Genomic DNA, 72089 nt, shown 5'->3' with positions numbered 1-72089 from the left:
CCGTGTAACTACAAAGCCAGGAAGGGACTGGGAATTCCAAGTTTGGAATTCTCCACCTGGAGGTGTTGGCTGAAGCTCCAGGAAATCGAGAGGAGGAAAGCTTGGGGAATTCTCCCATTGAAGGGCAGGGTCAGGACAGGCAGTAAAAGCATATAATTCAGAGCACAATGATTGATGAGCAATGTCCAGTCTCTCCTGTTACCCTTCACTCCCTGACACTCATGTGTTTTCCATAATTGATTTTTGCCGAAATATATATAGACATATATGCTCACGCTAATACAGCCCTCACCAGTAGATCTACATAATACGCTTCAAATTTCAAAGCTGGATTTTTTTCAGCTCCTTTTTGAAAAATATAAAGAGACTGGACCAGAACAATGTGGATTCTTAGGACTGTAAAACTGATCATTGAAAATCTCTGGTTCTGAGATAATAAAACTGAAACCCAGAAGGCTAAATCTCTTGTATACGTTTATGAAGCTGGTCAGTTACAATGGATACTAAAACCAAAGTCCAACCCTCAGTCCTGACACTTTTTCTCTGCCCTAAACATTGCTTTCACATACACCACAAATTGCCAATTGTAGACACAGCCAAAAACCTCCAGCACAGTGTATTATCATTCAGAAAATTAGATGCTAATGCTCTCAAGAATCTCATTCAACAGGCGATACTTTTATTTATTTATTTTTTTAAGTAACAGTCTATGTGAGTATTATAATTAGCTAATGAGTCTGAGCCTGTAATTCCCCTGTCAGGCCTTCAGGCTGAACTGTTTTGTGTTTTCAAGTCTTATCACACAGACTTGTTCTGCAGGAATTCTATGTTTAATGAAGTAATGAGTTTTCACTTTTATGTAAGGAAAGCAGATTGATTTCCACCTCTCTCAGCAACCCAGAAATAGATGCATACTGCCAGGTGGGGCAGAGACTGTGCATAGGATGGAGACCTCTAAGGCACCTCCATCAATGTCCACATCCCCCTGGTCTATTGCCTGATATTCTTCAGTTCCATTCCATCCACTTTTCTCGTTGTCATGGCTTTATCCTTCCTATAGGCCAAGATAATCTCTCCTCATGTTGCAAAATGACCATGGCCAATGTGACCGCCTTTTCACCTTCACTGTAACCACGGTAGCCACAGTGTTAAATGTTACTTGAGTCCTATGCTCCCAGAGAACAGACATAATTAAGAAATCCCCTCAGCTTTTCATTTCCCAAAATCCACCCACTGTCTTGTGTTCTAGGAAATCTTGAAGGACCACTTTAGCCAGCATATTTCAAAGTAAGCCTGGTCTTCATCCTCCTTCAAGGCTCCCAAAGTGGATGACTCCCTGTATCCTTGCCTCTATAAAATCCCAGGCCTTCTTCCTTTTTTTGAGAAGTCCTTCCTTAGTGAACATTCTCTATATTGCAATAGCCCAAATAAAATAATCTCCCTAATTGTCCAGTGCATTTTTTCTTTCACAGTGGCTACAGGTAAGGAAAAGCATAATGTCACACAAAGATACGTAACTGTGAAAGTGAGTCTCCTCCTGAATGCTGCCTTACACGTGAACATGTATTAGCAATCAGGAACAGCCAGTCCACCTGCCTGTGGGGTTGGTGGAGCCACAGGTCTCTGTCCCCAGGGTCACCTAAATTTGCCCTGATGAAAGGGTTTCCAGGAGAAAATCTGACAGAATTCTAGTGGCAGGACCTTGACCTATCAGATGAGAGAGAATCCTTAAGGAATGACAAGAACAGGGGTTCACATCAGACAGGCCCTTCGCTCAAGAGTTACAAGGCTGATATTGCTGAGGCTTACACCTCTCAAGAAAGCAGACATTTCTAACCAGCCCATCTATTTGGAAAGCAACTCAATTCAAGAATGAAAATTTATGTCCAACATTCCCCTATGCAAATTACGAACTCCTCCAAGGCAGATCAAATAGTCATAGTGGAAGAGTTTGCAGGAGCTGGTTAGTGTCTCTCAAATGTTAACTAATTGCCTCACCCTGCCTCCATGAGTGTGAGTGTGCATTCCTGGGTAGGGTATTCCAACCATCAGGCTAACCACACTAATAGATTAACAGACACGTATAGCTCATGCAAAAGGTCAGAACTTAAGTATTTTCAAGTAATTCCAGACAGCATAACAACCTACGGAAACGTTCTGAGACCTTACTTCCAGGATTGTACAGCTTGAAGTCATTCTCCACACTGTAGCCAGTTATTTTTCTTTTTTCCTTTTTATTAATTGACAAATAAAAATTGTATATATTTGTAGTGTACATGATGTTTTGATACATATTGACATTGGAATGCTATAATAAATCTAGCTAATGAGCTTTACCTCACATACTTATGACTTTTTGTTGATGAGAACACTTAAAATCTGCTTTCTTAGCAATTTTCAAATGTACAATATATTGTTTATTAACCCTTGTCACCATGATGTTCCATGGGTGATCTCCTGAGCTTATTCCTCCTGTCTAACTGAAATTTTTGTAATTTTTCTAAATCATACACCTAATCAGTCATTCACTCGGAATCTTTCAGGGATTCTTAATTAATCTGATGCTATATTCCAGACTGCATAAATGCCCCTAAGGTCCTACATTGGTAGTCTCTATTTATCTTTCCAAGCTAATCTCTGACCACCTCCCATTTCTGGGTCTCTCTCTACATTGTCATAACTCCCCAGTCCTCCAAACTCCACCAGTCCCCCGTCCACCCACCCTTGCTCTGCAGGCATGTTGCTGCTTGCCTTCAGATCCTCCTGCTGAGCTCCATAACGCAACAGGTTTCTGGCCCCATGTCCCCCAACAACTGCGGTTTCCTGGAGAGCTTCCCACTGGATTTGGCCAGGGAGGATTTGCTGGGAGTTGAGAGACAACGAGGCAGGGAGAAGCTGAGGGCTGTCTCCTTCTGTTCCTGCTTTGGAAGCCAGGTCTGGCAGAAGATGCCTCTTCTTTAGCTCCTACAGGACAGGCCCATGTAGGCTCCAGGCTCCTTCCAAGGACTCTGGCCTTGACCTCTAGTCACTCTGCTTTTTCCCTTTTAGGTGGCTTCCTGCTGCTACTGGCTTCTCATCTTCTCCCACCTCCTAGGAAACTAATTCTCCACATTAAATTTCCTCTTCTAATACACACAAATGAACAAATATTTTCCGTGTGCCTTATTGGCTTTGAGCAAGTGCCTGATGATATGATTTGGTTCTTTGAACAGCATAGCAAAATGTCTGCCATGCAAGACTTGGGTGTAAATAAGACATAGCTCATGGGTCTCCAACAATGTGGTTATTCCCATCTATAGGTTACCTCTTTGCTATGATCTGAGCATTTGTGTCCCTCCAAATTCATATGTTGATACCTAATCCCTATTGTGAGGGTATTTAGATAAGGGGAGTTTGGGGGTTGATTAAGTCATGAGGGAGGAACTCTCATGAATGGGTTTAGTGCTGTATAAAAGAGTCCCAGCAAGATCTTTCAATCGTTCTACTATGTGAGGACACAGAGAAGTTGCTCTATGAACCAGGAAGGGAGACCTCACTGGGTACTGAATCTGCTTGTGTCTTGACCTTGGACTTTCCAGCCTTCAGAACCATGAAAAATGAACTTCTGTTATTTACAAGCTATTTAGTTTATGGGATTTTGTTATAACAGCCCCAACAGACCGAGACATCCTTCCATGGGCCCAACCATGCTGAACATCCTTTAGTTACTCAAACATACACTGGTTTCTATTGCCATCTGCTTCTTTCCATCTCCAATGCTACCGCCCTGGTCCAAGTCACCATCATTTCTCTTTGTATTTACCTTACTAGTCTCCTTAATGACCTCCCTCCCTGTGCCTTCCCTGCTCCCCACACATCATTCAAAATGGTAAAATCACTGTCCTGCTGAAATCCCTTTGATAAATTCACTCTGAACTCAGAACAAAATCTCAACCGCATAACCTGGTCTAGTGCTTGGGCTCTGCTCAGACTCTGACCTCACTTTCTATTGTGATCCTTAGGGCTCCGTGGGTCCTGCGGCTGCCTGTAAAGCCCCTCTCCCCGCAAGTGTTGATGAATGGCTCCTTCACGCAACTGAAGTCTCAGCTCAATGTCACCTCCTCTAAGCATTCTTCTCTGATCCCCTAATGAGAGCAGCTTCCCTCCAGGTACCTGGAACTGCTCCTTGTTGTTTTCACAGCACTTATCATCATCAGGCAAAAGGATTTTTGTAAACACTAAAATGTGGGCTTCAAACATATCTCAGCTACCTAATCCATCTCTGTATCTCTAGCTGGCAGACCCATCCCTGGCTCACAGTTGGGACTCCACAGATACATGTTGAACACATGAGTGAAGGGAGTGCCAGGCAATGTAAACAAAGCTTTACAGAGATGAGCTCATCATCATCTTTACAGTAACCCAGTGAAGTAGGTGTCTCCTCTGCTCATTTTCAAGAGAGTAAATAGATGGTCCCTGCCATGGGCCTAGTGAGGGGTGAACCCAAGCAGTCTAGTCACAGAGTCAGTGTATGACCTGAAGGTACATCGCCTTGCTTTTCATCACAATACAGAGTCTTGGGCAATATTTCAAATGATGATGAGTAATAAAAGTACGTATTAGAAGTTAACATATTCTACTAGCACAACTAACTCAACCAAGATTACAACCAGGTGATGAGAACATGTGTCTACCCAGACAATTTTGAACATGACCTCGCAGTGCTACTGTGTTCCAACCCTCTCCTTCTTCTGGGGGCTAGGAAGTTTCTTTCTACAGTCTTTGCAAGGGATACTCCAATTTTAGAGAAGTAAAAAATGTGAAGAAAAAACATTTTAGGGGTAAGGAAATATAGAAATTGAAAAAAATACTTGGTAAAATATAAAGTTCAATAAAAGATAAAGAATCCAAAACATTACTCAAAATAACAATTCAAGGCTGCACATGGTGGCTCACGCCTGTAATCTCAGCACTTTGGGAGGCCAGGGTGGGCAGATCACCTGAGGTCGGGAGTTCGAGACTAGCCTGGCCGACATGGCAAAACCCCGTCTCTACTGAAAACACAAAAATTAGCTGGGTGTGGTAGCAGGCATCTGTAACCCCAGCTACTCAGGAGACTGAGGCAAGAGAATCGCTCAATTCCAAGGGAATAGGTTGCAGTGAGCTGAGATTGTGCCACTGCACTCCAGCCTGGGTGACAGAGTGAGATTCCGTCTCAAACAAACAAATAAATAAATAAATAAAATAAAAAATAAAAACAACAATTCTGGTAAGATAATACATTTCAATTATTATTATATGATACCACATTATTGTCAGCCTATGTATTCTGACTTTATTGAAAGGGTAAGATATGAGGCAGTAATATCTGAAATAAAACACTTACTGTCTTAGCCCTTGACCATCTTATGGCAATTCACAGAGTCATACATTTTCTATAAAATCACAACTCTTCAGTCACATTCCTAAAAAAAAATTAACTAATCCTCATTTTCCTAATTCCCCTCTACTTGATCTCCACCACTACCTAATTGTAATACCTGTCTCCTTTCCTCAAACTTGCTTTGAATTAGATACATTGCCAATCATCCATAAATGACAAGAAGAGTTCAAGAATTGAAGTAAAGCTATATTGGGAAGAAAATAATATCTTCTCCTTTAAAAGCATCATATAGGTTTTTGGAAATGGCCCTAAAGATATTTCATAACATAGATTACTGTCAACAATCACCACAGAAAGAATCTTAATTTTCTTCATCTTTAATCTTTTTTTTTCTTTTCTTTTCTTTTTCTTTTTTTTTTTTTTTTTTTTGAGATGTAATCTCACTCGTCACTCAGGCTAGAGTACAGTGGCAGATCTCAAGTCACTGCAACCTCTGCCTCCCAGGTTCAAGCGATTCTCCTGCCTCAGCCTCCCAAGTAGCTGAGATTACAGGTGTGTGCCACCAGGCCCAGCCAATTTATGTATTTTTAGTAGAGATGGGGTTTTGCCGTGTTAGCCAGACTGGTCTTGAACTCCTGACCTCAGGTGATCCACCCTCCTCAGCCTCCCAAAGTGTTGGGATTACAGGCATGAGCCACCATGCCCGGCTCCATCTTTAATCTTTATGGAAATACTTTTTCTCACTATTTCTCCACACACACCTATTGCCCAGTGAAAATGGCTCACAATGAGCTATCAGAAGACACAAGAATCTAGAAATACAGTCCCTGCCAAATAATTACCCCTCACCCAGACAATGATAAAAATTACCATTGAAATACTTAATTCACATAAGAATCATCATAGTGGAAAATAGGTAGGTTTCTCTGTCACTGCTTTTCTCTGTTGAAAACATTGTACATTAATGTTTCTGTCGGCATGTGCCTTAATATTTAAAACTCTTAACACAAATGGCAAGCAGAGAAACTAAGTAGTTTATGTGCTCAGACCACTGTGATGCTCCAAGATGGGTGGTTTAGGTCAATTTTCTGGGCTGTATAATGGAAAATATCACAAGCTTCAGTGAATTTGTCCACTGGTCACAGTTAAATAGATGACATTGACCTTACTCCCTTGGGCATGCTCCTCCCCAGGATACCTGTCTTACTTTCTCACATGGCTATTGTCTTTCCACTGCCACCGACTTTTCTAGAAAGCAAGTTGCCAACTTATTTCATTAGGATATAATTTTTTTAAATTTAATTTTAATATTTCCTATAAGACAGATTCACTAATAATCCCCCCCATAATTACCTGTGACCTCAAAAGCTCCCCTAGATATGGGATGTCACCATTAGGCTCTTCTTTTGCTAGCAGGGATAGAAATGGAGGTGAAAAGTGCAGCAGGAAGACATTCAGGAAGCTTCTAGGCTCCACTCTATGCAAATTTGAAAGCAAAAAGTTTAACAGTCAGTTTCTTGAGCAAACAATTAATTTATCTTCCCTTCATCATTCTTAGATTGTCAGGATTTACCTGATTTAAACTTATCTTCTCTGCTTCAGCAAGCCAGTGAGTCGTATTTATAAGGATAAAGTTACAGAGATGCATAGATACTAGTTGTGTGTATGTGCGTGTGTGCGTGGTGAGGCATATACAAGGGCTTCATTGTCTAAAAGTATGTTTTAGAAAAACACACGATAAAACAGTGTCCTGTGTCTAGAATGAGTAATTCACATCCTTAAACAAAACAAAACATACACATTTGTCAACACCACCGAGTGGGAGACACTGAAGTGAACACAAAACAAATCAGTTTCTGTGAAGAACACAGGTTAATGTCTGTAAAGACCAAGTGATTGATTTAGGAGGGAGAAACGGTAGTTAATTTTTATTACACTTCTGGTAAAATAAAAAACCCAAAGCTAACAAAAGAGAGTCACAATCCTATGATAATTAGTGCATCCGAGAGATGATGTCAAAGGGTTTGCTGATACTGAGTAAAACCCATCTCTCAAGAACAACGCCACTGGGTCTATTCTCTAGTGAGAGAGGTTGGAGGTCAACTTCAGGTATTTCAAGAAAAAACGTGTCATTTCATCATTAAAGTCTCTGTCTTCAAATGGCTTTTATACTCTCAAAACCATTTAAAATGTAAAATTCGTAAACAATTTTCTCCAAAATTATGGGTCAATTTAAAAAAAAATTTTTTTAAGTACAGTTTGCATGTCAATAGTTACATATAAATGAAAGAGAACAATGAACCGATGCAATTTTGCTAAATTTAACTTACGCTTTTTAAAGCTATAAGCACCACTTGTAGAGAAGAGAATGACATCCCCTATGATTGAACCACTCAAGTAAAATATGAGGGGTGGAGACAAAGTTCCCTTGGGACTACATTTTCCAAATTTTATTTGATCTTCTCTAAACAACAACAATAGCAACAACAAAATGGTACTTTTTACAACCATTTTCTCATTTAATTCTTGCCTACCCCTTCAGGCAGTTATTTGTTATTCTTACTTTATAGATGGGGAAACTGATCATTAAACAACTTCTGCATTTTCCCAAATCACATTGCTAATAAAATCCTTGTGGTTTTGCAGTTACATCACCTGTATATTCACTTATATTGTGCCAAAATGACCTGCTGACATTCCTTGCCATATGCTTATATATTTTTGTACCCTACTTTATTCCACAAAGTTGAGGAAGATAATTGAAAATCTTGCAGGAAAGAAATTCCTATAACATTCCATTTTTCCTCTCTTCGGTGCTTTCTGGAAACATCTATTCAACAGAGTGGGGGATTGTTGTAGAAATATGGAGTTCACGGTGACTCAATTTGTTCTCTTCTTTTGCTACTCCCAAATAGAATTTCAGATATAGGGCAACTATTCAAGGCTAACAAAAGGGCAGAGTTGGCCAAGCTGATTTCTTAATTCTACTTAATGACAAAGCAGTGGTAGAACGTGTTAATTAAGTCAAAAGTATTAATAAAATCTGTCTTCCATGGACTTTTCTCAAAGAATGCATCTACCCTTGAGCCACCCACTGTCCTGAGCAGCCTTTTTCATCTACTCTGTGGACTTTGCTTCAAGAAATACAGTCTGCCTAGAGATTCTGAAGTTGTTTTTGTATCTACAGAATGCTCAGCATCACTTAAGACCAGGAGAACGACTTGAACTCCAACTACTAGACTGCTGAAGTTACTCCATACTGACCTGGCAAAAATAAGGTAAAAGGCAGAGCCCTTGCAGCCTAGTTGAACAATTTCTGTACAAGTGACAGGTGAGTGTATGTGTGTGTCTGTGTGTGTGTGTGCTATTCTAGGACCCATTTGTTCTATCACTCTGCTCCTATTGTAGTTACTTATTTATTTTTAATTTATCTATTGAATTTTAAAATCAGTCATCCACTGAGTTATTAACATCAGAAGGTAGAAATTATTTCATGTTTATCTCTGCATCTTCAGGCTTAATATGAGACCAGCGTTCAATAAACGTTTGTTGGAAGGAAAAAGAGAACTAGAAAGAAGGTAAAGAAAAGAAATTGTTAGGAAATACATATTAATGACAGAAGATGACAAAGTCTGTGATAAAGAACTGTTTGAAAATTACAATATAGAAATTTCTAAAGTTATTTTTTGATGCGTGGTATAAATATTGCATCACTTCATGCTTCAATAGTATTGGGTATGAGATAGAGTTTATTGATTTATTTATTCCAGATAGAAAGGTCCACACTGTCCCAGGCACCATTGCAAGCACTGGGGACAGAATGAGGGAGCAAAACAGCTAGGTCCCTGCTATGACTGGAACTTAGAATTTACTGAAAGGACATAATCAATAAGGAAACATACCAATAGACAATGGTGATGAGTGTGCCAAGGAGAATGCAAAGGCAATGATATAAAGGGCAGCTGTAGTTAATGGTGGATGTGGGGAGGTGAAGAGGTGGGGGCTACTGTAGATCGGGTCACCAGGAAGGTCTGGGGGGTTAGTGTCTTTGGAACAGAATGATAAGCAGAGAACATGCAATCCCAGAGCTATTTGGGAGAGGAGATTTATAGGAAAAAAAGAAAGGCTCTGAGGTGTAGAGTTGAGGGCACCAGAGTAGGGCAAGAGTGCCTGGGGCAATGTGGGTGAAAGAGAAGATTAATTAGAGATAGGGTCAGGTCATAAGGGTCATGGAGGCTGTGGTAAAACATTTGGAGGTTCATATTCACCTTAATATTCTTTCTCATATAATTATTATTTCTCTGATCTTATGAGAAATTTTCCTTTCACATTCACAACATTCATTTCCATGTTTCTCTTACTCTAACTCTTGGAGATATTTCTGGAACCACCCTTTTGTTGAGATTCTTGATGGACACACCAAATACTTCAGTAGGTGTTATCCTGCCCCAACAATTGGAGTATTCCATCTTTGAGTGTCACCCAGTAACTCTAGGCATCTTGACATGTCTACAGCTATGCACACATGAAACTGCTGCTCCTAAAGGATAAATTACTATGCAGTCACACACTTCTCTAGATAGTATTTAATGGAAATTGTTGTTGAAATAAACACATACTAAATGCATAAAAGACTGATGGAAATTACTGTAAAGCAAGTACCTAGCTCCCCTAGTAGCAACAGGAAAACGTTATGCATGGAAGTTGAGACTTCTCAATTTATTTGGAAAATGATTTTCTATGGGATGTTGAAATAGCAACAGAACCACTTGGAGAAACTGTAAAGAGATTGACATATTATAAGAATAAAGCCTATTTGATTAAAAAAAATTTAAATGCCCATTTCAAGTATCTGGCTGAAAAACTCTTGAGACGGCGAATTATGCAGGAATGCTTTTAGCTACTGTCCGTTCAGCCAGACTCCTCTGAGCTGCTTTCTCCAGGAGAGCTTCTTTGTTGGCTGCTGTGACCTGCTCATTACATGGACTCTATTTGGAAGCTTGGCTGGGGTAGTCATCACGAATAATAATGACAAGGAGCACAATGACCAGTTGGAAGAGTCAGGAAGGAGATGGAAATGGAAAATGGGAAGGTACAAATAGTCAGGTTTCTTCCACCACTGGACCCCAGTAGGTAGCGTGGCAGATGTGTGAAGGCCACATTCAAAAACTAGAGAGTGGATGAGGCTTTCATGAGAGCTGTGTTGTTTTATTTAAAAATATCTTGAGTTCTATTTCTTATTATATAGTTAATAGACATGCATGCATTATGGAACATAGGTGTTTTGTTTGGTTTTGTTTTGTTTTGTTTTGCCATTGCTGTTTTACAGAATTAGGATCACACTGCATACGGAGCTCTACTTTATCACCTAATAATTTAATATAATAATTTACTCTATGTAATTAAATATTGACCTATATTGTCTTAGTGATTTTATGGAATTGTAGACATTTATTTATCCAATTGGTTTTTGCTAAATAATTAGATTTCTTTTCAAATTTTACTATTATGCATTATGCTAAGTTAAGAATCTTTGCAAACATGTCAGATCATTCCACTAAAACCAACTTTCCAGGTGTTAAATTTCTTGTGAGGGTACAGTATTGGCCCATTTTGAGAATTGTATTTCTAGATACATACATAAATAATATGTAAATATATTCTAAATACATAAAAATACACAAATTATAAATACATAAATCTAAACATATATATTCTCAATACCTAATTCTAAATAGACACATAAAATTTAAATATCTAAATTCTAAATGCATAAATCAAGTAAACCTTGATTGTTTATACAAACAATATTTTAGGCTGAAGAATAGGCAAATAAACCCCAAAAGTACATAGAAGGAACAGGGGCACAAGACAGCCTGGGCCCCGCTCTGGTGGGGCTGACTCATCAATCAAATGATGGCCATTATCAGCAAGGAAACACACCAACAAAAATGACATCAGGTGGTTCTAGGTGTCCTGAAGGCAATAAAAATGAGAATATTGTCAAATAAATCTCTAGATTGGATATACCAACAAACATTTATACTAGGTGCAGACAAAGGTGCCTATTTCCTCACACCTTTGCCCAAACTTTAGATGATCGCATTTAAAATATTCACTTATTATTTTAACTTACATTTCTTTGATCATTAATGAGGTCACTTAAATATATATATAACTGCTTGTGTTTCTTTTATTGTCAATTACCTGGTTATATCCTTGAATAGTTTTCTATTGTGCTGATCGCCTTTTCATGTTGATTAAAAGCTTGTTATTATGCTGCAAATATATTAATGATTGTCTTTTGGATTTTGATGGTGCTATTTGGTATGCAAAAATTATATTTAGGAGGTCAGGCGGTGGCTCATGCCTGTAATCCCAGCACTTTGGAAGGCTGAGGCAGGTGGATCACTTGAGGTCAGGAGTAGGAGGCCAGTCTGGCCAACATGGCAAAACCCCAGTCTCTACTAAAAATACAAAAATTAGTCAGGCATGGTGGCACACACCTGTAATCCCAGCTACTCAGGAGGCTGAGGCATGAGAATTGCTTGAACCCAGGAGACGTAGGTCACGGTGAGCTGAGATCGTGTCACTGCACTCTAGCCTGGGCAACAGAATGAAACTCTGTCTCAAAAAAAAAAAAAAAAAAAAAAAATCATATTTAGGTAACTAAATCCATCAATTGTTTTTCTTTTAAAGAAGTTTTCTAATTTTATTTTTTTCTAAAACAAGTCCTAGTTGCATCCAAGATAACATATGTAGGTTTCTAAGTCATCTCTCAGTTATCTTACAGTTCTATGTCCTGTATTTAACTCTTTCATTCAGTTTTATCGTAATGCTCTTATTTTACTATTTCCCAAACAGATAGCGCCATTGACTTTGAATATTTTCCCGCTGCTTTGAAGCACCTTCATCCTATTTTACGTCTGTATATGTGTTCATCCCAGGATGTTCCATGTCGCTTTACTGACTTGTCTTTCCATCCTTCAGGCAGAACCATGCCTTAGTCCAGTCTTGGTTTAGTCTAGTAGTATCTGTTTGAGTAAATACAGATACAATAGTATCTGTTTGAGTAAAAAGACCCATTTGCTAGAAATGGGTCTTTTAAACTGACCCCCTTATCTCCTATCTTTCTCTGCCTTCTAATCTGATGAATGAATTGTGAAATGCTCATTGACTTGTTTAGAGAGGGAGAGATGGAGAGACTGTGAGAAGAAAAGCAAATGAACTTTTTTTTTTAATACTTTCTTGCATCATGCTGCGTACAGTAAATGTCTTTAATCTTGACAACAACAAAGATAAATATTAGCATCACTATTTCGTAGATAAAGAAATTGTCTCTCAGAGAGGTGATTAAATTGTCCAAGATCACGCAGGAATGAAAGGAGGAATTAAGATTCAAACTCAAATCTATCTGACTTCGACTTACAACACAGGGAACCCATGTTCTTGGGTGCTGGTCCACGAAGGACTGTGGAGACAGAGGCTTTACCAGCGCTAGTGCCACTGTGAGGGAGAGAGCACTGAGCCAGGCAGTGCCTCTGGCTGCTGCTTACCCTTGCTATGCTAGTACCTTGCCACTGTTTGTACAAAGACAGGATGTGCACCCACATGGTAAAATTAGAGGTCATTTTCAGCAGCGCCCACTGCCCTGTCCTCTTCCCAACTACATATTTTCCTCGTAAGTCAGCCATAGTCTTAGAAACTTCCTACAATGCTTCCCAGAACTTCCTTCATATTTAGGTTCTGTCTCTGGAAATACCCTGGTTTAGCTGGCGAGGAGGTAGGGCCGCAGGAAAAATGTAGCCCTTGCTATATGGCCTTGGGTAGTCTATTTTGTATCCCTAAGCTTCTATTCTTTTCACTAATAAATTAAGGGTAAAATTGCACTTATCGGCTGGGTGCAGTGGCTCACGCCTGTAATCCCAACATTTGGGAAGCTGAGACGGGAGGATCACCTGAGGTCAGGAGTTTGAGACCGGCCTGGTCAACATGGTTGAGGCAGGTGGATCACTTGAGGTCAGGAGTAGGACCAGTCTGGCCAACATGGTAAAACCCTGTCTCTACTAAAAATACAAAACTTAGCCAGGTGTGGTGGCACACGCCTGTAATCCCAATTATTGTGGAGGCTGAGACAGGAGAATCGCTTGAACCTGGGAGGCAGAGGTTGCAGTGAGCTGAGATGTTGCCATTGCACTCCAGCCTGGGCAACAAGAGCAAAACTCTGTCTCAAAAAAAATTAATAATAATAATAATGATCGTACTTATCTTGTGATAATAAAATAAATTCTAAAATAAAGTGCTTGGAACATGCCTAACCTAAAGGTTATAATGTGTGTGAATGATTGTTACCATCATTATTCTTTTTCATTGTTATGATGAAAACTGAGAGCAAGTCTATGAAGAAATGGAGATAATGTTAGTTAGAGGAATGGATTAGTTCACGGAAGCGTAAAAATAAAATGCAGTTAGTAAAGCTTTAAAGAACAGATCTAAATTATGTGTTGAGGGCCCAAGATGACAGACTAGGAGAGAAAGTGGGAGAAACTGGACACCTGAAGCTAGGTAAAGTCTTCTCTCTCCAATTTCCCCAGGCCTGGTATCTGTCAAAAGGAGGAAAGGTTTTCATCACCTTCAAAGAGACCTAGCATCTTCCCTTCCAGGATTTGGTCTCATTACTGTCTGTCCTTAGGAAGGCAGATACAGGAAGCCAGTAAACAGCTGATGGGGGATCTGGGAAGCAGTCAGAAAAGGGCTTGGTGTGTAGAAGGCACGAGAGACATTCTTTACACAATCATCTATGCCTCGTGCTTTTATTCAGTGAGCATTCATTAGAGACTGGGTGAAAGCTAGGGATACGCTGATGAAAAAGTTACAGAAGACCCTGTCTGTAGGAAACTTAGTAGGAAAGACTGACAAAATAGACAGGCAATTATATCCAGTGCAACAAGTACTATGTCATGGTCAGGATAGTAGAGGACTCATGCAAGGAGCACTCCCCTACATTGAAGGCCAGAGAAGGCATCAGATTCTGCGTCTGCAGGAAACCAAGATTGAGAGCCCAGGTGGGGCGCTCCATGCAGTGGATCAATCATGGGCAAAGGCTTGGGCATGGAAGTGAACAAGGCCACTGAGGGAACTGTAAATGAGCTGCAAGTCATTTATTGTGGCTGGAAACCAGCACAGGAAGAGAAAGAGTGGTAGAAGATGAGACTGAGCAAGTGAACTGGGAGCAGATGATGAAGGCTCCCATGGACCAGGCCGAAGGCTGTGGCCTGGGCACAGTGACCATCTGTACTTACTCCTTGCAAACATCCCCTGTCCTGCTGAGCGTGGATAGTAGCAGCAGGTTTGGTGCATCATTGTAGAGCTCAAGTTTTTAGACCAGTATAATAGTTTAATTTTTGCTACCACATAAGTCATGTTGAAGTTCTAACATAACCTCTTGACATGTCCTAAGGAATAAGCCAGAAAGATTGAACTACAGCTAGGCTCAAAGGTAAACTTGAAGCTGGACCTAGGTGCCATCAAAAAAAGTTCTCACTGGTGTCTTGAGGTTCTATATGAGAACTGGCCAGACTTACCTTCTGATATTGCTTCAGTAAAGAACCTCAAAACCTTTTTCCTGAAATGAGGAAATGTCAGAGATAAAAGCCAGCTCAAATTTGGCCAAGCAACACATATTACTTCCATGGCTTGTGAACATTGATCTCACTACAAAATATAATCATAATTCACCTGGGGGAATTATCGTTCAGCAGGAAGTTAAAACTGCACACGTTTTATACGCACTTTTTGAAGGAGGGATGGTGAGGAGAAGAAAAGAAACAAAATAAAGGGAAAGAAAGGGAAGGAGAAAGGGAGGGAAGGAAGAACGAAAAAGTGGAAAAAGAGAATGTCTGTATGTGTTTGTATTAAATGATGGCTAGGTTGGAATAGCACAAGCATAACATTTGGATATTTTCTACAATCCTCAAAGAACAGAGAACACAACAGGGCATCCCTTCCCACACCCCGGGGCTTACGTGAAACTCACAAATGTCATAAGTAATCAAAGGGTCCCATTCCAAAAGACTTAAGGTGTTTTACCTACTGAAGATGAACTTGGAATATTCAGATGGATTCCTCTGTTAAATCAGTGGGGAGGATTTATTGTAGTTATTGAGGTGTCAGCTTATTTTGGAACTCACTATCCTCCACCAAATTCCTTTGAGTCAAAGGGAAGTGACACATTAACGAGAAGATGTCCTCTTGTAAATCTCTTTAAGCACAAACATGCTTTTCAAAAGGCTCATCACTCATGAACCTCTTGCCATGTGGGTCAGTTAACTATTTCAAAATAAATCTAATCAAAAATGCTTATCACCCTAAAATCATCTTCTATGAGAGATGGTCACAGAAATGACTCATGTTGGACTTCTTTGATTGCAAAAAAAAAAAAAGAGAGAGAGAGAGACAGACTCACTAAAATTGCCTCAGAAACAAGGTGTTTCTCATGTGGCTGTGCAGGGAAACAGGATATCAGGAAACTCACCCATGTGGAACCCAGACTTGGGAAAGCCAAGCATCTAGATTTACGGGGAAAAGGTGATTACAGGGAACTGGGACCAGATGATTCAAAGACCAGGTTAGCTCCTTCTGTCTTCTGTGGCAGGAATTTGGCGATAATTTTTCTAGAACTCTGCTGTTAGGATTCCCCTCCAAGTCCTCTCTGTATTTCCTTACTCTTGTTTCTCTGTTTCTTCTCTGGCTACCAGTATACCTCATAATTTCTTAAAAGAAAATCTGATTTGCTACTTCTATTACACAAGAATAATATTTTTAAAGCCTCTGCCTAGAAGAAAATTATATACCTAAACACACACATATCAATTAATGAAATATCCATTGCAAGTAATAATCACAGCTAAGACTTCACATGTGTAGCTTTTTTGCAAAAAATGTCATGTAGCTTCCCCCATAAAATTTTGTAGAGAATAAACAATTGAGTGAATACCTTTGGAATCTTAGTGATTCTATAAATATGAAATTAAAGCTATTAACAATATTTTTCAAAAAAGAGCAAAAAGAGTGTAGACCCTATCTTCGAAGTCACTGTATGAGCCATGACAGAGGTTGGCCAAGCAGGAGCGGAGGTTGCCCTGTCCTGTTCTGCCCACTCACTAGATTGGAGAAAGCCTCACCCCTCAGCTCCCTGGGCACAGGCCACCTCAGTCCCAGCCTTAGCAATGCATAAATCCTTGCAGGATGATGAGGGCTTGACAGCCACTCCTGATACCATAAACTTTAAAATGCTGAACCTTTGAATCCCAAGGGTGTGTTATATTCCCAATAAAATCAGCACTATGCTTTAGAGGTTGTTAAATAACTGTCGCAAATGCAATTGCATTTAGGCCTAAATTGTGCTGAATAGGTTACATCCAGCATTGGAGGCGGGCTGGTTTATAGTCTTTGGGAAGCATCCCTGGAGGATGCACTAATACAGCCTTACAAGTGATAGTAAGATTTGAACTGGCCAGGAGGGAAAGGGACAGCATCCTAGGAAAAGGTATGGAAGAGGAAATAGGTCCTATGAGAAGGTTGAGTGGATGGAGACCATTCAATACGGTGAGGTTTGAATTAAAAGTGCTTTATGCAATCACATTGGAATCTGGCAGAGTCCAAATGGTAAAGGCCATTGAAAGTCAAATGAACGAATTTAGTCTTACTATGGTAAGCAACAGAGGGCCATTCTAGATGTCAGGACAAAATATCACACCTGTGTGAAGAAATTGTTAAGTGATCTCATAGCTCTATAATAAGTGATCTCATAGCTCTATAATTTCTTGGGTAAACATCTAGAACTGGCTGAAGCCTAATGTTACTCTGACTCTCCTAAATGCAGAATCTTTTACCTGCAATCTAGGGGGACATTTATATCATTTACTGGGAAGCTCGAAACTATGAAAAAGAATCAACTCACCTAAGAACAGTTTAACTACATTTACAGTATATTGGACCATGCCTAGCACAGAGTCTTAAGCAGAGAATTCCCTTAATGTATTTCTTTTCTTGTTCTGATAGAGTATTTAGAATGCAGGGATACTTATAATCGTGTCATTTGTTTGGTGTTACTAAGAAAATTTTTGCAGTGTTATATTTTTGATCATATGATAATATATATATATGTAGTAAGCTATGTTAATAGGTTGGATTTTCTTTTAATATGAAAAATTTACATTGCTATGAAGAATTTAAAGGCTGCTGAGAATGAGGAATCAGAGAAGGCCCTGGATTTTCTAGTTAGGGAAAGAATAAGATTCTTAATCTCTGCCTTTCTGATTCTAAGTCATTAGAAATTGTCAGAAAGAAAAATAAAGATTCTGAAATAAAATCACGAAAGGTATAGAGGCCTAAACAAATCTGGCCTCTGCCTGAGTCTTGTGACCTTGAGGCAGGGTAACTTCACGTTTTGAGAGTGGATTCTGAAACTGAACATGACCTGGGGACTCCTGGGGGCTGGTTTGTCCCTGAGGAAGAGGCCGTGGGAGAGAGCCTAAAGAGCTGTCATGAGGGGCCCAGGCTAGTTCGCTGTGGAGCACACTGAGCTGAGCAGAGCTCCTGGGAGAAAGGCTCCCTGATGGCCCTCACACCTGCAAGACCACTGTGTCCTCAAGAGGGGACAACTCTGCGACTGTGGCAGCAACAGGCACCAGGAGCTCAGCCCAAACCCTTGAACTCAGAAATGTCCATCGTCAATGGCTATAACTAATAGTGGTTGAAGAATGTTGCTTCAAGTGGGAGAAAGCGTGAACGACTTCCAGATTCACCTGAGTGGCAAGAAACAACAGGGCTAGTCCCCTTGGATGTTCTTAAACACTAAGGGCATGATTACTACATACTTTGGGTGTACAGGGAAGAAGATGAGAGAATGAGAACAAATGATCTTGAATCGTTGCCAATCTGGTCAATGGGAATCCTGGTGTTTCCTCTAGTCACTATGGGAGGCCATATTTTGAACCCCATTTCATAATGTGAGGCAATCCATATGTGAGGCAGCAAATAAACATTAATGATGTGCACTAGAGCCCATTTCATTGTGTCTCAGGAGTCCTGGGAACCTAGGAAGATAAACTCACTGGAAGAATAAATAAACAAAGATTGTGATAATGTCAATAGAGTTAATTGAATAGACTATGTGATGGGAAAATAAAGTACCAACCAAGATTTGCTGAAGGTATTTCAAAGTTCACTGCATTATTAGGACATTGAGAGTATTTACCCAACAGCCCTAATTATTACGAATCTGTTTCTATGCATACTTGCATATAATGCTAGAATTTTCCCAGGAGTCATATCCTTTGATTTTTTACTAATTTATAATGAATTTGAACCATTAAAATCATTACAAATTCTTTGATTTTTACTGATGTGTAATGGGCTTGAATTATTTAAGAGACTGCTCAGAAAAATGTATATAGATAATTATAAATTATCTAAGGGCTAATTATGCCTTTTGTGGATAGCTGCTTTCTTCTTTCCCTTCTTACATTCTTGTTGTTTACGAACTGATGCAAAGGTGAGCAATAAAATGTAGAGACCACAAAACATTAGTGCTTGAACTACAGTTTTCTAAAGATGTTGTTAATAAATCAGATTTATACCCATGCCCCACCCCTACCCCCACCCCCACTACCTGCAGAGATTAGATATTGCGACCTAGAAAACAGGGTCAGGATTCTGTGCTTTAAATACACACCCCAGGTAGATTCTGACGCAGGTGCTCCCAAGGCTGCACTTGGGAAAACACAGCAAGATTTTTGATTAAATAGCCTTAACAGCGATGCTATAAAGTACAGTGAGAAGACAAAGTAAGGGGTTACTTATCCTTATTTTTTCATAAGCATATGCTTATCTTTATTATCTCCAAAAACCAGGTAGGAAAAACTGATGCATGAAAAATGCAGGAGCCACTGAAATGACAAAGAGATGTAGGCTGAAGACTGAAACTTGAGCCTGCTCTTTCTGGGGCTTGTAACCTTACACAGTGTAAGCTTTGCACACAATAGAATGGCAAACAAGCATAGATCATCTCATTTGGTTGGATCCAATGAAGTACTTCCAATTCTGCTCCAATGGCATGTGGTAATATATTCTCAATAAAAATAACAGCCACGTATGTACTCTCTTGATGTCTATAAACCCATGTTGCAGAGCATTATAACATGAGACTTTCTCTTTTAGATTTCTGGAGTACAAACAAACAGATTTGCTTAAGATTGAATGAAAAGCTGTTTAATCAGACTCCCATTCTACTCTCTACCTGGTGAGTTAGATGTCATTGTTTCCAATATGTTGGTCTAAAGTTTTTATCTTTACTTAGTGATAAATGGTTATTAGAAAGATAATAGAAACTGAGTCTTAGCATTTCTGCTTATGAATCCAGAACCTCAGTACCTTAGTGATGTCCAATACTAACTGCACTCACTTACACTCTCCTTAGTTATTTAAACACTTTCTTTGCCCACACTGCCTGAACAACATGGACATGTCATGACAATAACTGAATCTACTGAGGGCATATAATGAGCATCTAATTCTTTAGGCAGGGCCTTTTGTATTTAGGCCAGTATTACACTGGGAAATTTTCTATCACTTTTTAGTGTTATTACTTTGGGGGAAACATGGGCTGTGTCATGAGGAGTGGGCTTCCTCTCTAATAATAAATAAATAACAAATTTTATCTATGTTTATTAATTCACAAAACTGGAAGTACAATTTTTTTTTAACTAGCTCAAACTTCTGGACCTTTCTCCCAATTTTCACTCATCCAATAACCTGGAAGAATTCCAATTCTGCAAATCAAGTTACACCATCTCTTCAAGTTAAATTTAGAGAATGGATATGAGAACATTTGTATCAGTTGCCTAATTTAAAGATGTTATAACGTTTTATTTTGTTTCATTATGAAGATTTTAGTTGGATGCCTTAAAATTAGTGAAGTTAACATAGCTTGAAGTCAAGTAATATTTTACAGTGTTCATTACTTAAGTTCAATAATGTTTGGTTAGTGAACAAAAGAACTGTTAGCATGAACTAAATTTGTAATGTTAAAGTAATTGGTGTAAGGTGTACTGCTTCTTTGGAAATAATGTCATTCTCCAGGTCATACAATAGAGTTTTTTTTCTGGAGTCCTCTGTGTAAAAGAAAAATATGTTAGAGGGCAGAAACAACAAACTTGCATGCATATTCTTTTTTTTTTTTTTTTTTTTTTGACGGAGTCTCTGCAGTGGCATGATCTCAGCTCACTGCAGCCTCTGCCTTCCGGGTTCAAGTAATTCTCCTGTCTCAGCCTCCTGAATAGCTGGGACTACAGGTGTGTGCCACCACACTCAGTTAATTTTGTATTTTTAGTAGAGATGGGGTTTCATCATACTGGCCATCTAAAGCTACTGAAATACAAATAAATAAATAAATAATTTCAAAAAATGTTTAAATAAAAAATAACAATAAACTCTGACATTTTAGATGATTAGGAGCTCCACTAAACTGACCGGCAACCACAGGTGAAGCCTAAGTGTAGTTTTACCGAGGTCATACACACATACTTGTAGCATGTCCAGATTAAAATACAATAACAAAATTAAATAAATAAAAATAAAAAGTAAAGAATCCTCCCCTGTCCTGACTCTTCACCCCTCCATACAAATGACTAAATGTTGACCATATTTTTAAATTATGTGTAAGGGAAAATGTCAGTGACAGTGAAGGCTCTTGAAGCTAATAGCGTTTAAGGATCTCTCTCATTTTCTACTTTTTCATTTTTTTACCCAGCATATTTCAAAGATAGGCTATAATACAGATTAGTGGGCATTATAGTCCTTGAGAGAATGATTCTCAGAGGCATGAGAATTGAGAACAGCTTCCATAGGTGACACACACCCAGGAAATTTTGATATACCTCCTCTCCAAATTGTTCTGTATAAATTACTGCATATATAATTCAAAATGTATTTCTGGTTTCACTAGGAAATAGAGTAAACCTCCTATAGACAAAAACACAAACAAAAAAGAACAAATGGCTGAAACCAGAGCAGATAGCTGAGAGCAGTGAGCAACAAGGAAGGGGAGGATTGTGCTGAAGGTGCTTCTCTTCATCAGACATGTGATTTCAAGACTAAGCCTTCAGCTGACCTCAAGGTAGAAAAGCTAAATCTGAATATTTCCTTCTAATAGAGACCATCTAAGGGAGCTTACAACTTAGCTTTGCCTGCCTCCTGGCAGAAGCAAACACAAATCATGTCTGGAGGAAAGTATCCACAATTTAGGCCTCAAGATTCCCACAGATTCAATTCTATTTAACGCACACAATGAAACAAGACACTGTGATGGAGGTCAGCAGAAGCCACAAACAATTGCTCAAAGTCTCCAAAACTCTTCTGAATTATCAGATGCAAAATACGAAATTATGACACGTCATACTAAAATTATGAAGTCTTTTTTTTTCTTTGGGCCCAAGGTCTTGTCTTTTCTTTTTTCTTTAATTATACTTTAAGTTCTAGGGTACATGTGCACAACGTACTGGTTTGTTACATATGTATACATGTGCCATGTTGGTGTGCCGCACCCATTAACTTGTCATTTACATTAGGAATATATCCTAATGCTATCCCTCCCCTCTCCCCTACCCCACGACAGGCCCCGGTGTGTGATGTTCCCCTTCCTATGTCCAAGTGTTCTCATTGTTCAATTCCCACCGATGAGTGAGAACACGTGGTGTTTGGTTTTTTATCCTTGTGATAGTTTGCTGAGAATGATTTCCAGCTTCATTCATGTCCCTACAAAGGACATGAACTCATCCTTTTTTATGGCTGCATAGTATTCCATGGTATATATGTGCCACATTTTCTTAATCCAGTCTATCATTGATGGACATTTGGGTTGGTTCCAAGTCTTTGCTATTGTGAATAGTGCTGCAATAAACACATGTGTGCATGTGTCTTTATAGCAGTATGATTTATAATACTTTGGGGATATACCCAGTAATGGGATGGCTGGGTCAAATGGTATTTCTAGTTCTAGATTGTCTTCCACAATGGTTGAACTAGTTTACAATCCCACAGTGTAAAAGTGTTCCTATTTCTCCACATCCTCTCCAGCACCTGTTGTTTCCTGATTTTTTAATGATTGCCATCCTAACTGGTATGAGATGGTATCTCATTATAATTTTGATGTGCATTTCTCTAATGGCCAGTGATGATGAGCATTTTTTCATGTGTCTCTTTGCTACATAAATGTCTTCTTTTGAGAAGTGTCTGTTCATATCCTTCACGCACTTTTTGATGGGGTTGTTTGTTTGTTTCTTGTAAGTTTGTCTGAGTTCTTTGTAGATTCTGGATATTAGCCCTTTGTCAGATAAGTAGATTGCAAAACTTTTTTCCCATTCTGTAGGTTGCCTGTTCACTCTGATGGTAGTTTCTTTTGCTGTGCAGAAGCTCTTTAGTTTAATTAGATCCCATTTCTCAATTTTGACTTTTGTTGCCATTTCTTTTGGTGTTTTAGACATGAAGTCCTTGCCCATACCTATGTCCTAAATGGTATTTCCTAGATTTTCTTCTAGGGTTGCGTGTCCGGGTGCTTGGTGCCAGAAGCTAGAGCCCCTCAGGGTTTACCCCTACCCCACCTCACCTCACTGGGTCAGTGAAAAAACAATCACATTAGTGGTATTTCACCAGCAACCCACAAGGCCAGCAGACCCTGCCCCGCCCCACCCTGCCCCCTCCATTCTCAATGAATTTAACAAATGAGCATGGAGGATGATATTATAAAAACATGTCCTTACAGATTTGGAAAAAAGAACCATAAAGAAATTTTAAAACTAAACATAATTTGAAGTCAAATGCACAACTAGTGAGTTTAAAAGATTACACAAAGCTGAAGAGTGAATTAGAGAATGGTCAAATACATTTTAAAAGATTATCCAGAATGCAGCAAAGAGAGGTAAGGAGATGAACTCCAGGAAAGATATTAACAGGCATTAATGTAATCACAGGATGGGTACTCCCTGCCTGCTGCACAGACAAAACCAATTCACTGGAACTGTGGGATTGAAGTAAAGAAAGAGTTTAATTGACATGTGGCTGGCCACATGGGAGAACTAGAGTTATCACTCAAATCGGTCTCCCCACAGGATTAGAAGTTATGGGTTTTTAAAGTTAGTTTGGAGGGCAGGAAACCAGGGAATGGGTACCATTGATTGGTTGGGGAATGCGATCACAGAGGTGTGAAAAATGATCCTCATGCACTGAGTCTGCCTCTGTGTGGGGACCACAGGATCAGTTGAGTCATGAGTCATGAGTCTTGGTAGAGTCAGTCTGAACAACATCTTAAAAGACCAATCTTGAAAAATTTTGGATTAAGATGGCAAATAGGCAGCAGGACTAACTTGGAGCTCCCGCTCTGGCAGAGCAGCATGTGGAGAATTACATAGTAAACTTCTGCTCCAAGAACTATTGCAGGAACATATCAGGAAAGCTGGATCACTGCTGCAGACTCCTGAGATGCCAAAAAATTGTGAGTCTGCTTGCCTTCTCAATGGGGAGTCTCGTGGTCTGGGGCAAGTTCTCAGCCCTAGTTACTGGCTGCTAGGAAATAGAGTCAGTGCTGCTGTGGGGGCACAGTGGGAGTGAGACTGGCCTTTAGGACTGTTGGCTCTGTGGGAGCAGAGTGAGACTGGTGACTGCTGGCTTTCCCTCACTTCCGTGGCAACGTGTATGACTCAGCGGAGGTAGCCATAATCCCCCTGGGAATATAACTCCATTGGACTGGGAACCACACCCCCAAGCTCCACAGCAGCCACAGCAAGCCCTGCCTAAGAAGAGGCTGAGCTAGACATGCCAATCCCTGCCCCAAACTGGTGGTCTTTCTCTACTTGCCCTAGTAGCTGAAGACAAAGGTCATAATCTCTTGGAAGCTCTACAGCCCTGCGCACTGCCTGATAAACCTGAATACGTAACCAGGTATCTCTAGGGAAAGTTTACATCTTCCCTATAAGACCGCTGCTGATGTGCTCTTGAAAGTGTCATTGGCTGGGTGCGGTGGCTCACACCTATAATCCCAGCACTTTGGGAGGCTGAAGCAGGCCGATCATGAGGTCAGGAGATCAAGACCATCCTGGCCAACATGGTGAAACCCCATCTCTACCAAAAATACAAAAATTAGCTGGATGTGGTTGTGCGTCCCTGTAACCCCAGCTACCCAGGAGGCTTAGGCAGGAGAATCACTTGAGCCAGGGAGTCGGAGATTGCAGTGAACCATGAGTCAAGATTGCACCACTGCACTCCAGCCTGGTGACAGAGCAAGACTCCATTAAAAAAAAAAAAAAAAAGAAAGAAAGAAAAGGAAAGTGCCATTCCCGGCTGGAGGCCAACCAACGCAAAACCAGTGCACTAAACAAAAATATAACCAAGGATCCTCACAGAGTCCACTTTACTCCCCTGCTACCTCCACTGCAGCAAGTGCTGGTATCAATGGCTGCAAGACCTGAAGACAGATCACATCACAGGACTCTTTGCAGACACTTCCCAGTACCAGCCTGAAGCCTGGAAGCACCGCAGGGTGGCTAGATCCAGAAGAGCAAACACAATTACTACAGTTTGGCTCTTGGGAAGCTCCATTCCTAGGGGAAAGGAGAGAACACCACACCAAGGGAGCACCCGAGGAAGAAACAAAAGAATCTGAACTGCTTGAATCCCAGATCTTCCCTCTGACATAGTCTATGCAAATGAGAAGGAACCAGAAAAACAATTCTAGTAATATGATAAAACAAGGTTCTTTAACACCCACAAAAGATCATACCAGCTCACCAGCAATGGATCCAAACCAAGATGAAATTTCTGAATTGTGAGAAAAAGAATTCAGAAGGTCGATTATTAAGCTAATCAAGGAGGCACCAGAGAAAGGTGAAGTCCAACTTAAAGAAATCGAAAACATGATACAGGATATGAAAGGAAAATTCTTCAGTGAAATAGACAGCATAAATTTTAAAAAATTGCAACTTCTGGAAATCAAAGACAATGAAAATGCAGAATGCCCAGGAAAGTCTCAGCAACAGAATCAAATAAGCAGAAGAAAGAACTTCAGAGCTTGAAGACAAGGCTTTAGAATTAACCCAATCCATCAAAGACAAAGAAAAAAAGAATTCAGAAAAAATGAACAAAGCCTCCAAGAAGTTAGGGACTGTATTAAACATTCAAACCTAAGACTGATCGGTATTCTGAGGTAGAAGATAAATCCAAAAGTTTGGAAAGCACATTTGAGGGAATAATTGAGGAAAACTTCCCTGGTCATACTAGAGATCTAGACATGCAAATACAAGAAGCTCAAAGAACACCTGGGAAATTCATCACAAAAAGGTCATGGCCTAGGCACATACTCATCAGAACATCTAAAGTCAAGATGAAGGAAACAATCTTAAGAGCTACAAGGCAAAAGCCCCAGGTAACCTATAAATGAAAATTTATCAGATTATTAACAGATTTCTCTGTAGAAACCCTACAAACTGGAAGAGATTGGGGTCCTATATTTACCCCCTTAAACAAAACAATTATCAGCCAAGAATTTTTTATCCAGCAAAACTAAGCTTCACAAATGAAGGAACAATATAGTCTTTTTTAGACAAACAAATATTGAGAGAATTTGCTACTACAAAGCCAGCACTACAAGAACTGCTACAAGGAGCTCTAAATCTTGAAATAAATCCCCAAAATACACCAAAATAAAATCTCCTTAAAGCATAAATCTCATAGGACCTGTGTAACAATAACACAATGAAAAAAAGAAAAAAAAAGGTATTCAGGCAACAAATACCATGATAAATAGAATAGTGCTTCATGTATCAATAGTAACATTGAATGTAAGTGGCCTAAATGCACCACTTAAAAGATACAGAATGGTAGAATTAATAAAAATTAACCAACCAGGTTTCTGCTGTCTTTAAGAGACTCACCTAACACATAAGGACTGACACACACTTAAAGGTAAAGGAGTGGAAAAAGATATTCCATGTAAATGGACACCAAAAGTGAGCAGAAGCAGCTATTCTTACATCAGACAAAACAAACTTTAAGCAACAGCAGGTAAAAAAAACAAAGGGGACCATTATATAAGGATACAAGAACCAGTCCACCAGGAAAATACCACAATTCTAAATATGTATGCACCTAACATTGGACCTCTCAAATTGATAAAACAATTACTACTAGACCCAAAAAATGAGATAGATGGCAACACGATAATAGTGGGGGGCTTTAATACTCCACTGACAGCACTAGACAGATCATCAAGCCAGAAAGTCAACAAAGAAACAATGGACTTAAACTATACTCTACAACAAATGGACTTAACAGATATTTACAGAACATTCTACAGCAGAATGTTGCATATTCTACAACAACAGCAGAATGCACATTCTATTCATCAGCACACAGAACATTCTCCAAGATAGACCATATGATAGGCCACAAAGCAAGTCTCAGTAAATTTAAGAAAATTGAAATTGTAGCAAGTACTCTGTCAGACCACAGTGGAATAAAATTGGAAATCAGTTCCAAAAGGAACCCTCAAAACCATGGAAGTCCATGGAAATTAAATAACCTGCTCCTGAATGGTCGTTGGCTCAACAATGAAATCAAGATGGAAATTAAAAAATTATTTGAACTGAACGATAATGGTGACACAACCTATCAAAACCTTTGGGATACAGCAAAAGCAGTGCTAAGAGGAAAGTTGATAGCATTAGATACCTACATCAAAAAGTCTGAAAGAGCACAAATAGACAATCTAAGGTCATACCTCACAGAACTGGAAAACAAGGATAATCCAAACACAAGCCCAGCAGAAGAAAATAAATCATGAAGATCAGAGCAGAAATAAATGAAGTTGAAACAAAACAAAAAAATACAAAAGAAAAATGAAACAAACAGCTGGTTCTTTGAAAAGATAAACAAAACTGATGGACCATTAGTGAGATTAACCAAGAAAAGAAGAGAGAAGATCCAAAAAAGCTCAATTAGAAAAGAAATAGGAAATATTACAACTGATATCACAGAAATACAAAACATTATTCAAGGCTAACTATAACACCTTTACATGAATAAACTAGAAAACCTAGAGGAGATGGGCAAATTCCTGGAAATATACAATCCTCCTAGATTAAACCAGGAAGATACAGAATCTCTGAACAGACTAGAAACAAGCAGTGAGATTGAAATGGTAATAAAATGATTGCCAACAAAAGAAAGTCCAGGATCAGATGGATGCACAGCTGAATTCTATCAGACATTGAAAGAACAATTGGTACTGATTCCAAAAGATTGAGAAAGAGGGAATCCTCCCTAAATCATTATATGAGGGCAGTATCATCCTACTACCAAAACCAGGGAAGGATGTAACAAAAAAAAAAAAAAAGAAAACTACAGACCAATTTTCCTGATGAACATAGATGCAAAAATCCCCAACAAAATATTAGCAAAATGAGTCCAACAGCATATCAAACAGATAATCCACCATGATTAAGTGAGTTCCATACCAGGGATGCAGGGATGGTTTAACATACTTAGGTCAATAAATGTGATATACCATATAAACAGAATTAAAAACAAAAATTACACAATCATCTCAATAGATGCAGAAAAATCATTTAACAAAATCCAGCATCGCTTTATGATTAAAAGCCTCAGCAAAATCGGCATAGAAGGGACACACTTTAAGGTAATAAAGGCCATCTATGACAAACCCACAGCCAGCATTATACTGAATGGGGAAAAGTCGAAAGCATTCCCCTGAGAACTGAAACAAGACAAGGATGCCCACTTTCACCACTTCTATTTAGTGTAGTACAGGAAGTCCTAGCCAGAGCAGTCAGACAAGTGAAAGAAATAAAGGGCATCCACATCAATAAAGAGGAAGTCAAACTGTCACTGTTTGCTGATGATAAGATTGTATACCCAGAAAACCTTAAAGACTCCTCCAAAAAGGTCCTAGAACTACTAAATGAATTCAGCAAAGTTTCAGGATACAAAATTCATGTACACAAACCAATAGTTCTGCTATACACCAACAATGATGAAGCTGAGAATCAAATCAAGAACTCAATCCCTTTCACAATAGCTGCAAAAAATAAAATAAAATACTTAGGAATATACCTAATCAAGGACGGGAAAGACCACTACAGGGAAAACTACCAAACACTGTTGAAAGAAATCATAGATGACACAAGCAAATGGAAACACATCCGATGCTCATGAATAGGTAGAAACAATATTGTTAAACTGACCATACTGCCAAAAGCAATCTACAAATTCAATGCAATTTCCAGCAAAATACCACCATCATTCTTCACAGAACTTGAAAAAACAATCCTAAAATTCATATAGAACCAAAAAAGAGCCCACATAGCCAAAGCAAGATGAAGTAAAAAGAGCAAATCTAGAGGCATCACATTACCCAACTTCAAACTATACTGTAAGGCCACAGTCACCAAAACAATATGGTACTGGTATGAAAATAAGCCCATAGACCAATAGAACAGAATAGAGAGCCCAGAAGTAAAGCCAAATACTTACAGGCAACTGATGTTCGACAAAGCAAACAAAAACATAAAGTGGGGAAAGGACAACAAATGGTGCTGGAATAATTGGATAGCCACATGTAGGAGAATGAAACTAGATCCTCATCTCTCATCTTATACAAAAATCAACTCAAGATGAATCAAAGACCTAAATCTAAGACCTCAAACCATAAAGATTCTAGAAGATAACTTGGGAAAAACCCTCTAGATGTTGGCTTAGGCAAAGAATTTATGACCAAGAATCCAAAAGCAAATGCAATAAAAACAAAGATAAACAGATGGGACTCAATTAAACTAAAAAATTTAGGTACAGCAAAAGAAATAACCAGCAGAGTTAACAGACAACCCCCAGAATGGGAGAGAAAATGTTCACAATCTATATATCTGGCAAAGGACTAATATCCAGAGTCTACAAAGAACTCAAACGAATTAACAACAACAACAACAACAAAATCCCAAACAATCCCATCAAAAAGTGGGCTAAGGACATGAATAGACAATTCTCAAAAAAAAAAAAAATATATATATATATATATACACACACACACAAATGGCTGACAAGCATATGGAAAAATGCTCAACATCACTAATTATCAGGGAAATACAAATCAAAACCACAATCCAATACTACCTCCCTCCTACAAGAATGGCCATAATAAAAAAATAATAGATGTTGCCATAAATGCGGTGAAAAGGAACACTTTTACACTGTTGGTGGGGATGTAAACTAGTGCAACCACTATGGAAAACAGTGTGGAGATTCCTTAAAGAACTAAAGGTAGATCTACTGTTTGATCCAGCAATCCCACTACAAGGTATCTATCCAGAGGAAAAGAAATCATTATATGAAAAAGATACTTGCACAAGCATGTTTATAGCACACAATTTGCAGTTGTAAAAATATGGAACCAGCCCAAATGGCCATCATATATATATACACACATACACACACACACACACACACACACACACCATGGAATACTACTCAGCCACAAAAAGGAATGAAATAATGGTATTCACAGCAACTTGGGTGGAATTGAAGACTATTTTTCTAAATTAAGTAACCCAGGAACAGAAAACAAAACATCATATGTTCTCACTCACATGTGGGAGCTAAGCTATGAAGATGCAAAGATGTAAGAATGATACATTGGACTTTGGGGACTCAAGGGGAAGGGTAGGGGGTGCTGAGAGATAAAAGACAACACGTTGGGTACAGGGTACACTACTTGGGTGATGAGTGCACCAAAATCTCAGAAATCACCACTAAAGAACTTACTCAAGTAACCAAACACTACCTCCCTAAAAGCCTATTGAAATAAAAAAATTAAAAAAAAATTTTAAGACCAATCTTAGCTTCTATACTAGTGGTGTTATCTATAGAAGCAACTGGGGAAGTCACAGTTAGGTGATCTCTGGCCACATGACTCCTGAGGGATAAAGGATTATAGAAACTACACTCATTTTGCCGGGCATGATGGCTCATGCCTGTAATCCCAGCACTTTGGGAGGCCGAGGAGGGCGGATCATGAGTTCAAGAGTTGAAGACCACCTTGGCCAACATGGTGAAACCCTGTCTCTAATAAAAATACAAAAATTAGCTGGGCATGGTGGCACGTGCCTGTAATCCCAGCTACTCGGGAGGCTAAGGCAGGAGAATTGCTTGAACCAGGACCTGGGAAGCGGAGATTGCAGTGAGCCGAGATCATGCTAATGCACTCCAGCCTGGGCTACAGAGCTAGACTCCATCTCAAAGGAAAAAAAAAAAAAAAAAAGGAAGCTACATTAATTTAAGCAGAATTCAGGCCCTCCCACAATCCTAACCTTGAGGCCTTTCATTAGTTTTACAAAGGCAGTTTCCTCTTGGGAAGGGCTATTATCATTCTTGTTTTTAAAGTTAAACGATAAACTAAATTTCTCCCAAAGATAGCTTGACCTGCACCCAGGAATAACCAAGGACATCTTAGAAGTTAGAAGCAAGATGGAGTCAACTGTGTCAGAATTCTCTTACTTTTATAACTTTGCAAAGGTGGCTTCATTAAAGACAGAATAAGGTTTTAGTACATTTTTGATTGGTGTTCCAAAAGGAGTAAATGAAGGGGTATCAATATTTAAGGTTATTTTACCAAAAGTTGATGAAAGATAAATTCATATCTACAGAAATTGATGTCCCAAGGCAAAAAAAAAAAAGGAATCCATTTATTAATACACACATTTTTGTAAAATTAAAGTACAACAATACAAAGAGAATACATTTAAAGCAGCCTGTGAGGGAAAACAAAAATAAAAAAAGATCATCAGTGTGAAATGACATTTAGATTGACAAATTTAGACAGTTCCCAAATTATGGTGACTTGACTTACAATTGTTCTGCTTTATAATGGTGACATACCAATGTGCATTCAGTATGTTCCTTGACTTATGATGAGATTATGTCTGCACAAACCATCATAAGTTGAAAATATCCTAAGTCAAAACTGTGCTTTCAACTAGGATATTTTCCGTTTATCTTACCCCCATTATGATGTAACCCTATCAAAAATCGAGGAGTATCTTCCACTGTTCAATGTATTGAGGGAAAACACTTGTCAGACTAGAATCAGGTATTCAGAAAAAGTGAATTTTTAAGTATGACTGAAATAAAGACATTTTCAGATAAGGGTCTTGTCATGAACCCTCTCCCATCATCTCATCTGTTTTGCTTTGCCCTGCGTCTTCCCTAATCCATCCATCTTTTCACTCCCTTTGGAACCTCAGGGCACAGTTCTCCTTCACGTGGTAACCTCTGTGCTGCACATCCCATCTAATCCTTTACTGTCTAAAGACAAAATTTCAACAATTTAGTTTAAAGATCTGAATTGACCTTATTTGAAAGTCCAGAATCAGGCAACACTTTGTTCCATAATAAATGTTCCAATGAGCGTAGCAGAGGAGATTAGTTTTATATTCGGAGAGAGGCTGAAGAAAGCAGAATACGGAAGCAAAATGTGAATTGGTCATTTCAAAGTTACTTTCCTTTAATGTGGGAACAGTAAAACAGAACAATAGAGAAACAACTGATTTGTTAACATTAGGTTACTCTTTTTTCATAAAGACTAAAGGCAATGGGAAACTTCATTAGCATGCCATTGAAATGCTGAAATATGAACTCGGAGCAATAAACTCCAAATTGGGAAATTTGAATTTGATCTCTGTCTCCTGATTTCTCGGAAGACCAGATAACTCAGTTTTGGTTTGGTGACGAGTAACCTCAGAATTAATGGCTCCATTTTGGTTTTTAGTCTGGTCTGTTGGGGGCTAGTGCAGGAGCTTAGCCCACAAGAATGGCCTCCTTTAATTTTTATTTCATGTTTATTTGAGTTGACTCTCCTTTGGGGACACCACATCACTCAAAGGAGCTCAATTCCCAAAAACCATGTGTCTCTCGGTTAGGAGAAGCACTGGCCAGCTCCCCAGAGCTCCCGAGAACTTCCTCTCCACTGCTGCACCCACCTCTCCCCCATCATGCTCAGTCTCTGGTCACTTGAGATCAGGTTGTCCAGTAGAAGCCTCCACCTTTCCCTGGACAGACTTCCTAGAGCCTGTCCTCATTCACTGAGGATGTCAGGACCAAGCTCACAGTTTTCCTTTTCCTAGTTCCTGCCATCAACTCAAATGACTTTAGGATCTGCCAGGGCAACAGACTCAGTCTCTTCACCTCAAACATTTTCACCTTTAATGCACATCGACCTCCTTAGGCAGGTTAGACTCCAGGTCATTGCCTTACACCGCTTTCCTTTTGGTCATTTGTCTTTCCCTCTGTCTTCCCCCTTCATCTTCACGACATTTATCTGAGTCACTTGCATCACCTGAAGGTGAGGACCTCCTTATATTTTGCACCCACAGGCTTTCTACCTGCCTCACTGCGTCCTGGCCACCATCCTGTTTCAGCTGCATTGTCAGTCTCATACAAAATCAAGCCAACTGTGCATGAGCTCTGCTCCTCTGTCTCCTGCTGGAGATAGATCAGATATTACAAGTGCATGTACTGGATTCACTGAAAGTTAAAGATTTCCACCCAGAAGTGAGTGTCCCGCTTCTGGGTGCAGTGGTGAACTCATGCTGCCACTCCTGACTGTGGCTGTGTCCATCTTCTCACTCCATGTGTGGGGCTTCATGTCCCGCAGAAGGCTGTACCCCTGCTTTGCTGAAAAGTAGACACTTTCTGCCAGGAAGTTCATTAGCTTCCTTCTCTTTATGCCTGCACACTCTCCTGTGGAGGGATGTCCATCCTTCTCGCTATCAGCATGGTCTGCATCTACAGCCCTGGACAGTAATGATCCCTTCCTTTAGAGTGTCCTCCCGGTGGGTGTTCTGCCTGCCACTCCTGCCCCTCCCTGCCCTCCCCACCGGCTAACTGTGTTCTCTCAGCTCCTCCAGGGATGGTGATTTCCAGGTTCTGTGGCTGAACAGTTTCTCTCCCCACTGTAGGTGGGCTCAACACACTTTGGCTGGGTAATTTAATCTCTCCATAATTCCAATTACCATTCTTATGCTGATTGCTCCAAGTTAATATTTCAGGCCTAAATCTGTCCATCTCAGTTTCCCTGTGCCACTGTTTGCTCCAAGGATACTCATCTTCTGGCCCACACAGCTCAAGTCCACACTTGCTACTGCTTCCGCTGGGAACCTCTTCTTCCTCATTCCCCTCCCTTCACCTACACAACTGGAACTCCCAGTTCTGAGAAACTTTATTCAATCCCTCAGTCGTACACCTGTGAGTCACATGCCTCTTCTGTTAGCACTTCCTATGCTTAGGAAATTGCATCCCTCTGTGAAGTACTCACTCATCACTGTGTGACCTGTACTATTTCCTCACCAGGGCCTAAGTTCTGTGGGGAAAGGTAAATGTTCTGTACCTACAACGATGCTGTCTTCATAGTAAGCATCCCACAGACATTTTGAAGGCAATGGATAAACAAGTGAACAAATGAACTTACTAGCTGTGTGGCTTTCACACCAGCCAGGAAAATACTCCTTTCTGATAAGTAAAAGGACCTTGTGATCGTTAAATGAGTTAAAACATTTTGAAAGTGTTTTGTGAGTAACACAATTGCTTTATACACATGAGGTGAAATATGACATTGCTATGTTTGCCTTTGAAGGAGATGAGATTTTTTTCATAATATCATGATTTGTGATGACACCATCATTTTTAAAGTTTTTCATTTTGAGCCCATGTAGCCAGGTAGTTGCAAAATTGAACCACAGAATGATTCAATAATGAATTATCCAATTCTTTTTTCTAGAATGTTTAATAATAATCTGGAAAGCTGTGCTCTACAAATCATAGTAGAAACAGCTCCATGTGTGAATCATTAATGGTTATTTTTCTTTAATAAATGATTGTAAAAAAGATTTTATGTTTTATAAGACAGAACTCAGTTTTCTGCAATTTTAAGAAAATAAAACTTAAGTTGATTAAAATTGAAACTGGAAGAGAGAAATGTTATGTTTACCAATGCAAATCTATTTTATGATGTGGTTATCTTGAGAGTCATTAAAACATTGTTTTAGTTCTTTGCAGTTTAGATTTAATGGGCCGTGAATCTTAGTTCAGAAATTTTATAACTGATTCTATTTGACTTTTTTATGAGTCAGTTGCTTGTACATATTGTTAACAATCTTTTTCATATGATGTTTTTCATTTCTTTCCATTAAAATATTCTATGAAAAAAACTTTTAAATCTAGAATTTTATATAAAAGGGATTGGATTAGGAAATGCCCTTTTATTTTTTAAAAGAATAACGATGTATTTTTTTTTTCCTGAGATGGAGTTTCATTCTTATTGCCCAGGTTAGAGTGCAATGGTGCAATCTCGTCTCACTGCAACCTCTGCCTCCCAGGTTCAAGTGATTCTCCTGCCTCAGCCTCCCGAGTAGCTGGGATTACAGGCGCGTGCCACCACACCTGGCTAATTTTTGTATTTTTAGTAGAGACGAGGTTTTGTCATGTTGGCCTGGCTGGTCTCGAACTCCTGACCTCAGGTGATCCAACCTCCTCAGCCTCCCTAAGTGCTGGGAGTACAGGCGTGAGCCACCACACCTGGCCTGAGTTCTTTTTTATTGAGTACTTATTATTTCTGAGGAAGGTACAGCTCCTTCTCTGCTAGCATTTACTAAGGAAAATCAATTTGGAGTTCTCAAGAGAAACACATCATTTTTAACTAACTATAAGTCAGATGATAGTACAGAAAGGAATAAATAAATGAAGTACTTTGGAAGGAAGAAAACATAGCTGTTAATCCTGCCTGGGGATATTGGAGAAGCCTTAAGAAGTGGCTACTTTTAAAAAGATTCCTAAATGAAGGAAAGACATTTAAAAAATGATTAAGAGGAAGGGCATTCCAGATATAGGAAATTTCTAGAATTAAGGCATGACATAAAAGGATGTGATACATTTGTAAGAAAATAAATAAAGCGTTATGCCTAGAGCAGTAGTTCTAGAACGTCAGTGTGCTGGAGTATCACAGGGCAGGCTTATGAATCACAGAGCTGGCTAAGTTGGTGTAGGGTGGGGCCTGAGAATGCGCATTTCTAACAAGCTCTCAGGTGCAATTATGGTTGTTCTGGGTGGACTGCCACTGGACTAGAAAAAAGTTGATATTGTCTAAAGAGTTTTGGAAGACCAGGTAAGAAAAAATGTTGTAGTCAATTATAAAGATACTGAACATCTGTGCTCAGAGATTTTTGGTTTGTTTTAGTTCATGGGGAAAAGCTGGGTTGAATCAATTTTATAACAGGTTGGAGTTGGAAGAAGCTGGAAGTCATTGAAACGAAGTTTCCCTAGTAATAAAAAGATGATGAGACAGCCATAAAGGACACACCATTGACAGGGACCTGTGATCTTTTGACTTTTGAAAATGGAAGAAAGAAAGTAGTTTTTGTGCTTTAGCATTGGTGGCTTGTGTGGTGGTGTGGCCATTCACTGAGTTAGCAACCCCAGGAGTTGCACCGCTGGACTAGGGTGGGTTCATGGCAAGGGGGAGAGACTGCGAATGCCTTAGGATTGGCTTTAATGTGCTGCAGCCACCCCAAGGACAGGGGCCAAGGAGTTACTTGGACATTTGTATTTAGATTTCAGAAAAGTTGGAAGGAGAGGTTTAAGGAATATGCATGTCAGAAAGAAGAGAAGTCAAGAGACGGTGAGAATTTCCAGGGAAATATTGGTATCAAGCAGAGAAAACAACTAAGAAGGAAAGCTGAGAACTACCTGAAATTTACAAGGAAGAATCCAACGACGGTTGCAGAGCCTGGAACTTTCCAAATGTTGATAAAATGTATTGGCACTTAGTATTTTGAGACAGAACAAATTTTTCTGTGCTTGCTATCCATAAAACTTAGGGAATTTTCCTAAAATCTGGCATCAATGTACTTCTTGCCCCTTATTCTGTTGAATACTAACATGTTATTCTGTTTATGGACTTGCTATAATACATTCCATTTAAGAATCCATGCAAATTCAAGTACGGACTTATTGTGTATTTTGACTTCCATCTATTTCAATGGAAAGTGAAACTTAAAAAAATTACCTGGCCTCTTTTACCTACTTTGCTTTTAGAGACTTGTGGGAAGATGTGGGTTATGATTAATTTGAAAGTTTTAGATATGGTCTACGCATGTATAGTACAAGAAACTTAATCAAATGCTAAGACTAAGGCTAAAATCAAACTCTGGGATTTGTTAAGTTTGTCTTGATGATTTGAAAATGTCCAAATGAATGAGCATCTGATCCCTTCAGGAAGCCTGGTGATACAAGGGAGAATTATTCACTCAGAACGAAAGCTCCAGAATGTGTTTGGAGCAGTTGGAAGCAGATACAATTACATCAGGTGAAGTTCTTTTATGACTGCTGGAGTTGCTCCGAGGTGAAAGAGAAAATGCAGAAACTTGGGGCTCCAGATGGCAGGAGATCTATTTTTAGGCCAATAGAAACTTATATTTGGTTGGGTCACTTAATACAATGAGTAGCAGAAGTGTGTTGAAAAAGTAATTTATACCTGCATTTGAAAGAGTTTAGCACAGAGCAGATGGGAGCAGGTGCCATGGGAACAGCCTAGGTCAGCCAGCAAGTAGGAAAAAAAAGGAGAAGAGCAAATATTTCAGTGACAAGTTACTCAGAAAGTTTGGTTTTCCCTAATCCTTCCTGAGATATTTATAAGTAAAAAGTGGAAGTAACCAATATACAAAAAGCTTCATCCTGTCCTGAAAAAATTCCTTGCAACTATTATATATCAATAAAAGAAAACATGAAAAAATTCTTATGTAAGTCAATTATTTAGATTTTAAGACTCATCTTCCAAGGGAATTTTTTTACATAGTAATGGTGTTAGGTTTCCAGGCTAGTTAGCAAAGAGCTCCTTTAACAGCAACTAATCTATTTGACTATGAAACTGAAGTCGAGTTTATGGAATAAGAGAAACAAGAAAATAAAATGAGCAAATTACCTTTTGTTTTCCAGATGCAATTCTCTTGAAATATAAAAAAACTTGAAGTCATCTCAGCTTCCAGCGGCACTCTCCATAGTCCATAGAAATAGCCCCAAACAGTTCCACCCAAGTCTGCCCTTCTCCCCTATTACAGCAGAGTTAGGTAGCACCTCTCTCTACTCCTGTGTAAAACCCCTTTCTTCCCAACAAGAAACAGAGGTGACAGTCCATGAGAACATTGAACTAGAGCTGAAAGCATATGGGATTTAAAATCAGGAGATTCAGGTTCAAGTATTAAATGTATCTTCACCCTCGATTTAGAATTTCCATGCTATGATTCTGTTTATACACAGAAAACAGTATTGTGAACAATTTCAACATCACAGGATTAGGGTGAAAATGGAAAAATTTGATGTAAAAGTGAATTGCAGGCTGGAAATGGCTATAACGCAATATTTAATGTTGTTAGTGTCATTATCTAATTTTGTATTGAGAAAAAAGGAGTTGCTTGAACCAAATTATCTAAGTGTGTAAATTTCTAAAGCGCCTCCTCTATAGCTATAAAATATGGATGTGTTTGATTTAAAAGGTTTGTTTTTAACCAGAATAAATATCTAATTAATAGAATTTCAGGAATAAAATTAAGTGAGGTGAAAAAAGAAGTTAGGGGAGAAGGTATTTTTAGTCATTGGGACCCTGCCAGGAAGTATCACTGGCATCATGAAATTTCTCCCTGCATAAAATTGGATCAATTGTACTTGCCCCCTGCTTACTTGTCAAACATTATGAGGAAGTTTGTTGATGTATATGAAAATATTTGGTACCCTTGAGAGTAACTGTGCTGGGCTATTTTTATATTCAAGTTCATTTGACTACAAATTCAAAATCAGATGTCTGAAAAGTCAAATTAAATATAAAATATTTTTTCACCTCTAATATCAGCATATTAATATTTATATTTTCAATTTGATAGTAAACATTATTTCAAAATGTTTCTGATGGTTTGATGCTTATTTGTATGATTTACTACTTAAACTGGGGATAAGGCTGTCCTCGACCTCACTAAGTACAAATTATGCTTCTGCTTGGTAGAGCTTTTAAATTCCTGTCCCATGAAACCATGGACACTTTATTTCCATTCTTCCTGTACTCCTTTTATCATCTTAAGAAAGGAAGAAATAGAAAAATAATGGTGTACTTTAGGAATATCTGGTCTCTTGTGGGAAAAGAGAAAATTCAAACTGGCTTGTAGGGTAATAGAACCACAAACTAAAGGGAAAAGAGTGTTTTGCCAAGATCACTAGGAGTCTGTTTTAAAGCTAAGTTGCAACAGGAAGGAAGCTGTGATTTCAAATAGGGCTTTAAAGTTAAGGACCCAATCCAAACTCTATTACGGAGCAGATCCTATTGTGATGGTAATGACATGTTGCCTGGGAAGTCGTGGTTTTACTTGGAATGGAGAAAGAAAGAAATTTGCCATGATTGATGTACCATATGAGGGTCAAACCACAAAATCACTAACTTGCTGACTGTCCAACTCAGTGAAATTGGGTTGCTTATTTTCTTAAGAATCCCAAGTTTTGTATATGTGCATGTGTTTATGGAACTTTTCATAAATTGATCGCATTTTCTTTGGGGGAGGAGTGCAATTGTTAACATTAGAGTCACTTTCTTTGGGTTTATGATAGGGCACTAATCCGAATTAGAGCTGTCCACCTCACCAGGCCAATGTTAGACCACCCAAGGGGTCTTTCATGGTTTGCACCAAGTTGTCTATATTTTAGCAACAGGCTGGTGAATGTAGCAAATGGGAGATTCTAGTCACCAATCCAAGCATGTCGCAATTTGGCTTGAGATTCAAAAGAAGTAAATTTGAGGCCACATTATTTTCAGACTTACAGGACATTACTAGAACCATCAAGAGGATTAAATATCTTTTTAATATTTCATATTCATTTTAACTTCTCCAAGCAAATTAAGATGTGTGAACGCATTTGAGGGTGAGTCATGACAGTAGCCTGCACTTCTCAAGGTTGCTTCCGGACTTCCTGTCTGAGTGAAACAGTGGAGGGGGAGAACTGGTGATTTAATAAAGACACCACCAACATTTGCCCACCAGGCCTGTTGCTCTCTAGGGATTAGGAGAGAAATGTAAACTTAGGTTTCTCCATCCAAGGGAGGTGGATTTTTACCAGGTATTCTAACATTCTGGTAAAATGAAAGAAATTTTGAAGAAAAAAAACTAAGATTATTTCATTTACTTCATTTTAATGGAAATCACGGCTATGGTTTTCAATAGAAAAAGAACAATTACTGAATATAAGTATCTTGTCTTTCCCGAAGAGGGACTTAAAATCAGATCTGAGACTCTTTCAACTTTTTTCAAAATTCTCAGGAATCTACTCTTCCTTCTTTAGCTCCAAAAGAGCAATCCTTTCAGAGTACACTGGTCTGGAGTTTTATGAAACACCACAGCAATTTCTTTCAAAATAATTTAAAACAGTGAGGCACTAATGTAATGAAATGCCATAAAATAAAAAAGGAAAAAGTCTGAAAATCTAATATGTCTTTGATTTTAACTTTCTAAAGACGTGAAAAAACAGTTAATAGAGAGCTTGTCATTTAGCATTAAATCTTGAACTTTTCATTTTCCAAGATTTTCAAATACATTTGAATTTGAAAAGTTTGATAAATGGGTAATAGCTTAGACCATCTTTCTCAAACAGAATTCCTCATCTGAAAGACAGAATACAGAAAATGAGTTGAATGACAGATTTCTCAGATTCTACCAAAGATGGCATACACCAGTACATTTCCATCACAGGGGAGAAGCTAATTCATTGCATACAATGCATGACTTCTGGACTCAATGCATACTTTTCTCTTGTAGTTAGACTTTAACTGGCTTTCTTATTTGCTTCCTCATGGTGTTATTTTAAATGCAATATGTCATCATCACACATTGATGGCCCATTATTGTTTGACATGTACCCCTCTCTTCCTTTTTGTAGTAAGATACTCAAACTTCACATCTAAAATCAATGTCACAACAAAGAAGTGACCTGTTAGGAGGGCTTTAGCCAATGAGCTTTCCCACCTTTCCCACATCCCAGTAACTTCTATTAGCCCTCTTCCTGCCTCTCTGAACAATTTTAAAATACAAAGACTTTTTTCATATAAAGTTTTTTTTTTTTTTTTTTTTTTGGTCAATCTCATGTACAGTTCCAGTGGTGCCTAAGTCAATCCAGTGGCCAGATAAGTCAAACTCAAGCAATAGTTTGTTTTGCCAAGTTGCAAGATACTGAGGTGCTGTCTCTTTCCTGTAATTAGCAAATTGTGAGAATGAATGGTTCATTGGTTACAGGTTTCCTGACACGGTGGAATTAAGCCAACCTGGGCACAAATAATTCATTGGTGCCCACGCTTCTGAAACATAAATAGTGAGGTAACCACAAGAGAAAACTTCGACAGTACTGACAGATTGTGTTCCTATAAAATCTGGCTTAGTTGGTGATTGTTAGCCTTGGGCAATGGAATTCCTTTTGGGAAAAAAGGTAAGGAAACTGTAACTTGCAATGTGTATAATAAAAATGTTATTGACCCTTGAACTATGGATTGAATAAAACATACATACTCAAGAACAAAATGTGAAGAGGGAAAATTTGAAGACAGAGAAATGAAGGATGAAGGCAATGCTGTTCAAATTACAGGGGTATTTTTATGTGAGGTTCTGTTGTGAATAGGTTTGCCAATAGATGAACAAAAACATTTCTATGTAGTTGATTTGTGGATATACATCACAAAAGAAAGTATTTTAAGGAAACGTCTAACTTGACATCAATTCCTTAGAACCCTGGGTTGTAGACAAGATGGACAAAGCTATACAGAGATGTAAACAATTCTCTATGTTAAATCTAAAATCAGAAAAAGGCTAAGAATCAAACTTTTAAAACATCTGGGAAATTAGTTCAAGAAAGTGTGGGGTCCTCTTTTGAAAATTAACCTCTAGAGTCAATTTAAAATCACCCGGCCAGGAAATCCAGGGGTCATGCTAAAATTCCATCCCCACTCCCATGCTGACTGTATTGGAAAAGCCTTATGGATTTTTCAGGATGACAGATTTCACACCCTTCTTTGTCGTCACAAAAGAAGAAATCTCAAAAAACTTGGAAGGATGATTCAGCTGAGTTTACTGAAAGATAAGATCCTTCACCAAATTGCCAAACCTTCTCTTTCCATTAGATAAAATAATGGGTCAAGAAGTGAATAATAGGCATCTTTTCAAATAAAATTATCTATTCATGAAGGCAGAAATTATACTGTATCTTGAAAAGAGTTAGCTAAGGGAAAGTCTTTAGCTCCACATGACCTCCAAATATCTGTGTACCAGGACCTTATTGTAGAAAGATCTGTTGCTGCCCTTCAAAGGTAGTTCTATACTCTATCCTGTGAAGGAATGAAATGTCTGATCAACTCCACTCAGAGATCCAAGACATTTTTGTATAGCTATGCTTTCCACTTTAGCCAAAATTGCAGAAGCATGAAGGCATAACTGAGGGGGCCTCTAGACAAACAACTTGACTGTCTAAGAGTCAACGGCAGGAATTATCTCTTTCTATTAGGACACCAGCCAGGTTGAGAAAAAGCTGTGGATGGGTTCATGTCATGGGGAGGTCAAAAGAGAAAAAAGTGTGAAGAAGGCAGTGAAAGAAAAGAGATTATTCAAGGAGCAGACAAATAACAGGATAATCATGATATGAAGACTACATCAATTGCACTTTCATTTTATATAGAAATGCATGTTTGAAAATTTAAATGGATATGAATTCCAAAATTAGACTCATAGCTTGTTTTATATCTAATTTTCATTTAAAAGACTTTGGTGGAGAGGTGGAAACACATCTAATTGGATAAGAATGCTGTATCTAATGTTACCCTAGGGTCATTGTTATCTGTAGTTCACAGGCATTTGGCAATGCATTTATAATTTCAGAAAACATAGAATAAATAATTTGAATTAATAATTGGCGCTATGAGAAACGGATGGCATGGTACCACCTAAAGAGTGTAACTCTTTGTTTCTGTAGTTCATCATATAGATTCATATTTAACCTTTAAGGAAAATGGACTTACATCACAAACAGAGTTTTAGAGTCAGAATCATAAAGCTGAAAGGGATTTTGAGGATGATAAAATAATAACTATAACCTCAGAGAGAACACCAGTTGATTTTCTCAGATTTATTTTCTCTGGTAAGTCCACTTTGAAAGGATTAATAGTTTAAGAAGCACAGGTGCTCAGTTTATGGAAATAATTTATGCTAAGTGTTCATTTGCAGATTTCCTTATGCATCACCACAAAACACAAAAGTTTCTCAAGAGTGGATGAATAGAGCATGACAGAAGACATACACATTTATTATTTGGCTTCCAATTTACTAGAATCATCAAGTTGATGATACAGGGTCAACCAAGAACTGCTGGCTTTGATTTCCTCTGCTTTGGGAGGACCTGGAATAATGGTCCTCCCAAAATGTAACAAATGTAACAAAAACAATGGATAATATTTCGAAAAAAGTTTTTCTCAAACTTAATTGTCAATTTTGACAATACAATCCAGATCGTGATTATATTATTGAAGAAAATGTATATATGTAATAACAATTAGTCATTTATTTTACATATTATTATACTCCATGCAGATAATCATTAACAATTTCCTATTTGTTAAGGAAAAAAATTAATGAAACAAAATATAATTATTTGTTATGTAATACTAGTCTTCAGTACCCTTTAAGAATTCACTTAAAATGATGGAATATTTTATTATGAGTTACAAACAATAGCCCTTAAAATGTCAATGAATAAATAATAAGCAAAATGAATTCTTGCCTAACTTTATGCAAAAGTTTAAAACTGAAAACTGAAGTATTTGGACTCTAATATTTTTGGCTTTTTAAAACCCAGAGTTCAGAATTCCACTCCTGGCTATGAAAGACATAGCCTGACACTCCTGATTTGGATCAGACACCAACCTTCTTCTGAAAAGAGCTAGAAAGGCTGGATAGAATATTTAAATACATGCCTTTGAAGCATTCTAGGGCTCCCAAGGCAAGAAGACTTGAAGGAGCAAGACTCTAGAGAGAACGGAAACACAGGGAAGTAAGCCCAGTAGTAAGGGTGACTTTCCCACATGGGGCATTTGCTGATTCTCAAATGACAGGCTAAGAGGTAGAGATGTACAATGACAGCTTTCAGGAGGCTCAGCAGAATGGAAAGTTAAAATCAGAGCTCTTTCCCAGGTTTTCATTTTGGACATCTTAGTACTAAGGAATAACTTTTAAAAAAGTGCATGTGATACATTCACTAGGCTTGACCACGTGCTTGGCAAGCCTCAGTGGGTTTGAAAGAATCAATATCATACAGAGTGTATTCTTTGTCCACAATTAGAAATTTATAGCTATAAAATGTCTAAGAAAGTTTCAGTAATTGAAAAAATAAACAACACAGTTTAAAATAATCCATGGAAAAATTAATAATTAATTAACTAATTCTAATAGGGTAAATTAGAAAATATTCTAACCTGAATGACAAAGAAAATACAGAATACCCAGATCTATGGGATACAAATTAAGCATTGCTAAGAGGGAGATTTTTTTCATATTTATTTATTTATTTATTTTGAGACAGAGTCTCTCAGTGGTGTGATCTTGGCTCACTGCAGCCTCCGCTTTGCAGGTTCATGCAATTCTCCTGACTCAGTCTCCTGAGTAGCTGGGACTACAGGAGCCCACCACCATGCCTGTTTTTTGCATTTTTAGTAGAGACAGCGTTTCGCCATGTTGGCCAGGATGGTCTGAATCTCCTGAACTCATGATCCGCCTGCCTTGGCCTCCCAGAATGCTGGGATTACAGGTGTAAGCCACCACACCCAGCCCCTCTTTTTTATTGTTTTTGAATATTTATCTTAGAAAAAAGGAAAAGTCTAAAATCAATGACTTAAGGTTGCACTTTAAGAATTTAGAAAAAGAAGAGCAAAATAAAGCCAAAGAAAGTAGAAGAAAGAAGAATAATAAAGATAAGAAACAGAGAAAAGGACCAAGGATAGTCAAAGACATCTTGAAAAGATGAACAAAGGTGGAGGATTGATAGTACATAATTTCAACTTGTATTATAAAGCTACAGTAATAGAGACTGAGTGGCACTGACATATGATTGACAAATTCATTAACAGAACAGAATCAAGAGCCCAGAAATATAGCCACACTTAAATGGTCACTTAATTTTTGATAATGGCACCAAAACAATTCAATGAGGAAAGGAATGCCTTTTCAACAAATGGTGTGAGAGTAAATAGATATTCATATGGAAAAATTGAACCCCAATCTCTACCTCACACCAGACACAAAAATAATTTAAGATGGATCCAAAACCTACACACAAAAGCTAAAATCATATGTCTTTAAAGGAAAACAAGAAAATATGTTGCTCCCTTACATGAAGGCAAACATTTCTTAAGTAGATCACAGAAAACAATATCTGCAAAAAAGGGATAAATTAGCCTTCATCAAAATTAAAATGTTCTGCCTATCAAAAGATACCCCTGAAAAAATGAATATGCAAGCCACATACTGGAAAGAATATTTTCAATATGTATAGCAGACAGAAGACAGGTATCCAGAATATGTAAAGAATTCTGGTAATCAATAATAAATGGGCCAATTATTTAAATATCTATTTAACAAAGAAGAATATCAATGTCCAATAAAGAAAAAAAATACTAAATATCACTGATCATCAGGGAAAAGCAAATTAAAACCACAAGATACTATAACATATCCACCAGAATGATGAAAAGTAAAAGGATGACAACACCAACTGTTGGTGGTTGTACAGTGACTGAACACTTAAATATTGTTGGTAGGGATATAAAATGATACAACAACTTTGAAAATATTCTGGCAGATTTGTATAAAAGTAAACATTTGCAGTTCTACACCTAGGTATTTTGCCCAAGAAAAATGAAAATCTGATTATAAAAAACACTTATACAAGAATGTTCATCGCAGCTATATTTATAGTAACCAAAAACTAGAAACTCAGGTTTCCATCAATGAGGGAAGAATAAAAGACAGCCTGTGGTATTTTCACACAATGGAATATTACTGAACAATAAAAAGGTAAGAAGTACTGACACACACACAAACATGGACATGTCCCCAAAACATTATACTGATTTAAAGAAGCCTTACACAAGAGGGTATACAATTCTAGAACAGACAAAACTTATGCATAATGGAAAAAGCAGAACAGTCGTTGACTCTGGGTGGGAAGGGAAAGGAATTGACTGGGAAGGGGCGTGAGGGAACTTTCTTTGTATTACACAGGAATAAGGATTAGTCAAAACTCAGTAACTTTAGACATAGTATTTGTGCATTTCACTATATATATGTGTGTGTGTATATATATATAGTCAAAAGAAAAGATAATTAATTGCAAACATCTATTTAGTGATATACATGCTGAAGCATTTAGGAGAAAGTGTATGGATGTGTGCAATTTACTTTAACATGAATCAAAGGAATCAAAATATAGTGCTAGCTAGAGGGATGAGTAGATGAAGAGATAGGTGATATTAATCAAGGAAGTGCAGTAAAATACAAATCTATGTGGTATAGGTTTGCGCCATAAAATGCTTTCAACTTTGCTGGATGTTTGAAAAATGTAATAATAAAATGTTGAAACATGAAAGTGGAATGAGATTATTTTCAGACATGCATACACAAAAAAAGTATGACCAATAGATTTCATTAAATGAATTAGTAAAGGAAATTGACAGAAGTAAAATGATCCAAGTTGGAAGCATGGGAAAATCAGGAAGGAAAGAGGCATAATAAAAAAGACCAATATTTGCATAAGTCTAAATTATTATTGACTGTGAAAACAATATATACGGAATTAAAATGCATGAAACAATGGTATAAAAAGCAAAATTGGGGTGAGTGGAATTAAAATGTCCTAAGGTCCTTGCATATACTTGGTAGCAACACCAATTTATATTGAACTAAGTCAAAGTTGTATTTCATAAAATCCAAGGTAAATATTACTAATTTCCTAGGGCTGCCATAACAAATTACCACAAGCTGGGGGTCTTAAAACAGCAGAAATTTTTTCCATCACAGTTGGAGAAATTACAAAACTAAAATCAAGGTGCTGGAAAGGGCATGCTCCCTTTGAAGGCTCTAGGGAAGAGTACTTCCTTGCCTCCTTCATCTTCTGGTGGTTCTGGCAATCCTTAATGATCGTTTGCTGGTGGCTTCATCTCTCCAATTTCTGCCTCCATCACCACAGGCTTCCTTCCCTTGTGTCTCTCAGGGTGTCTTTTCTTCTTCTTATAAGGACACCAGTCATTGGATTTAGGGTCCTCCCAGACTGAGTATGACTTTACCTTAACTAATTACAACTACAAAGACTTTGTTTCCAAATAAAGTCACATTGTGAGGTACTGAATTAATACAAATTTTGGGGGAACACTATTCAACCCACTTCAAGCACCAAAAGAAAAGAAAAAGAATACTTAACAAATAAGTAAATAAAGAGGAAAAAGTAAACTGTAAAATACTTAACCCAAAATAAGTAAAGAGGAGAGATTAAAAGACAAGTGGACAAATAGAAAGGAAATAATAAGAGAGGAGCTTGAAACATAAATATATCCGTCATTACATTAAATGGAAATTGACTAAAACATATAAAATAAAATATGAAGATTTTCAGACTGGAGAAAGAACTCAATGATATGTCACTTTGAAAAGACACACATAAAGGAATATGGAACATTTGAAGGTAAAGGTATACATAAAATCATGTAAACAGTCACCAGAAGGCTGACACTACTGTATTTCTGTAAAAGAAAGTAGCATTTCAGACAAGAAGAGTTACTAGAGACAAAGAGATACACTTCATCAGGATGAAAGGATCGAGTCACCAGGAAGAATCACTCTAAATTTATAGGTGTATTATCACATAACTTTCCTATTATATAAAGTAAAATTTGAAAAACTATATTGACAGACAAATTCACAATGTATATGTCTCAGTAACTGACAGAAAATACAGACTTTTAATAGAAAATTTGTAGAACACAATGAGCAAACTTGAATCAAATTGCCATTTACAGTTTAATCCAATCAACGCTTGCACTAAAACTATTTATTTCATGTTCACTTGAAACACTCACCAAAATTGATCAGTTGCATGGCTATAGCAGCGGTCAAAAACTTTCAAAGTATTGAACTCATCTATAAAAGGGTCACTGAGTAAGTGGAATTAAACAAGATGTCAATAACAAAAGAGAACTAGAAAATTCCCAAATGTTTGGAAATTAAACAAGAATATTATAAGTAATCTATGATTCAACAAAGAAATCCAAGTGGATGTTAAGTAATATTTTAAAATGGATGATAATGCAAACCTGGCCTTCAACTTGTAGTTGAAGTTGTGCTTAAAGGAAAATGCATGTCTCTACTTACTGGCATATGCTAGTGAATAAAACAACTGAAGTCAATAAACAAGAAAGGCAAAAGAGAAGAAGGAAAAAATAGAAGGGAGAAAGAAGTAAAACTTAATAAACTAAACAAGAAACATTCAATACAGAGGAGTACCAACAAACTAGTGAATTAATAATATTTGTAAAACTTTGTCAAGATTGATAAAGAAAAAAACACATATTACCAGTTTCAGAGATAGAAGAGGACATTTCTAGATCCTACAAACATTGCGGAAATAAAGAGATTATTACTTTTTTGCCAATAAATTAGAAAAGTTAAAAAATAGTCAAATTCCTAGAAAAATAGAACTTTGTGAAATTGTCACAGAAAAGAAATAGAAAACCTGTGTAGATCTGTATCTATTAAATAAATTGAATCTGTAGTTTAAAACCTCCCTACAAAGAAAATTTAAGGCCTAGATGGCATCACCAGTGAATTTATCCAAATTTTACCAAAAAAAAAAAGCAGAAAATAAAAAAAAGAACATTTTTCAATCAATTTTATAAGGCCAACATAACCTTGATACAAAACCTGAAATGACATTTACAAGAGAGGAAAATGCAGGCCGATGTCTCTCATGAATAAAATCCTACTGGAAGTATTAGCAAAGTGCACCTTGCTATATAAAAAGGGAAATACACCATGACTCAGAAATTTTATTCCAGCAATACGAGTTTCATTTAACATACAAAAAATCAATTGATGAACTTATCACATTCGGAATGTAAAGAAGAAAAAATCATTTAATCATCTTCATAAGTGGATCAAATTTAATATGTATTCATAATTTAGGCAAAAAATAGCAAACTAAAAACAGAAGGAAATTTCTATAATTGATTTTTTAAACTCTACAAAATCCTACAGCAAATATTAAATTTAATACTCAAATATTCAGTTTTTCCCCCTGGAATCAAGAATAGAAAAGAAAATACTCCTATCACCTATTCAACACATTTTCTAATATCCTATTAGTGTAAGAAGGTAAAAATAAGAAGTGAAAGGTATAAGAATTAGAAAAAAGAGGTAAGACTATTATTTGTAGATAACTTGATGTGAATATAGAAAATCTATGAATTATTGTATTTAGCAAGTGAATACTGCAAGCTTGCTAGATACAATATACAAAAATAAATAGTTTTAATAAACCAATTCTAAACAAACAATTTGAAAATGTAATTCAAAGACACAGCTAACATTTACATGACATCACCACACATCAAATTCTAGGAATACATTTAACCTTCTGTGAAAAACCTTTATATAGCAAATCATGAAACATTATCGAGAGACAGAAAAGAAAAATACTTAAATACACAGAATAAATGCATTCTTTATAAATTAGAAACACTATTATTTTAAAGATGCCAACTGTCCCCAAATTGATCTATGGATTCAATGCAATCGCAACAAAAACCTCAGCAGCCTTTTTATTTCAATGAAAATTGACAATGTAATTCTAACATTTATATGGAAATGCAGTATAGCAGCAACTAGTAGACTGAGATTAGCCCAGTTATTCTTGAAGAAGGATAAAGGTAAAGGGCTCACACTAACACATATGAAAAATGAATTTAAAATAACAAGAATTAAGAAAATATGGTACTAGTACAAGGCAAATAGACTAATGGAACAGAATGACAAATCCTGAAAATCTACCCATATACGGACACCAGATTTACAACACTTCAGAATGAAAGAACAGTCATTTAAATAAGTGGTATTTGGTCAGTTGAATTTCTAAATGGAAAAAATGATTATTGACCCCTACTTCATACCATAAAGAAAAAAAAATTCCAAATATACTGTTTAATGTAAAAGGTAAAACAATCCAACTTCTAAAAAACAACATAGGAGATTTATTTTATAATTTCAGGAAAGCAAAGATTTCTTAAATAGAACATAGAAAGTAGTAACATAAAGGAAAAGATTGAGAAGTTGGACTGTATAAAAAAAGAACTTCTGTTTATCAAAAGATACACTTAAGAGAATGAAAAGGCAAGCTACAGATGGGTAGAACATATCTGCAATATGTATTTCCAATAAAAGACTCGTATCTTATATGAAGAACTATAAATCAATAAGAAAAACACAATTCAATTTTAAAAATACACTAAGGAATGAATAGCACAAATTTTTAAAATAGCACTAAGGAGGAACAGGAATATCCTCTTCGCAAAACAAGATGTCTAATTTGCCAATGAATATCTGAAAAAACACTCCACCTCAAACATAAGAAAAATGGGAAATAAAACCACAATAAGATGCTACTATATCCCCATGAAAATGCTAACATTAAAAAGGAAGTATGGAGCAACTAGAATTCTCATAAATTGCTGTCTGGATTGCAAATTGTTGCAATTTCCTACTTGGGAAATTGAAATTATCTACTAATGCTACATGTGCATATGACCCAGTAATTGCATCCTTAGATATAAACCCAACAGAAATGCCTTAAACAAGCCCACCTTGCCCCGTCCCCCCACCCCCCACACCCCCACTCAGAAAAATGCACAAGAGAGATCTTGGCAGATCTACACGTAACAACCAAAAGCTAGGGAGAAGAAAATGGAAACATCTTACTGTCCATGAACAAGTAGAATGGATACATTGGGGAATGTTCATACAATGAAATACTTGACATCAATGAAAGCCGACAAATAACCACTACACCTAACAGTATGGATGAATTTCACATGCAAAATATTGAGCAGGAATGTCAAATACAGATGAATAAGGTTTTGTATTCTTTCATGAGCTGGTCAGTCAGGTGCAGGCACAAGAGGGGACAGATGAGTGGCACAGGAAAAACAGTGTATTATACGCACAGGTCCTAGAACGGGGGTCACCGCATGCTACTAGGGGACCACATCAGGGGAGAAGTGAGCTCAACCAAGCAGGTGGCGAGCTGAGAGCCAGCGAGGACCTGTGGGCAAGTGCCTTTATTGGGGGTCAAGGTAGCGTTCACAAGCAAATGGTACAAGGGGAATTCAGTGGTACAATGAATGTCATTAGGTCACCGCAGAGGCGGGAAAGAAGGGGAATTTGTGCCCCAGACCAGCCTTACACACTGGTGCACTCGGTCACCTGACAGGGGCGTCGCAGCCTATCTGGGGGAATGTTGAAGCTGCAGGAAAATATAAAGTGTTAAAATTCACAATGTAAATACATAATGAATGATTCCATTTATATACATTTGTGAAAGAAGAAGAACTAATGTATAGTGTCAGCACTGAAGATAATGGTTATTTGGGGGAGGAGAGGGTATAGTGACTGCAGAGTTTGCATTCTATTTCTTGCTGTGGGTGGTGCTTACTCAGCTATGTTCAGTTTGTGAAAATTCACAAGTTGCATAATATAAATATTTTTCTGAATATATTTTATACTTCAATCAATAACGCATTTATTTTTATGTTTTTCTACCATTTTCCCAAGTCATGAGGTTGGAGACATGTAGACTTGCTTTTGTCTCCCTTTTCTTCTTTGATTCGTTATTTTAAAAGCTGCCTTAGTTCTTAAAACAAATGTCTCTTTCTTGAGCTTTGGAAGGGAAAATTAACATTATTTGCACAGTTGTTGAGAAATCACTTAATCCAATTAAAAATGCAATTAGAATTTTTCATTTGCTTTCGCTCTCCCATCTTGAATTCATGTAACTGCCATGGGTTAGCCCTTATTAATTATTTCCTATTCTTCCAATTCGCTGTTTCTGCAGCCCAGTTTAGACATTTCTCTTTAGTTGAAGTTTAGACCCTGTCCTATCCTGTGATTTCTAACCCTACTGCATATGTCAGAAATTCTTTAGAAAAGATACTGAGAGGTACCTTTTGCCCTGAAATTGTTTGTATTTCTTTCTTAGGTGAATGGCAGATAATCCCGTGGTGAGAAGGGAGGGCTGGTTTCTAGGAAGTTTCAGGGCTGGGCCAGTCCACTATCAAAATAGTAAATATACCTAATTAATGTATGAATGTATTATAATAAAAGACTGTGGACTGGACATGTATTTTCTAGAAATGTAGTTCTCAAAGTTTTTATTCTCAAAACCTCTTTGCATTCTTAAAAACTATAAAGGGCACCCAAGGAATATGTTCATGTTGTTTGTATCTATCAGTATTTGCCATACTACAAACTGAGAAATTTAAATCTATATATTTATTAATTCATTTAAAATAGCAATAATATACCCATTACATCTTAACATATGTAACACATTTTGATGGGAAATTATTGTTTTTCAAAACGAAGAAAAAACATAGAAGAAAAGTAGCATCGTTTTACGTTTTGCAAATCTCTTTACTGTCTGGATCGATGGAAGACAGCTGGATTCTCATGTCTGCTTCTGCATTCAATCTGTTGAGATGTAATGTGTCAGGAAGCTTTTGTAAAACTCCACTGTATCTACATGAGAGATTGAAAGTGAAACAGCCAAGTAACATCACATATTGTTATGAAAATAGATTTGACCTTTGAAGATCACCTGAAAGGAGCTTGGAAACCCCCAGAAATCCCCAGACCACTTGTTGAGAACCCCTGATCTAGGAAATTTTAAGATTTCTTTTTGGTCTACGATTTAGTCAATTTTTGTAAATGTTTCCTGTGCTCTTTAAGGAAGAAAACAAGGCATTTGTGGGAAATTATACCTGTAATGTAATTAATATAAGTGTAATATCAAATGTTTAAATATAATGTGAAATATATGAATAGTTTCATAGATTATACATAAAAGTCAGGGGTCAGCAAACTGGCCTGCCAGCCCAGGGTCTGTTTATATATGGCCCTTGGGCTACTTGCAGTTTTCATATTTTTAAAGGATTGTTTAAAAACCATACACTCACAGAGAAGAATGTGCAACAGAGATCATATGTGACCCACAAAGCCTAAAATATTTTCTCTCTGGCTCTTTACAGAAAAAGGTTGCTGAACTCTGAATAAACAAACTACTAATTATATCACTCATTAGATATAGCTGTATATGTTTTTCTTCTGTTTGGCAAGTAAAAAATAAAAGTAAATTTATTAAAAAGTTTCCCAGTATTAATAATATGAATTTTATGGCATGCAGAAAAGCATTGAGTTTCATGTTCTGGCAAGAAGAGTTTTATCTACTTTTAATTTATCCTTGAATTCTATTTCTTCTGATTTTAATATTGCCACTTTTTTTTTTTTTACATTTTTTGGTTGCTTTTAATATATCTCATAAAATCTATACTATTAGATTGTATATTTTAATATAGTCTGAGGATATTTGTTCTTTAAGTAAGTTAATTTGGTTCATTCACATTTGTTATATAAATTGTATTTATTCTCCAATCATCTCAGCATATCATGTATATTTTTTAAATTTATTTTCTAACCTTGACCATCTGCAATATGTTCTTTGATTTTCTTAATCCTCTACTAATTTGTGAGACATGGCCCATTGTAGTACAATCAGGGGTTATTAATATCAATGCAAATATTTAAAAGAACAATGTGAAGAATACAACTATCCATTCAAGAGTCCCATGTATATGAGAAATAAAAATAACAACAGCTCCTATTTATGGCGTCATTGTCTATGTAAAGCATGTACATAAATCAACTCATTTAATCCTCATAATAGTCCCATGAGTAGGTCTCTCTTAGAGATGAGAGCTCCTGGGGCTTCAATAAATTGTCCCCAGTCACTCTTCCAGTGAGCGGTGAGTGGCTGACTTGGAAGTCAAACTTCCTTCTGGCTGACTCCATAGCACCCCCATCATTACCATATACCTGGTGCTTTCACGGAGCTGGAGAGAAGGTTCTTCCCTGGCTCCAGTCTCTTCATCTGTCCTGCTCACTCCAGAAGGAGCTGTAGTGGAATGCATCTACAGGATTCAGCATTCTCATGGGAGCATTGCAAATTCCTCAGAACGTTGAACAAATTCATGAAAATCACAAGACAATGTGAGTGGAAGTGCTAAGGTTTTAGGCCTACTGGGGGCCAGGAAGGAGGTTATTCAGAGTTCCCAACTCTGAATTGTCTTTGAAACTCTAAATTCAAGCTGCACACCTGTGTTGTCCAGATCACCTTATTGGTCCATTTCTCCCTCTGATCTAAAGTGTTCAAATGTGCAGGATCTATGTATATTTAAGGTCTCTATTTCTCATTTTTTAATTTATTTATAATGTATGGTTTTCCTGTCTTTCTCTTTTAGACCATAACCTTTTTTGTATTCACATGTGTCTTTAAAAAAAATCCCGCACTATTCTAAATTCATACAAAGCATACAAAGTTTTTAAATGTTCTCATCTGACTACCCCTTATAATTGTTTAAATAGTTACAAATGAAGGCTGTTAACATATAGTTTGGATTTTGTCATAAAGTCAACTCAAAAGGTAAAAGGATAAATTATGTCATTTATATTCTTTGTCATCCACTTGAATCATACATAACTTTTTCAACAGCCTACACTCAGCACGGATCCATGCAGATCTTTTAGTGGGATGGAGGAAAAGGCACCTGAGAGGTTCTGACTCACGTCCTCACTCAAGGCAGTGGGCTGGTGTGACCCAGCAGGGGTGGGAATGGAAGGGCCCGGCCCCCCAGCAGGCGTGCCTGGGTTTCTGAGTGCCTGCTCAGCCCAAGAAGTCCGCATCTGGCCGGGTGTCCAGGCAGCCTTGCCCCTTATGTAGACACAGCACTGGGGATCTTCTGCTGGTATTATTCAAGGCTCTGCCTCTCTTTGCCTTAATAGATGAGAGTATTTGAGGCTTACCTGTGCAAAAGCGTTCTATATCACATATTGTGATGACAAACTGCCCCTATTTCAAAACAGACAGCAAAGGCTGCTGGGACACAAGATCTGGAGTGTGGCTGGCATGAATCTCAGCTCAGTCACTTGTTTGCGATGAGACTTCTCTGTGCCTCAATTCCCACATCTAGAAAATGGAGTAGTAAGAGTACCTTTCTTACAGGGTTATTGTGAGGGTTGAAGGAATTAATACTTATAAATTACTTTCTGCCTGCAACATAGTAAACATTTAGGACAAGCTAGTCACATCATTGTCTTTATTTTTATTATATTTTTATTGCTTCTGCGTATCTGCCTCCTTCTCCTCCTCCCACCTGTCCCCACTTCCCAATGTTTTCAGTTACCTAATGTTTATGTTACCTTTGTAAGCTGCCTCATAGCCTTTGAGAACAAGGTGGTTGTAGAAATACATTCTTATAATTAAAAAATATAGATAGAAAGGAGGGAAGAAAAGAGTGAGGAGGGAAGAAGGAAGAAAAGGAGAAAATTACATATGGAATTATTCAGGGCAGAACTGTCACTTGTTGTCTACTTAAGGTCACCAGCCCCTAGTTTTCTTATCTAGACTCTCTGGCCCCCTGCTCACTTCTAGAGAAAAGGGAGTGTGGTCGTTTGAATCCTAGAGCTCTTTCTCCCAGGACATTTCTCCTGTCTCTGGCTACAGTGACCTGTCTTTGCCTGCCTCCGAGGGGGCCACACTTCGTGGATACATGGCCACTCTTCCATCTCTAATTGATCAGAAGTTTTTTTCAGTTTCTCAGAATCATTCTCAGCATAGCTCTGGGAAGTCACCACCCACCAAAATTACCACAGTTAAGATGGACCAAGGATCAAAGACACCATGGCTGGCTGTCCATCTTAGTCAAGGTGTCACTATCTCAGGAATCTTCCCCCTCATCTGGGCTTCCTTTATGGCTTTTGCTTAATATACATGGATAGCACATTATTCTTCCTGCACATTTGACTAAAGCAGAGGATAGCTGTAGTGGATTAAAGTACAACCATCACCTGCAAGTAGCTCCTCAGATATAGGTATGAGTCAAGGTTAATTGCTTTTTTGCACAAAAAAGATTCAAGGACTCTGGTTAATTATTACTAGTAAATCTTTGGAAACTAACATTGGATGGGAATATAATTATTTCTCTTTTGAAACAGGGTGTCTTAGAATTAGGAAAGTGAAATTCACTAATAAAAATAACATGATTGATACCCTGACATACATCAGATTGAAAAATCTGTGTGTGGCTTTGGGACCAGGAATATACCAAGAACCCTGGAGTGAGATCGATTGGACATTTGGAACCAGTCAGCAAACAGTGTGGATTGTGAGTGGCATTGTACTAGGCGCAAGGTGATATGGGTATATGACATTTCCTTCTGTGGAAATGAGCCAGAGGGCTCAGGAGCTGTCTCTCAAGCTGATTTTCTCTTGCTGTGTGACTTTCAGCAAGTCATTAATCTGTGTACCTCAGTATCTTCCTTTCTGTAAAATGAGGAAGATATTAGAATAAATCACTGAGAAACCTTCTTTTCTGTGATTTGACCCTTATAAACTCCACATCACAATTTAGTCATATAGCTGTTACATTGATTGACATTTTTTAAAGAGATACTTGAAACTTTTTCTGAGCACCTCTTCCCTCCTTCCCTTAATTTCCAACTCTGTAACAGCTTTAACTCTAAGAATAGAACATGGCACTGAAATGAGCTATATACTTCTGCATTTATATGGGAAAATTCTTATAGCAGCTTTATTTGCCTGCATAGCTAGATACTTAACTCTTTAATTTTAATGCAATAATTCATCCATTTTATTCAACCATAAGAGAGTGTGTACCTGATTTTTTAATTACAAGTCAAAGAGACAGTTACAACTGAGCTCAATTTCTTACTGGGAGGCCATGTTCACTTCCCTTGCAAGATGACACTGAATAATGGTTCCTGAAATAAGTGAAATCATGAAGTCCCTAAAAATAGTTACAGGTATATTTTTTTCTACTTGCATTTAATTTACACAGTAACAATCCTTCTTATAGGCTTTAACACAGTGTGGTATTTGATCCTTTGAAGTGGTTCTTGATTTGGTTCTCCTTTCAAATTATCCTCAGGAGAAAATACCAGGGATACCTGAAGGTTGCAGAATTAACTCAAGCATAGTATCACTCTTTTCTTCTCCTGTAACTGCCATTTGCTAACTTCCCAATTAATTCTTCGCACCCGCCCTCCACCCACCTACACACCCTTGCATACGATCTGTCTTAGTCATTTGACACTATCTACTAGAATCAGTATAGTAGCACCTTGATTAGTATTCACAGTAATTGCTATTTCACAGATCCTTAGTGGAATGTACTTATTTTCTTCCAGCAAATTTTCAGGTTGCTTAAGGTCAAGCCCACTTCAATCCAGGAGGAGGTGTTCAGTAAACACTTTATCCTAGGATACTGAAATAATCTTGCTTTGTCAGGGTTAGATTTAATTCTTCCAAAGGAATCCTATGTGAGACAACGTGTAGAAAAGGTCATTGTTTATAGGGCAGAGGATGAGCTGGTAAGAAACCCAGGAGGGAGTTTGTAATCTCTGACCTAGTGGCAAAGAAGTTCTGAAATATGAAAGTGTTGCTCCACTGGAAAGGTCCAGTTCTCAAGTAGCAAATGATAAGAAAGTCGGGAGGAACTAATTTTTCTAAAAGATTCCAGTTTCTACACTTCAACCTATAGTATCCCCGAAATGCACGCACATACATAGCCACATACATGGCTGTTGTGCAGCAATAACTCAGAACTACAGCAAGTATGTCCATATCTTAATTCCATGTTTTAGTGTACTAGGCAGCTGACCTTTTAAAGACAGGAATTGGCCCTTATTTGGCTTTTTACCCCTAGCTTCTATCACAGTGCTTGGAAATGGTCAATGAACACACACTGTTGACCAAGTAAATAGTAAATAATAACAATAACTAAACATTTTAATCGTTTGCCATTACTTTATTTAATACAATATTCACTAAAATGCCAAAAGATACTTTTACTATCTTTATTTTATAGAGAAGGAAACTGAGGCTCTTACTTGTCCAAAGTGTGTCCCTAGAATCTGTGATCATTAGATCATAAAGAATACCCTTTGAATATGTGAAGAATAACATTTCATAGTTTTGTCGCAATGCTCATCCTACAAGATTTGAATGGAAATAGTCCCTCCAGTCACATGCTGAATATGGTATTAATTATTGCTGTGTCTCGGAAGGATAACAGACCTTGTCAGGTTTTCCAGGATTCCATCTTGTCTTCACTCTTCTCATTTTGAGCCCAGATCTCTGCTTAATATGATTTCAGTTGAACAGTCGGTACTTTGTTGTCTCATATGAAGGTCACACAATAGAGAATAACAAGCACACTACTTCTCAGAATGGGGCCTGGAGCCTTCTCATCCCTTGTTGTTTACCATCTTGTAATATTTACCATCTTGTAATATTTCCTGCTGACAGCTGAAATCCAAAAGGATCAGTCTTTACAAAGTCATATTGACTGTTCATTCATTTCAGTAATTTATAATAACGGTTCTTCTTGAATAATTCAATCTAAAAATCTGAGCAAAACTTGGGGGAAAAGACTACCAATGGGGTGGTAAGCAGCATGATGGACATATAGAGAAAACAAACCAAATGTCTTTTGTAATTTCACTGTAAAAGTCATTTCTTGTCTTTGTAGAAATAAAAGTCTGTATAAAATATGTTCCTGTTGGATGTTCTGTAGACACGGGCCATTCAAAAATGATACTCTGTTTGTCTCATTTGCAAAGATTTACAATAATCACTCTCTAAATTTCTGGTCAGAGAATCATATACATGCGTGAAATACCTACAGGCCTTTAAAATTTCTTTTTATTATGTTTTCCTGATTATAAATTATTACATTCCCATTCCAGAAAGTCAGGAAAGTGCAAGAAAAGAATAAAGATGTAGGAAAAGAAACTGGTTGTCATTGTTTTAATTTATTGGGTTATTTTAAATTAATTTTAAATGATAATAATAATTATTATTATTTGATTCAACGGGAAAGGAAGAAAGAATTCTGGAAATAAAGACAAGGATACTTACATTGTTTGGAAGGAGAGCCATATAAGCAGATGTAATTCTAAGAAGTATATATTACAGATGAAAACCAAGAGTTAAGAGGGTAACGTGAATAAAACGTCATTTCATACAATAGAGCTATTTGGGGTTTTGCAGAATCCAGCCCCTGACCCTTAGCAGGCAGTACCCATAGCAGAGAGAGAGCTGGTTAGACCGAATAATGTGTTGGAGATGCCTATCTTGGTATAGCGCTTTGAAATCCACAAATCGCTTTTGTTATTTCACCCTCATAACAATGCTGTGAAACCGAATGTATTACCGCTTGCTAAAGCTAAGAACACTGAGTCTCGGAGAGGTTAAATGGTTTTACCAAAGATACAAGACCAATAAATAATAAAGGCAGGACTAAAAGCTAGGTCCTCTGACCCCTAAACTGCTGCCTCCATGTGATGATGATGACGATGATGATGACAATCATGACAAAGCTAACATTCATTGAACTCCTATTATGTGCTCTAAATACTTTGTGTGCATTAATTCATTTAATAACATGATGTAATAATCCCAAGAAACTTCACCATAAAAAATTAATTCTGCATTTACAAATATGTAATTCCCTTTAGCGTTGTGCAAAGTTATCACCTTCACGGTTCTGAAATCCAGAGAATTTATGCTAGGTTGTGTGAAATGCTAGACAGCAGCATGGATGAAGCAGATGGCCACCCTCAGGCCTAGAAAGGAGAAAATGGACCCTGACTAGGGAGAAAAATCAGTATTATTTCTTATAATAGAAAGACTGATACTGTTTCAATGACTTTGTTTGTGTGCATTAATTCATTTAATAACATGATGTAATAATCCCAAGAAACTTCACCATAAAAAATTAATTCTGCATTTACAAACAAAGTAAACCTAGGATTTCTCTCATCTTTTTCCAATTTAATGCCATGAAGAAGTACAGTTGTCTTTTAATTTGATTGCAGATAGGCTCAGTTTGCAGGAGATCAGTACTATTTCATTCCTGTTAAATTCTGGTTCCATCGTTTCTATATGAAACACTTATTGAAGAATAATATGAGTTTCACTTTAGCACAACACAGCAAAATAGTTTTAGTAATGGCTAATAGGTTTATATGTAAAATGAAAACCTACTCTATAAAATATCTGTAGAAATTTCTTCTCATTTTTTTCTCTCCTTTGTCCCTGGCCCAGAGATTCTTACATAGCTTTTAAAAGTGGGGTCACCATCTGCACTGGACACCTGTTGTGCCCCACTTTACATTCTTACAGCCCACCCCTTCAGCAACTATTGCTACGGCAACCAACTTCAAACAGGTGTAACTTGACAGCACCTGGTCCCCACTACATCAAAAATCTCTCAGTTTTTTTCTGCAACTTTTTTGATCACTTCACGAGATGCTTGTGGAAAACTACCCAGACACTCATGCATTAGTAGCGTGGGTATGTAAGACAGTCAATGCTCTTAACCAGTGGGTAAGTGGGGTGGATAAATGTTGTCCTCTTCCACGGCTCAGTTGGGCAATTCTGAGGCACATTCTGCAAGGCTCCTTGAGGATTCTGATGGAGGGGAGCCCCAGTTACTCTCAGGGTGACCAACCTTTGCATGGTCTTGAACCACATCTGCATCTCGCTCTCCCTAGCTTCCTCTCCTGTTTGCTGAGATCATTTCTAAAATAAACTATCTGTACACAATTCCCTGGCTCCAACTCTGCCGTCTTAAAAATCCTTCCTAAGATAGTTGTTTTTGAGAGTGGCCTCACAAAGCAGCACTCAGAATGGGATTCTAGGTTGGGATCTCTTCCGAGTGAGGTGGTGATACAGGCCTCATTTTCCAGTGTAGGTCTAGTGGTGACACTCCTGGTCTGCAGTAGCTACACAATCTCTAACTCTCCAGTGGGGGAAAGGGGAAAAATACAGTTAAGGAATAAAGCCCTGGCCTACGGTATTTGAATGATACTGGAGCAGAGATAATCAACAAGGATTGTTGAGCTGGCTGGCCTCTACTAATTGCTTTGAAAACATTAAAAATATGTAAACAAAGTGGTTAAAAATAAGCAACAATCAACCCAAAGCATGGTGTCATATCAGAAGGCATATATGGCAGCATTTTAAGAGATCTTAATTTCTGCTGGAAATCAGGCTGAGAATTTGAGTATAAGGGGAGCAGAACAAAAAGGGGACTGAATATACCTCCTGAATATGCTGCCTGTGCCAAAATCAGGGTTTGCAGGAAAAGAGTGGATCCCCAAGACCTAAGATGGGGACACTTGGTTGGATGAGCCTGAAGAAAAAATAGAACTTCTAGGTTTGCCTGTACCCTCTATGCCAGCAGAAACCGGCTTTCTACTTTAGTAGAGAGCAACAGCTTTCTCCTGCCTGGAGACCCTACAAAGTCCTCACCTGGGGCAATTGCTCTTCCTCCTCCAGTTCTTCTCCTGATTCCTCTCCTTAGCTCTCCCTGGTTGTGGCACAACTCTAGCTGAGAAATACAGTTTCTTCTCCGAGAAGAACTTGCACCCAACAGACACCCAGAGAATTGCAGGACCCAATTAACACTTAGCAGTAGGAACTAGATGCTGTCAGGGTATGCCTGTTTGTAATGTTTGTGCTTATGATATTGTCATCTCTTCTCCTTCAATTCCATTTTTCATTGGTTCTTATTCACAGTGAGTTTCCTGGAGTGTGAGATAGTGGATGCTTACTGTGGGACACTGGGCTTTCTTTTATAGATCATAGAGATCTTTTGTAGAATATATTAGGTACACAGCCAGGGCAGAAGTAAAGAAATCCACACTAAATCCAAGTGCAACTTTAATCCTAAACAAGTAACAAAAAACACAATTGTATAATTTGTTGAAGAATTGCTGAACAACCTAAATATGTTGGAAATGTCCTGGAAATTAGAAATATCAACATGGCAAACTTGGTAAAAAGGACACCTTACAAAATATATATGTATATGTATGAAAATGTATGTATGTATTTATCATACCTACATACACATCATACATATATGCACACCTATACATATACACATCACACACACTGATCTATGGGATGTGGGTGCCAATTTTCATGCAAACAGGTTCAAAGATGATTCTTTTCATTTCCAGGGCTTCTTTCCTTGATTCTTGAATTGAATAGAACTCGATATATTTCTTGGGAAAGGTTCTGGGCTGAAGCAATCAATATTAGGGGTCAAATCATTGTGAAGAATTATTTAAAAAGTAATTGAGACTATTGCAATCCACCAGGAAACAGTAAACATGAACTGTTGGGAGATATTGCCATATATACTGTGAGAGTTAATTTTATATATCAACTCGACTGGGTTAAGGGATACCCAGATAGCTGGAGAAACGTTATTTCTGGGTGTGTTTGTGAGAGTGTTTCTGGAACAGATGAGCATTTCTGTAAGTAGACTGAGTAGAGAAGATCACCCTCACCAACATGGGTAGGAATCATCCAATCCTTTCAGGTCTCAAATAAAACAAAAGCTGGAGAAAGGGCATATTCCCTCCTTCTCATCTGCAGCTGACATCCATTTTCTCTGATGCCCACAGACATCAGAGCTCCAGGTTCTCCAGCCTTTGGACTTCAGGATTGCAGCCCAGTTTCTCAGGCTTTTGGCCTTGGACTGATAATTTCACCATTAATTCACTTCCCTAGTCCCTCAGGCCTTCAGACTTGGACTGAATTATCCTGTCAGCCTTCCTGGTTTTCCAGTGTACAGAGGGCCCATCCTGGAACTTTCTCAGCTTCCATGATGTCATCAGCCAATTTGCATAATAAATCCCCTCTTATACATCTCTGTGTATACTATTGGTTCTGTTTCTCTGGAGAACCCTGACTAATAAATATATACTCTGTCCTCTGATTCAACTGACTGGGAAAGCAGTGTTTGTAGTTTGCCCATGCCTGTTGTTCTGACATAATTTTCAACACCACCCCATTTTACCTGTGAAAATATCCTGGTCTGGATAATAAATTATGGGTTACCCAAGAGATATAGAATCTGAAGACACACTGTTAGAGTTAAAATCCATTTTATCCACCCATCAAACAGGTCAACTAAACTCTAACTTTAGTCTCTTGGTATAAACCTGCAATGGCTTTCCTTTGTTAGAAGTGTAGCCACTTGGCTTTTCTACCAGTTCCGGTTCTAAGCATGTCACTTTTGAAACAAACCCCATTTGTTGTCCATGAATTTAAACCTGAATTTTGAAAATAGCTTATCATTAGATTCACAGAAAGTCATATCCATCACTCACTCTGGCATTGGCAAGGAGGGTGCTGGAACTATTCCTAATCTGTCTTCTGTTCTTTTCTGAGTGGGCATTCATACCTATATACCCCATGTCTTGGCCAGGCAGGTTTACCTCTGGTGGGCAGGTTAGGTGGAAAAGCAGTGAAACTGTAGCTGAGAGCAGATGCCAGTGTGGTGGAGGCTGATGGTCCTGCAATATCAGAGTTCCCGCCGAGAGGGAGATGGCCGTGGAAATGACGCTTTAATTGTCCTCAACACTGCAGCTCAGTTCACAGAGAACAGAAAACTATTATTTAAACAGATGGCAGGCCTGCCCATCCATAACCAGGCATTTAATGAGATAAAACAGAGCAGCCAGGGCTGTAGGTGTGTGAGTTCAGACCATTTTGGAAGACATCAATTTAATTGCACTTCTATTTTTGTGAAAGCTGTTCCCAGATGCCTATCTTGCCCTCTATTCTACCTTCCTTCTTTCTCTTTATTTTTATCTCTCTTGCTTTTCTGGTGTTTGGGTCACAATCAGATGGATGGTTTGCTTCCCTGACTTGCAGTGCCACAGTTTTCAAATGGCATATAATTGGGGCAGCCTGGTGAAGCTGATGGTATGTGGGCTGTGATGCCAGAGAGACTTGGGTGTAAATCTCTGCTCAGCTGCTTAGTGGACGTTTCCTCTTCCATAAAAATGGTGATAGTAATCTCCATCTCATAGCACTGTTGTGAAGTTTGAAAAAAAATAATGTATGAAAAAATGTCAAGTATAGTTCCTAACCTTTGTGGGTGCTCTATAAAAAAACAGGGACTGCTATTATTATTACATCCAGTTTTTCATGCATGGTGTCAAATTTAGGATCTCCTGAGTCACTCTTTTTCAATTCATTCTAGGCCTTTGGCATAATACCCAGTGTCCTGCTTAAATAAAGAAAATTAGGCCAGGCTCAGTGGCTCACCGCCTGTAATCCCAACACTTTGGGAGGCTTAAGAGGGTGGATCACTTGATGTCAGGAGTTCAAGACCAGCCTGGCCAACATGGTGAAACTCCATCTCTACTAAAAATACAAAAGTCAGTTGGCATGGTGGTGGGTGCCTGTAGTCCCAGCTACTCAGGAGGCTGAGGCAGGAGAATCGCTTGAACCAGGAATGGGGAGGTTACAGTGGGTCGAGATCACGCCACTGCACTCCAGCCTGGGCGACAGAGCAAGAGCAAGACTTCTTCAGCAAAAAAAAACAAAACAAAACAAAAAAGAAGGATAATTATATGGTAGAGTCTTGGCCACTCTATTATTTGTATTCATTGTCCCATCTGAATTTCTCCTACACCACATAAAAGCACTGCCTTTTGTACTGCCTCTGGGGACAGAAGACTCACTAGTTGGTCTCAATCAGTGAATAAGTTCTATCTGTTCCATTCAAGTCAATTAGGTTTGATGCTATGAATGTCTACATGTGTAAAAATAGAAAGCTATAGGTGCAGTGGGCTAGCTGTAAGTGATGACCTGTGCCTTTTGGCACTGTGTGGTGTGGACAGTGTGCAGCCATGGGGGCGCCTTTCGGAACACACATCCCCTGCTCTGGTAAGTGTGGCTCTGCCAATCACTAGATGCTTCTCTTAGGAGGTGTCCAGAGCAGAAAAATTCCCACAGTTCACCTCAGGTATATGTGGCCTCTCACTCCCCCTATTTCACACAGTCTCTTTAGCTAGCAAAGCTAGACACCACTGCAAGGTTCTGATTTCAGAGACAAATTTCTTTTAGCAATAGTGAGTATTATAGTTGAAATTTTGATTACAAAGCCTCATAGTCTTATTAATATATTAAGAGTTCCAAGAATTATAGCTTTTAACATCCAGATTTTTTTTCTTTCTTATGTTTTATTACAGGGAAAGAATTTGTGTGTGTATTCTGTCTTTCCAAATCTTGATGTAAACTAAGCTGCAGAACTTTTCTAACTTTATTAGCTACAACTTTATGTCAGCATTTTCAGGTTTACGCTGAGGTCTCTAAAATGAGACAGGTTTTTGCCCTATGACAGAAAGGAACTTGTAAGGCACAAGATCCCAATACAAATGCTTTTAGGGACCAGACAGCAACATGGCTGGCAGAGTTCAAAGCAATAGGGACTGGTAGAGTTGGTGGCTAAACAGGAGAGTGCAGGTCCTACTTAAGGAGGTTCAAATGAAATTTCTTTAATGAGAAAAATTAAACTCCTGCAGGCTGACTTTGGTCTAAGGCTTTCATTTGCAAACCTTGCTTAAATGATTCAATAATATATTGCTTGCAACCTAGATTTTTATTGCTAGGTATTTTAAGCTTTGTTTATAAAACCCAGTATGCTAGTTCCTTTTCAAATTGTCTTACTTCAGTATTTCCAACTTAACTTTCATACATTTAAAATTATATTTTCAGACCTCTATATGATCCCTGTTGTTTCCACTGATGTTTTTCATGCTGAAATACTAGATGTGCCCGTTGAGTAGAGGTGCAGTAAGCTCGGGGACAACTTGTTGATTGTATATGTTCCAGTATTTGCAATTTACTTGAAACCACACAGTACATATCTTAACACGGAGTGAACTCTTTCATTAAACTTACTTTTCTACTCTTAATTTACCAATACATCCTAGGTATGAGGCACAGGATATATAGGTCTCAAGTGTTTTATTATTCTACAAAATACAATGTGATAAGTTCTATAAAGGAGGGGTAGTTAATTTGATATGATTAAGTAAAAGTTGCTCTATCTAGGGGAATTGAGAAAGACTGAATTGAATAAATGAGACACAAGTTTCCTCTAAAAGAAGGAAGAGTTTGCCAGTCTGGCAAGAGGGATAAAAATATTCCAGGCATCCACAGAAAACATTCCAAAGCAATATATTTTAAAGTATAACACAGAGTTAGCTCTTGGTCTTCACTGCCCTGGGAATAACAAACCTTCCACTACACAAATTACTATGTACTTTTAAGCATTTTTTAAAAATGAAATCAGAAATGATTTCAGAACAGCCCTGTCATATAAGAGAACTGCCCACAGTTCTCTCTGCTTTCTTCCTTTTGGCTCACCTGTCAAGAGCTCTCTGGAAACCTAATCCTTGTTTTTCATGGAAATTGGTATTGTAGTTCCCAAGATTTGGATAATCTAGTTTCAGAAGGTAGGGACCTCTTTTGGAATGACAATGTGGTGTCCTACCCCCAGTACCTAGAACAGTACTAATTCTACCCTGAAGACCCTGCTCTCATGATGTCACTTAAACCTAATAACTTACCAAAGGCCCCAACTCCAAATACCATTGTACTGGGGTTAAGGCTTCAATATATGAATTTTGAAGGGACACAATTCAATTCATAGCAGTTGGCATAGGACAGTGCCAGGCATATTACAAGTTCTCAATATATGCTTAGTGAATGAATAAATAAATAAATAAACAGAAAATGTCCAGAGATCTCTGTGTCCCTTTGAAGTTGCTAGGTCAACAACTGGACCCAGGAATAAGGGGTGTGCTCTAGCATCAGTGTAAGTGTGGTCCCTCCAAGACAAGAGACAGGGAGCTCAGGAGCTGCTGAGAAGTAACAGTCACAAGGGAAGGGGACAGGAAAGGGAAGTCACATCAGAAAGGCTGAAGCCATAGCAAAGCCAGAGAGCTGGACCCCACTTCTGGGCCTGCCATAATGAAGCTCTGGCTCTTCCTTCCTCTTTCTTGCAAGCAGGGGCAGCTACATGATTGCAGGACTCAGTGCAAAATGAAAATGCAGGACTCTTGCTCAAAAAAGAAAAAAAAAATGTACCATTAAAGGCACTAAATATGAAGCCTTTTCCTTTCTTCCACGATCTTTCTTGACTTATCATGTTGTTATTTGCTATTTAACGTAGTTCTCAAGTAAAGAAAAATTAAAAGTTTTAATTATGAACATGAATTGTACCTTTGTTCAATGCAAGTTTTAGAAGCAAATATAAGAACATGTAACTCTTCTGCCGAATCACCAAAATTACACAATTCATAAATTCCTGTTCTGTACCTTGCACATGCATATGTATTTCATTCTCACCAGAACAATGTGAACGTCACACAACACTAACTCAACTCTTTTTTATTTTATTTCTCTATATTTGCACTTTTTACCAACACTTTCTATGTTTGGCTTATTGATGTGCTTTCTAAAAACAAAGAGAAAAAAGATCTGTAGGTTTCACTATTTTTCCCTTTCCTTCAATGTCATCGTTTTCCATGTAATTGGTTGGTTATTACACGGAAGTGACAGGAGTGAGACAGGATACTTTAAGATCCCTTGCTTGTTTGTGTTTCTTAGAATGCTATTGCCTTCTTTCTTGTTTGAACAGAAAGCATGGCCACTTAGTCATAAACGTGACACATTTCCCTTGTACTTGCCATGAGCCTCACTGAACTCCCACACATTGTGGGTCCACTGGAATTCTGTGCTCTCGGGGCAACCAAATGCTCTAGGCAAATGGGGTGATATGGAACTTGCCTACATGCTCCATTGTCCCCTTGGACTTAGCTTCCAAGACAGAAGTTCAAGGATGACAACAGGGCAGGGTGAGAAGGACATGGAAAAGACGGTGGTGTGGGGTGGGCAGGGACAGAAGGGCCAAGACTAAGCCAGTTGTTTGGAATTCTCTATATTCTTTCTTCATTTTCTCCATTTTTTTTCTATGTTTTTTTTTCATTTTTCAATGGAGATGGAAAGCACTCAGTTCTGTTTTCCCCTAGAATCACCCTGTTTGTAAGCAGCCTGCAATGGTCACTAGAAACTGCTCTCTTTTGCCTGTTTTCTAGCTAAGGTCAATAAAGAGAGGTAGTCCCAAGGCTGATAGAGATGGTCACTGTGGGAGCTGGCTACTCCCTGTGGTCTTATAGAAAGACTTTTGCCCTCCATAGAGCCACATATCTTCACTTAATGTTTTAAACTTTTTTTTAAGGTCACTTGAATTTAGGCATTAAATAAATTGTTAGACTAGCAAACATCAGAACCTTTTTTTTTCTAACAACAACAATAGAAAAGGCTCTTGTAGTTAACACTCTTAAGTACAGAAGTATTTTAAATTAAAGATTTTTTTAAAAAAAAGAACAACCTTGTCTTCTAAATAATAATGATTGGTAATTATTCCTCAACAAAACTAAAGAAATGGTGTGTTTTCCGTGCATAAAAAGCTAGTCTACTTGCACAAATATCATTAGACAAGAAATAATTGTATTATTTAGACATTATATTAAGAAAATCTTTTTAAAAAATTTTCACTATACGTTACATCACATAAAAATGTAAGGTAGCATGTGTGAACTGCTTAAAGAGCTTGTTAAAGATTCTTATAATAAGAAAGGCTGGGAAAAGTAGAGTCATATCTTATCAAAACAATCTAAGAAATCTTAAGAATGCTGCTTTTCTAGTAATACATAAATATACACGAACATGAGCAAGAATCCAAGTAAAGAAACAGTTCTTATTCATAGGATTGACAGTTTTATTATTACACCAGCCTGAAATAACATATAATGGTGTGTGAGTGTGCACTGGAGTTTCTAAAAGCAGCTTTTCAGATAGGCTTAATGTGAGAAGGGTTCAACTTTCTTCTTTGAATTCTGGAGGATGGGGTCTCCTGGGGATAAAGGGGAAAAGGGGAGATAAACTTTTAATGCAATCTGTATTCTTGCCATGATTTATTTTATTTATTTGTTCAGCAATATTTATTGTGCAGTCACCACATGCCATGCCAGGCTCTGTAGATACAGTGGGGACCTTGACAAATATACTCTTGGACTTTTGGAAGCTCAGAGCACGGTCAAGAAACAGTATTAGCAGAGAACATTACAGGGAAACCAAAGGGATTTAGCAACTCTTGGTGGCGGAACCTAACCCGACCGCAGTGGGGAGTCAGGGGGATCTTCCAGCAGAAAAGAGCTTTAAAACTAAGAGCCCAGGGGTGTGTAAGGCATAGTCAGGTCAAGAATGCAGGAATGAAGAATGCTGAATCAGAGGGAATCCTGAGGAATTCCTTCTGGAACCTGGCTTCCTTAACTCTTATTAACCACGTACTAAGACTCCTTTTAGATGGTTGTGGGATGATTGGCTGAAATAGCACAAATTTATGGAACTAAAAAAATAAGTGTTTGGTGTAATACTGTAAGGGTTGGTTTGAATTTTGGATGCGTATGATTAATGGATGAGGCTGAATGAGACAGGGGAGCCAGCTGGGCACACCTTGGTGGGGACCAGTAGCAATGATAGCTATGCCCGCTGAAGGCAGGAAGGGAAGCGCAGAGTTTCTTCTTCCGGCCACGCCTTCTGACTCCAGCGAATGCCTCCTTACAGGGTGAGGAAGCTGTCAAGAAAATAAGCGTATTGGCCGGCACGGTGGCTTACACCTGTAATCCCAGCACTTTGGGAGGCCGAGGCAAGCGAATCACGAGGTCAGGAGATCAAGACCATCCTGGCTAACACGGTGAAACCCCGTCTCTACGGAAAATACAGAAAACTAGCCGGGCGAGGTGGCGGGCGGCCTGTAGTCCCAGCTACTCGGGAGGCTGGGGCAGGAGAATGGCATGAACCCGGGAGGCGGAGCTTGCAGTGAGTCGAGATCGCACCACTGCACTCCAGCCTGGGCGACAGAGCGAGACTCCGTCAAAAAAAAAAAAAAAAAGAAAAGAGAAAGAAAAGAAAAAGAAAGTAAGCATATTTATCTGGGTTAAGCCTAAATGTGTGTTTCTTGGCGTTACAGCTAAAATAACCTAAAACACATCTGTATTGAGGTCTGTGACCCAAGTGCCAACCTGTGGCTGTCACAATAGTGTGTTCCAGGTAGAGGTAATAGCATGTGGAAAGGCCCAGAGGCGAAGGGGAGCCAACATCGTCAAGTGACAGGAAATACTTAAATAAGGGTGGGGCCCAGTGTAAGGGAGGAAGGTGAAGGGCGTGTCAGAGAGGAAAGCCAGCAAGATTTTGAGTATGGTGAGATTTTTCAACGCTGGACATGGAAAATCAGTTCATAGTTTAGACAGGGAAATATGATCAGAGCTGTACTTTCAAAAGAATACTCTGGTTGCAGTATGGAGGATGGACTTGAGTGAGGACAGCCTGGGAGGAAGAAGAGTTATCAAGGACAGAGATGAGAGTGGCCTAGAGTTGGAGGTTGGCAGTGGGCGTGAAGAGACTGGGGTGATGAACCTAGGTGATTTACTCTGTGTGTGTGTGTGTGTGTGTGTATGTGTGTGTGTTTTGAAATAAACGCAGCAAGGTTGACTCCCATATTTTCTGGTGTGAGGACTAGGTGAATGGCTAGTGTAGTCACAAAGACAAAGAATAATAAAAGAGGAGTTGGTGTGTGCAGGGTTATTCCAAAGATGGCCACAACCTGATATGTCCACTTATGTTGAAATGGAACTGAGTGTTGCCAGAATAATGATCATAGCTGTTTGAGGGGAGTGAAAATAAAAACATTTGTTAAAGAGAATAATGCTGAGATAATTTTATAGCAAGAAGTGACTTTGACCCTGACTTTAGTCCTTTGGCTATTAGCATCCATTTCCAATCCCACTCACTACAATCTTTTCCTTCTTTTCTGAGCTGTAGGTGTGAGTCAAACCACACTGAAACATAGCAGCACGTTTGAAAGAAGATAGCTGCTTCTTCCCCCATCATAAAGCAGAGCAAACCACAAGACAAATGCCTGTTCAAACAGATCTAAGAAAATAAATAAAGCTCAACCAAAAGTCACTGTAACCCATTTTATTAGTATTCTTTCTTTCTCCATACCCAACTTAAGCCTCATGTCCTGAGAAAGGATGACTAGTGCATACACCCTCTCTATCAAAAGGTTATTTTTAAAGCCACTAGCAAGAAAGTGTTGTCATAACAGCACTGCTAATAATAATGACAATATTTTTTTCTGTCTTTATATATTGTCTATTATGTGTCAGTTATTTCATAAACATTATTTCTGGTCCTCACATCAACCCTACAGGTTTAGCATCTCCATTTGCCAGACGTGCAAATGAGATCAAAGCTAACTGGGTCACAAAGGGAATACAGACCTTCACTTTGGCCCCCTTGTCAGGGTCTAACCAATTGGCCTTTGCTTGTAAGACAGTAAGAGTGTGTTTTGGAATAAAATCATTTGCAGTGAATAGCTGTGGGCAGTACTTTGGGTTCTGTCTTAATCTTTCCTTCTAGCCTAGGAGTTTCTATATAAAACTCTCATTATTGTTTGGCTATAGATATATACCAATTTGTTTTTTGCACTGATGCATATTTATAATGACCTAGCGATACAAATAACCACACAGTAAATATTCATGCTATTCTGTTGATTAATTGAATTCCATTGTGTGGTTATGTCACAATTTCCTGGTCAGTGGGTAGCTTTCTCACATGCTGTGAAATATGGTCTAGGTCTTTTCATGTTGTGGCATCACCAGGACCTGAAGTCTATCATCTAGTTGGCAGACACTTCATAATCACCATGGCCCTGGCAATACTCATGTGGCCTCATGTAGATGCAAGATTTTAAAAAGGTAGCTGGTTGGACAACTGTTTCCCAGCAATAACATTATCCTGTTGAAGGAGGAGGTTGGCAGTAGTTGGACACTTAGATGTCACCATCGTGGATGTTTAAACCATCAGTCTTTTCGTTTATGATTTTCAACTTTATGGTTTTGTTAAAAAATTCTCTTCTCAGGGATTAAAGAAATATCCACCAATATTTTTTGGCCATTTTGATATAATTTTTCTAAACCACGTAGTCAAACTTTAACATCATTAATATAAATAATATATTTGTCCTCAGTAATTTGAAAGGACACTTGAATCAAATACTGAAATAATACCAACACACGCACACATGCACACACACACACACACACACACACACACACTTTTTCCGAACTTTATTATATACTATGGTTCTTTTGTCCTGGGCCCATACCAACACTAGAATATTTTAATTATAAACATTCTGTCATTT

Source organism: Papio anubis, chromosome 4 (assembly GCF_008728515.1).
Source record: "Papio anubis isolate 15944 chromosome 4, Panubis1.0, whole genome shotgun sequence".
Lineage (NCBI taxonomy): Eukaryota > Metazoa > Chordata > Mammalia > Primates > Cercopithecidae > Papio > Papio anubis.
This window is presented reverse-complemented; position numbering follows the sequence as displayed.